The sequence below is a fragment of the Xenopus laevis genome, chromosome 8L (genome assembly GCF_017654675.1).
Source record: "Xenopus laevis strain J_2021 chromosome 8L, Xenopus_laevis_v10.1, whole genome shotgun sequence".
Taxonomy (NCBI): Eukaryota; Metazoa; Chordata; class Amphibia; order Anura; family Pipidae; genus Xenopus; species Xenopus laevis.
The window spans coordinates 64,378,066-64,439,013 of record NC_054385.1 but is presented as its reverse complement, the minus strand read 5'-3'; the positions used below and the strand labels follow the sequence as shown (position 1 = coordinate 64,439,013).

Below are 60,948 nucleotides of genomic sequence, written 5' to 3'. Positions count from 1 at the left end.
GGAAAGTAGCCAGTTGAGGCACTTTTGTATTGTTTTATAAAGGAACACCAAAAGATAGCAAATATTTACCAATGTCTTCCTAAATGTTTTATTTTTGTGGGGAGAAGTTTTACCAACAAAGTTTTGCCATCTTTGTCATCATTATTATTTAGTCAGTGACAGTAAGTTGTACAACCTAACATAATAAAACTGAGGAAATGAAACAGTAGTATAATGAAATGAAACAGTAGTATTAGAGGGCCCTGCTCTGAACTGCTTATAGTGGAAGGAATAGTGTGCTGGGGCAAATACTCATGGTAGCAAATGTATAATGATCCCAATCTGTGACTACAGAAAAGCTCCCTGAAGTACTGCAAGGCAGAAAGTCGCAGTAACATTATGCAAGTCCCTTGCCTCTCCTTAGTAACAAGTGACTCGGGCATTGCCTTGAGAAGCCTATTGGTGTCAGTGCTGTGTGTGTGCAGTATAGGAGCCAGCTATAGCTAGGTTCTCGTGTACCACAGCCACACTGTTTAGCTGGTGAGTGAGAAATATCTACTATATAGGCATTTTTCACAGGACCCTATGATGTACAACATACCAGTGCCTGTATTGTGTGTGCTACTGACCCTGGGACTGTGTCTCTGCTCCTCCCCCCCAGGTATTGTATGTGCATTTATACTGGACTCTAGGTGACTAGTCAGAATATATATTGGGATATCCAACTAGTACAGTTACCAGGCCAGCATACATTGATTTGTGAATGCATCAGTGCTAAACATTTTAACGGAAATAAACTTGTAAAATCCTGTAATTCTATTCTTCACAAGAAATGTTTTCATTTTAAATTGAGTTTCAGAAGTAGTGTAGTGCTGTTTATAGCTATAATATGAGCTATAATATGAGGCAGCCATCAGGGGGGACAGGGGTGAGAGTTGTAGGGGGCCCAGAGGGTAAGGGGGGCCCAGCCACGCCACACTTATTTGATAATCCGGCCCCCCATCTTTGTGAGAGCTGCTGACTTCTGGAAGGCATGGGTGTTTAAGGGGCCCTGGCCACCAATTTTCTTATAATGTGGGGGGGGGGGGGGCTGGCCACCAATTTTTTTTCTCATGTGGGGTCCTAGCCATCAATATTTTTTAATGGGGGGGCCCTGTCCACAAATGTTTTTTTATGGGGGGCCCTGACCACCAATATATTTTTATTAACATGTTGGAACCCTAGCCACCAATATTTTTCTTCTTTTTTAACTGTGTGCAGGGGGGAGGACCTGTGGGTTGGGAAGGGCGGACCTGTGGGTTGGGATGGGTGGGCCTGTAGGTGGGGCTTGCGGTGGGCACAGCCCAGGAAATTTTGTCATATGGGGCCCTGCGATTTCTGATGACGGTCCTGATGAGCTGACCGAACATAATTGCCATTCTTTATATGGTTACACACATGTGAAACATGTGAGTAGCCAATTTTGTGGTAACTAAACAATACAGTATTGCACTATTATATACCCATACCCCTGTAACATCGTGTGGGAAAATAACATAAGGACAGAGTGAAAATTGACAGAATCTGTTGATTCGACTTGAAACGCTGAAAGCAAAATTTGGTTTCATGAGGCAGCATGATTGTGTAACAACTTGCGTGAGAGATATTATTTTTCTGTATGCCTCGCACCTATTCTTTTGCGGTGAATCGAAATTATTTTTACCTTTTTATACATCGAAATTGGGATTCTGTTCTCCTAAATATCTTACTTTATACATCGAAATTGGGATTCTGTTCTCCTAAATATCTTACTATATTATTAGATTATATAATTTTACTCTATTGAATCCTTATGTGCTTCGTCCCTAGATACTGTTTATTGGCTAATTTACACAGAGGTGTCGCACTGCGAGTTTTGTATGGACAGCGATAACATAACCATATGTTCTCTCCCTTTAAAGTAAGGGAATATGATTGGAGGACAGATAAATCATAACCTGTGAACCTGTGTTACTTTATAGTTATCTCATGAATAACACACGCTTCAATGCGGCCCCTCAGCACTGACCGACTGTCTGTTCTCTCCCCGCAGAGGATTACGTGTATCAGTACAAGGCTCAGTGTTACTTCAGGAATGGCACCGACAATGTCAGGCTTCTGTGGCGCCACTATTATAACCTGGAGGAAACCGATTACTTTGACAGTGATGTGGGTTTGTTTATTGCTAAAACCGAGCTGGGGAAACCGAGTGCGGATTATTGGAACAGCCAGAAGGAGACCCTAGAGCAGAAACGGGCTGTGGTGGATACAGTCTGCAGATACAACTATCCGTTCGATAAACCCTTCACTATAGACAGGAAATGTGAGTATCCAGCACCTGCAAGTCTTACTTCTACTTCTAATTTTAGTTGTCTGACAAAAATCACTAAATAAAATAAAAAGTATCCCAAATAAACCATCTATGTTGGCGAGAATCAGTTGGGGTTAGATTACAAATCTAGAATTCTTCACGTGGTACCTATATATCTTAACCCATAATTGTTGCATCCATATGTTAATTAAATCTCAGTTCTTTCACTACACATGTACAACTTATTTGATCTACTTTTAGCAATCACTGAGCATCCTGTTTGTTTACAGTTTTATTTACTTCAGTTTTGTCTTGTTCCTTATAATGTTACCAATAATGTGTCTACTATTTCTGGTCATTAAACTACTATATGATAACTGTTAAAATCACATGCATGTAGAGTAGTACTCAGGGGCGATCCTGGTCATTTTCCCGCCTGAGGCGACCTTCCTTTTGCTGCTCAATCCCCTCCTCACGGCACTCACCTCTTCAGCAACGGAGGGGGTCAGAAGCAGTCCATGGTGCGCTCGAGGGGTCGGTCCACGTCGCTAGTGCAGAGCGTGCAATTGCGATCTCTGCACTAGAAGAGCCGAATTTCCAGGTTGAAAATCATAAATTCGGCTCTTAGTTACCAGGAGCATTTCTGCCGCCCCTGGCAACCAGGGGGGCGCTGCCACCTGAGGCGAGTGTCTCAACTCACCTCATTGGTGGAGCGCCCCTGGTAGTTCTGCAAAACTCAGTAAAACATTTGAAAAGAAAAATGCTCCATTGTACAGTAACCGGTACAGCAGAACATATAGAAACCTTTTTAGTGTATTTCCGGGCCAGATCTGCCAAAGTACACTTTGGTTTTGCTACACTTGCAGGGTTTTAACTTTTCTATGATCCAGTATTTTATTGAGATACTGACATTAAAATACAGCTTTCTGCAATATAACATTTTCTCTTGAAATATGTAAACTAGTCTGCAAAAGGACTCCCTCAAGGTGTTGTTCAGGAACTCCTCTGGTAGGGTTGCAGCCTGTTCAGTATTTCAAAGGCCTAGTCAAGCCCAGGGTTGAAATTACACATTTACAGGAAGTGTCGTTTCCAGTAATTTTAAAAGTTGCAGTATAACAGCATCTGAAGCTCTTACTTAAATAAATGTAAATGCTAGCATATCTCAACATATTCTTAAATACAAACGAGTTTTACTAGCAGTCAGGAGAAACACATTGTTAATTTTTGCTTTTTAAGAAGGTAATTGTTAAAAACATATGCAGATTGTATACTTTATAATGTCTACTGATATTACAGAAATAGCTTGAATGGCTTTTAAGCTTCTGAATATATTTATTAAACTGCGTCTTATAAGGAAATACACCTCTTTATAGAATCAGTATAATGCTTGTATGTAAGATCCATAGGTCATTAAAGTATTATTATGGTGCAGCTGAGGTATGGTGTATCCTTGGATTTTATTTTTCAGTTAGTGAAGTACCTGCACTCCACCTTGGAGTCTGTTTTTAACACTTATTTTGCATCATTCCTCTAAGTTTTAAATCTTGTGTTGCCTAGAAGTGTCAGGCAGTGATGTTCTAAGACAAAATTGTAATTGGTCTACAATTTTTAATTTTTTTGTGTTATTTTGAATTATCCAGAATTTTGTAGAGCAGCTCTCTAGTTTGGAATTTAAGCAGCTATCTGGTTGCTAAGGTCCAAGTTAGTCTAGCAAACAGAAAGTTGGTTGAATAAGAGACTCAAATGTGAATAGCGGAGTCTGAGAAGAAATTTAAGTAACAATAACTGTAGCCTCAGAAAGCAATCATTTTCTGGCAGGGTGGGATCCTCAACCCAATTTGAAAGCTGGAGAGAGGAAGGCAAATAATGAAAAAAAAACTATTTAAAATGTTTTGACTAATTGAAAAGTTGAAAATTTATAACTTAAGTTTAACTTAATTTAAGTTTTCTTAAAGGTAAACTTCAACTGTAACTGAAACTGTTACAATATATACATTAGTTGTTGACATTTCTGTAATGCTGCTGAGAAATGTATTAATTTATGTTGCAAATTGCAACAGTTTAGAGCAGTATATCCCAACCAGTGTCTCATGAGCAACATGTTGCTCACCAACTGCTTGGATGTTGCTCCCAGTGACTTCAAAGCAGCTGCTTCTCTTTGAATTCCTGGCTTGGAGACACATTTTAGTTGCATCAAAACCAGGTTGACTGCCAAACAGAGTCTCCCTTAGGCTGTCATTCTACACAGGGCTACCAAATGGCCAATCACAGCCCTTATTTGGCACCACAGGAATAATTTTCATGAATGTGTTGCTCCCCAACTCAGTTTACATTTGAATGTGGCTTACAGGTAAAAAAAACATTGCTAACCTTAGATGCAGGACCAGTGATAGCCCACTGTATATATGCTGCACCACTATCTTTTTCTTCCCAGTTGTGTCTTTGAGTGTCCTGGACATAGCGCCTGGGTGCAGTAAAAATAAATCAGACATTTGAATCTAGTGCTTATTAAGTTTCCAGGACACTGAAGGCACCACTGTGAAGAAAAATAAGATGATGTTGTGGCACTTTTAGGCATATAACCAGAGCCATGTTAATCCATGGGCAAAAGGGGACAATGAGACCTTTCATTTTCTATAGCTTTTCAGTGAAGCATCTCATAGAACTGGCAGACCACTTATTTTTAAATCATTCAATCAATTATAATTTATAATAATAATTATTTATGCCCTCTCAGCAACAAGCCAAGATGGCTTTCATGTTGGCCAGTGATATGATGATTACAGAAGCGACCAACCTTTACAACCGTGAGACTTCAGCCAAGAAAATTCATAGTTTACTTTACATTTTGCCTCCCTATGTACCACATACTTTGGAAAATCTATACATATTGGGCATAAAACTGTTCGGTTGACCCCTGGCATTCATGTTTAGGGTGTTTTATATTTGAATGTAAGAAATTATGTTCGATAAATGCAGCAAATTGCAATATTTTTGGCAATTTTCAGAAACTTCAGAATATAGTTACCCAGTTTGGATTTTGGAGAATGTCTACATACTCTTGTGGGCTTGTAAAACACATAAAATGTGTGTGGCTTGTTTATTCTGCAGCGGCCAGTGTTAATGAAAATTCCTATGCATAAGTTTAATTTTAAGGCCTCTACATGCCATATACTGTACTTGGGTAAACCAATGTACAGTACATCGGGCACTAAAACTACACAGTAGACCCCTGGCTTTCATATTTAAGTTATCTAATAGTTTGGTAGCTTGGGGTAGAAAGACATATTTAGCCATTTTAGATCATCAGCGTTTGCATCTGGTTTTCTGAGCTCTGCTGTCAGGCAATGTTCCCTCTAAGGTCTGCTCTCACAAAAGAAATGTGTCTGAAAACAAAATTTGAACCAAATTTCTGACCTGACCCGTTTTTAAAAACTGCACACAAGTTTAAAATGTGTGCACAAAACAGTTTTGCACACATAGCCGAGAAGGTATAAGAGTTAACATTGCTGTCAGGGGGTCTTTTTTGTAATATAATAAAAATACACTCATTGCTTTGTTTGTAGAAGCTGAATTTCAACAAAATTCCGATTCGCTATTTTCATTTTAGGGTTCTAAAATGCATATTGGACATTAAATTGTTCAGAAGAGAAGTGTATGTTTCTGAGTATAACAAAAATGTGCAAGGGGAATGCTTAAATCACAATATGATTTTCATAAATGTTATATACTTTGCAATTTGGCGTTTTGGAGTAGAATGACATCTAAGCTAATGCATGTATTTTGCAAAACAGGGTTTTTTAGTTACAAAATTATGATCATAAAATTGATATACTGTACATACCACATCAAGGTAAACCCCGTATTGTGGTCCTAGCTATTTACCTCTGGTCAAGATTTTTCTGAGTTGGCACCTCCCTGCATAACTGCATGTCTTGGGGTCAGTGTCTCCAGGCCATCCAGACCAAGGCATCGGCTTGAGTCTTGATCCTCCCCCATGCCAGTAGCATTTTAGAAAGAGTTTTGCCGCTTAAAGGAGAATTCAACCCAAACCTTAAAAACCCCCTACCCCCCAACCCTACCTAGACCCCCTCCCTTCCCCCCCAGCCTACCTGGTACCCGGGGCAAATGCCCCTAACTTTTTACTTACCCCTCGGTGCAGATTCTGTCCGCGGGAGTTCATGGCAGCCATCTTCTTTTCTTCTGTAAACTTCAGAAGCAGATTTGAGTTTCGGCACATGCGCAGTTGGTCACAAACAACTGCTCATGCGCCGAAAGTCTGCCGTGAACTCCCGAGGACAGAGTCAGCACCAAGGGGTAAGTAAAACGTTAGGGGCATTTGCACCGGGTACCAGGTAGGCTGGGGGGGAGGGGGTCTTTGTGGGAATGGGGGGTAGGAGATTTTCAAGGTTTGGGTTGAATTCTCCTTTAAGGCTGTAAAAGAGAGTGATTGCCCAGACCAGCACCAAAGTACTGATCTAACTGGGCTTGATCCTCTCCTATGCCACAGAATTTATAAGGGAGCAGTTGCCCTGATCTAAGCAATGGTTTTATAGGCTTGTTCTTCCTCCCCCACCTTTTTAAAGGCAAAAGACCACCATTAAAGTGACAGGTGTGGGGGTGATAAAACCACATGGATGTCTTACTGCAGAAGAGCTCTAGGCACTCTGCTGAAGTATACTAAAAAAACAGGCAGTTGTGGAAGCACTCCAAGGCCAAATAAAAATACAATGGAAATGCAGCTGATATGGCCAGGATAGTTACAAACATACAAAAAAGAAAAAAAATGGTCAACACACATTCCCTGGTTGCGTAAAATAAAGTCCAGAGACGCTGCCGTTCACTCCCTTTGCCGGTTTTAAAAATCTGTTCTCCTTCAGATAAGTCACAATGTAGTCTTTCGGTTATAGGAAAAAAACCAGTGCTATAAGCTCAGGGATAGACAAAAGGGTAATATTTAGGGGCCCATTTACTTAGCTCGAGTGAAGGAATAGAGGAAAAAAACTTCGAATTTCGAATGTTTTTTTTGGCTGCTTCGACCATCGAATGGGCTACTTCGACCTTCGACTTTGATTCGAACGATTCGAATTAAAAATCGTTCGACTATTCGACCATTCGATAGTCTCTTTAAGAAAAAATTTTGACCCCCTAGTTCGACACCTAAAAGCTACCGAAGTCAATGTTAGCCTATGGGGAAGTTCCCCATAGGCTTTGGTAGCTTTTTTCTGTCGAAGAAAAATCGTTCGATCGATGGATTAAAATCGTTCGATCGAACGATTTTTTGTTCGATCGTTCAATCGAACTATTTGCGGTAAATCCTTCGACTTCAATATTCGAAGTCAAAGGATTTAACTTCGATGGTCGAATATGGAGGGTTAATTAACCCTCCATATTCGACCCTATGTAAATCTGCCCCTTAGTGTAGTATTTATAGTAAGAGTTACACCTCTTTGTGTGATTGTTAGGGGATGTGTTCTATTCCTTTCACCACAGGGTTTAGTTGCCCTTTACCTATTTGTGCTTTTTAGAGATATACGTGATCACCTCCTATGTGCAGGTAATGGATACTCACAAGCGTTTAAATGCATCACTAGCATAAAGGTACAGTTGCTCCTCAAATGTAAGGCATCACTTGATTTCTAAAAAAGGATGTGCTATATCGTGTAAAAACTTCTTAAGTAAATACTTAAATAAAATACAAATTGCACTCACATATGTGTGCTTAAAATAAACATATATAGTCAGTCCGTCTGTGGGTTTCCCAAATCCGCTCTGCCCAATGGATGTTAATTGGCTGGCGTTGTATGGCACGCGATGTTGGGCTCACCCAGATGACGTCACAACCAGCTTTTCGTCTATGCGACTTCCTACAATGGTGACCATGGTAACGCGTGCTTACCACTTCCTACTTCTAGGTCACACGCGTCCCCATGACATCCCTCTTGTATACTTTACACAATTTACAAAATATATATATATATATATATAACTAAGCTTTTCTACTGCTTTTTTAAAACACATCCTGTAATTTCTTTCTGATATAAAACAAACTGAAATGTTGTGAATCTTACAGACTATTCCCAACCATATGAAACTTCTCATATTTCTCTACACATTAGAGTTGATACTGAGCTATAAAGGAATAGAAATGAGCTATATCATTAATTTGTATGTACTTTTTCTCTCTGGGGGGGGGGGTTTAACATGAATATTTTATCTTTAAGCAGTGTTATATCTCCAAACCAGTGTCAATAAAGGGTTAGCTTTACAAAATGCTCTTAGATTTATACCTACATTAAGACCTTTAGGTGTAGATGTGTCTAACAAATGTATCCACTTGCTTTCGCATTGTAGGGTTTTTTTCACTAGATTTCCCCCTCTCCATTTGTTTTTTACTTTTTCTATACCCCAATATATTAGACCTGTGGGATTAATTTTATGATATTCTTTAAAATGTTTAGAAACACTATGATTTTCCTTTCCTTTTTTGATATTGTTTACGTGCTCCCGGATACGTTCTCTTAGGGGCACATTTACTAAGTTCGAGTGAAGGATTAGAATAAAAAAAAAAACTTCGAATTTCAACGTTTTTTTTTGCTACTTCGACCATCGAAGTGGCTACTTCGACCTTCGACTGTGACTTTGAATCGAATGATTCGAAATAAAAATCGTTCGACCATTCGACCATTCGATAGTCGAAGTACAGTCTCTTTAATAAAAACTTCGACCCTCTACTTCTCCACCTAAAATATACCGAGGTGCAATGTTAGCCTATGGGGAAGGTCCCCATCGGCTTTCCTAGGTTTTTTTGATCGAAGGAAAATCGTTTGATCGATGGATTAAAATACTTTGAATCGTTCGATTTGAAGGATTTAATAGTTCGATCGAACGATTATTCCTTCGATCGTTCGATCGAACGAATAGCTGTAAATCCTTCAACTTCGATATTCGAAGTCGAAGGATTTAACTTCGATAGTCGAATACCGAGGGTTAATTAAAGTAAATCAAAGTAAATTCGAGGTTCAAATCATTTTGATTAAGGGAGTTGGTAAACTCTATTAATGTTTCCTCAGAACCTTTCCAAATTATAATAATACCGTCTATATAGCGGCGCCATAGGAACAGGATCACACCCTGCCCCATTAGGGGGGTAATATGGTGCTCTTCCCAATACCCCAGATGTAAATTAGCATAGCTGGGCGTGAACCTTGTTTCCATGGCTGTCCCACAAGTTTGAAGATAATATTTATCCTGGAACCAAAAGAAATTGTGTCCTAATATAAATTCAATTCCCTTAAGGATAAATTCTAGTATTGATTTTTCTCCTTGTAAAAAGTGTGCTGTAACTTTCATACCTTGGCTATGTCTTATAGACTAATATAAAGATTTAACATCCAATGTTGCCAATATCATTTCTGGCTCCCATGGAAAATGTTGTAGAGTTTGAATAACTTCAGTCGAATCTCTCAGATAGGCTGGAAGGGAGGTTACATATTTTTGTAACATCCTATCTATATATTGGGATAAATTGCTGGTGGGGGACCCTATCCCCGATATAATCGGTCTTCCAGGGGGGATTTGTAAGATTTTTATGGACTTTAGGAAGACAGAAAAAAAAATTTATGATCTTTTTCAGCTTATCACCCTTAAAAAAGGAAAAGACGCCAGCGTTTTTTGGGACTTAGAAAATTTTTTTACTTTTTTTGAAGCAAGCCCTATCTACTCTATTGCACTTCGCCTGGTCTCAGGTGGCGAAGGCAATTCTGGCGCAAGAGGTAACGTTCAGTAAAATGCTCAAGTTAGTGAATTAGCGTAGTTGCGTCCCATTCCCCATAGCGCAACTTCACCTGGTGTAAGGGTGCAAAGTAGTGCTAGAGTAGGTCCACTTTGCTAGCGAATTTACACCAGCACCCGCTAGTAAATTGGCAAAGTAACGAAATGACATCACGCTGACGAATTTGCGCTAGCGTAAGCCGATTCGCGCTTTAGTGAATTTGCCCCTATATCTTTTATGCAAAAAGTGGAATTACACAAATATTCCAATGTATTTTGAAAGTTTGTGTATCGTTTTTCTAGGTAAACTAAAGGTCCCCCAGGAAGTGGCACAAAAGTGCAGTCCTGGTTTCAATTATTTTTCATTTACTTTCACCAATCCCTCATCTGTACCAGAATAAGGGTTAGATTCAATTCAGTGAGAAAAAGGTTTAATACGAGAAAACTCATGGATGAGATTCAATTTGAAAGATAAGTAAGAGGAGAATCTCCCATTGCTTATCTATTCCTTTTTGAACTACTTTTGCTATATCAAGAGGCAGATAGGTAGATTTATTAAGATTCAAATTTTTTAATACTAGTTTTTTTTAAAAAAAATACTCAATCATTTGGAAATTTCAGATAGGATGATGTCAGTTATCCAGACATTGACTGGAGTAATGGGGTTGCCAAGTCAGAAAAGGCTAGCAGGGTTGTAAATATTCTTAATGACAACTTTTTGATTCAAGTAGTTCCATTGGTAACGGAGGAAAAAATGTAAACTTACCTTTAAAGAAGGATCAGCCCTACAAGCTCTTAAAAACAACAACATCATAGTTATTAGGAAGGCCAACAAAGGAGGGGCCATAGTGGTAATAAGTAAACAGAGATACTTGATGGAAGCCCAGAGACAATTGGACATTCCTGGCAGCTATTCTATTTCAAGGCAAGATTCTTACAACAAGCTAATATGGCTGCTGCTATTCTAGACAAACAGAGAGAGAGCTTGTAGAGCTGTTTACTCAGGTATAGTAAAGCATTCTGCAGAATAAATATAGTGTTATAGCTTGCACTATTGTTGCTAATATATTGGAAATAAACGGCCTCTGTAGCTTTCCTTCTTCTTTAAATGTAAGTGTACTGTGCCCAATGATTCAGGGCACTGGGGGAAATACAGCATTCCTCTGTAATAATAGACACGGAAGTGCTTGGTGCAGAACAGGAAGGCAGCTGTGAGTGCAAGGAAAGCATTTTTATGAAAGTACCTTTATTGAATAGGGTTTCATGTGCATCTGACGGAAAATCTGTGGGAAAATGAGTGTGAACACAACTACACATGCTGTCATAAATAAGCTCTTATATCTTTTTCAGAAGTTCAATTAGTGGTTGTCCTGAATGAAACGATATGTAATTTTTCTAGGTGAACTTAAATCTCCATCCTAGAAAATGCCTCAAAACTAACACAAAATATTAACAAAATTGTTTGGTAGTAAGTGATCGGTAAAAATATATTGGAACAATTTTAGCACACTCTGTCATACTGTGGTTGAAGGTTGGTGACAGATTTGCATCTGGTAAGTTTTATTTGGTTTCATTATACATGGCATTATATTTTAACACACATCTACTCTTTTGGTATGATCTGTCCAAAGGACATAGTTCAAGGAATTTTGTTTTTTATTCAGATGCAATTTTGTTGCCATCTCAACAAAATATGGGGCCTAAGGGGAATGAAAAATTTTGGGCCTTTAAAAATGCACCACACGATGAGTCACTCAAAAATGAATTTGGCCCCACCTTGTGCAATTATATCCAAATATATTTACTGTCTTTCTTTAAAATTGTATTTAGTTTGAACATGTTATCATGAAGACAATGAAGGTGCCCATTTGGGGCTTTAGCATAAAGGACATCACAAGCTTGATCACTCATCCAAGGCCATTTGTTATGCCTTTCGTGTAAGGGTCATTCATTTATTTTCTGCTTCCACCGTGATTTAATACATCATCATATGTTTTATACATTAAATCCGAGCTGACTATAAAGTATTAATCATAAACGGTTTCCATTGAAGTTACTCTTCACTCTCTTCCTCTCAGCATCTGTTTTACTTAATTATGTTTTCATGCAGAAGTTGGAAATCTGATCTGAAATCCAGTAAGGACTAATACAGCATGTAGGGGGTCCTTTTGCCCAGCAAATGTATTAGAGCTTACTCTTTTAAAATCACCAGAAATACTCACTCTATACATGCAAGATTTGTGCCAAAGTCAGTCACCTTTGCTACATTTTGTTTGTGCTGATACACCTGCCAGAAAAGTTAGCACCCTAAAAGATGGATTTAGCAATCCATTAAAGTGGACCTGTCACCCAGACATAAAAAAAAACCTGTATAATAAAAATCCTTTTCAAATTAAACATGAACTCGAATTTCTTTTTTTATTAAAGCATTCATAGCCGTTGTAAGCTCATTTAAACATCTCAGCTGTCAATCAAATATTGTCTGCCCCTCCTCTATGCCCCACATTCCCCCATTCTCTTCACCGTTTAATTGTGTAACCAGTGCATGGGGATGGACATCAGGTCCCCCATTCTGGTGCACAAACAAGATTCTGAGATGATGCAAGGCTTGTCTTATTAACAGTGTCCACAACATGTCTCCTGCCTGCTTTCTATAATTATGAGTTCCCACACTGGAGGAAACAAGATTGAAATAATTTACATAGTGTAATTTCATTTTGCTTGACTAATGTGATAAAATAGGATTATGAATAATCTCCTTTAAAATCTGACACCCAACTCTTTCAAGAAGACAGAATGAAGAGAAACAAATGCTGAGAGAGGGATAGTGAAGATAAAGTTAATTATTTCAGAAAGGGACAACATTTTAAATTGATTATATTATATTTATTTTTCTTTCAGTATGATCATTTTTGTGATAGTTCACATTTAAGTATATACATATTTGCATTTTAATTTTATTTCCCAGCTCAACCCAATGTGAAGATTGTAAACACAAAGACATTGGATTTGGAACATGAAAACCTGATAACCTGCTTTGTGGGTGGGTTTTTTCCTCCTTTGATAAAGGTGACTTGGCTGAAGAATGGGATTGAAGAAGGAGAGCAGGTCACATCCTCAGAGTTACTACAGAATGGAGACTGGACATTTGAAATCCATGTGATGTTGGAGACAACCATTAAACATGGTGACACTTTCACCTGCCGGGTGGAGCACAGCAGCCTTCAACAACCTGTATATTTAAACTGGGGTATGTTATATATTAAATACATTGTCACGACCAGCACCCAATACCAGAACAAGTGCCAAGCACCCTGGTCTCGGCTCGGCTTCACCAGTAGTGTGACCACCATTGGGCTTCAGGAGGAGCCCTCAGCTTACTTGGGTGCCACCTGGACTTAACGAGGGGTACAAGGCGAGATGTTCTGGCTGGCAAAGGGGCACGGCTGTTAGCAAAGTCTTTTGGGCCGAAGGTCACGGTACAAAAGGATTAGGCAGATGGATGGTCAGACAGGCTGGGTCGAGGGAGGCGGATATCAAAATCGTCAGGCAGGCAAGGGTCAAACCGGGTTGTCAATCAAGGGGTTAAGCAGGAAGAGTTGTCGTAGGAAGGCAAGGGTCAGGATACAGAATGCAGAGTAGTCAAGAACAGGCTGGGTCAAACACCGGTAATCAAACAGACAGGATACAGATCAGATGCACAAGGCTCAGGAAACCACTAGAAAACAAGTTCTATCATGGCATGGGCCTTTTATAGGGGAAAGCATTCGCTCCAAAATGTGCACATCTGCGCCAAAATGCGCTGGCGCAAACACGCCAGCGTGTTTGTGCCTATAAACACAACAGGAAGGCAATATGGTGCAGGAAGAGGACCACACGGCGGGCGTCCCCGCCGCCCCACTAGACCACCAGGGCAGGTAGGTTTTATTACATTACCCCCCCTCTAGGGGGGGCCACTGGACCCCCAGGCTTCTCAGGAAATTTGTTATGGAATTTCTTTCTGAGTTGATCAGCCTTGATGTCATCGACTGAGACCCAGGAGTTCTCCTCTGGGCCATAGCCCATCCACTTAATAAGATACTGGAGCTTACCCCGTACCAAACGAGAGTCGAGGAACTCCTGGATCTCAAATTCAGGCTGACCTTCGACTAACACTGGGGGAGGAACAGGAATATGACGGACTTGAGTGGCTGGTTTTAGGAGAGAAACGTGAAAAGAATTAGATATTTTAAACTCTGCAGGTAATTGGAGACGAACAGAAGAAGAATTGATTATTTCAGTTATTGGGTATGGACCAATGAACCTGGGCCCAGTTTGAGAGAGGGAACCTTCAACTTAATATTTTTGGTAGATAGCCAAACAGAATCTCCCACTTTGTATTGAGGAGCCTCTCTACGAGATCTATCTGCAGCTTTCTTTTGAGCAGAGGAAGCTGCAGAAAGAGAATGATGAACTTGAGAGCAAACCTTAGAAAAATGATTGACAGAGGAATTAGCAGAGGGTACAGAGGAATCTAAACCAGAAAAAGAAAATGCTTTTGGATGTAGCCCATTTACAATAAAGAAAGGAGACTCCCCAGAGGAGTAGTGAGTGGTGTTATTGTAGTCAAACTCTGCCCAGGACAACAATTCATCCCAAGAGGACTGGTTATCAGACACATAACACCTGAGATATTGCTCAAGGGATTGATTCACTCTTTCAGTTTGTCCGTTGGTTTGGGGATGGTAAGCAGTTGAGAAGGATAAATCAATCCCAACTAAAGAGCAGAAAGCTCTCCAAAACTTCGAGACAAACTGAACTCCTCTGTCAGGAAATCCATGTAACCTGAAAATATGAGAGATAAACAGATCAGCCAAGATTTTGGCAGAAGGGAGGTGTGGAAGGGGAACAAAATGGCTCATTTTACTAAATCTATCCACCGCCACCCAAATTACAGTTTTACCCTGAGAGGAAGGCAAATCTACAATGAAAACCATAGAAAGATGGGACTAAGGCCTCTCAGGGATTGGTAACAGATTTAACAGACCATGTGACAATTGATGAGAGGATTTAGACCTTTGACATATTGGACAGGAATTGACGAAAACTGTAGCATCCTGTTTAAAAGAAGTCAATAAAAAAAATTTTTTATCCAGGTTCTGTAGTTCACCCCCCTCTGCCGGTTAGGAAATCCGTTCTCCTTCGGATATATAGTAGGAATAAAAGGTAGATAAACCAGCGCTAAAAGCTCGGGGAAAGAAGAAAAGAATATATAGTGTAGTATTTCTTTGTTAGGTATATAGCACCCCTGTGGCTATTAAAACCATGTGACAATTGACGAGAGGATTTAGACCTTTGACATATTGGACAGGAATTGACGAAAACTGTAGCATCCTGTTTAAAAGAAGGCCACCATACATGTCGGGATAACAAGGAAATAGTTTTGGCAATGCCAGGATGCCCAGCCATTTTGGAGTTATGAACCTCTTCCAGAACTTGTTCCCTCAGCTCCTCAGGCACAAACATTCTCCCAGAAGGAGTGTCTGCAGGAGCAGAAGATTGGACAGGGGACAACAAGTTGGAAAGATCAGAATCCAATGCGGCTACAATCAACTCCCTAGGAATGATGGGGATGCACTCACTAGAGTCAAAGGAGGTAGATTCAAAACTCCTAGAGAGTGCATCAGCTTTGGTGTTTTTAGATCCAGGCCTGTATGTTAAGGAAAAGTTAAACCTGGTGAAGAACAATGCTCATCTAGCTTGCCTAGGATTTAGCCGTGTGGCCCGATTCTATGTAAAGCAGGTTTTTATGGTCTGTATACACTGTTACCATATGTTTAGCACCTTCAAGTAGATGCCGACATTCCTCAAAGGCCCACTTGATAGCCAACAATATCCTGTTCCCAATATCATAGTTTGCCTCTGCAAGTGAAAACTTCCTTGAGAAAAAAGCACAGGGATGTAATTTGTTGGTGATCGGGTGCCTTTGGGAAAGGACTGCCCCAGCACCTACTTCAGAGGCATCTACCTCCACAATAAACGGTAAGGCAGTATCTGGATGCTGCAGAATAGGGGCAGAACTGAACTCCTTTTTGAGGCGTTGGAAAGCTTGAACTGCTTCTGGGGGCCAAATACTAGGGTCAGCACCCTTTTTGGTCAAGTTGGTGATTGGGGCAACTACCAGGGAAAAATTCTTGATGAATTGGCGGTAATAATTTGCAAAAACGAGGAATCTTTGGGTTGCTCGTAAAGAAAGGGGTTGGGTCCACCCAATGACTGCTCTCACCTTCCCTGGATCCATCTCAAGACCCCTGTTAGAAATGTTAAATCCCAAAAATTGAACAGAGGTAACCTCAAAAGTACACCTCAAGTTTTGCATACAGATTATTTTCTCTAAATCTACGTAAAACCTCACAAACATGATTCCTGTGTTCAACCAGATTAGAAGAGAAAATAAGAATGTCATCAAGATAGACCACTACGAATATCCCCAGCAGGTCCCGAAAGATGTCATTGACAAATTCCTGGAACACTGCAGGGGCGTTACAAAGACCGAAAGGCATTACCAAATACTCGTAGTGGCCATCCCTGGTGTTGAACGCTGTTTTCCACTCATCCCCTTCCCTGATATGAATGAGGTTATAAGTCCCCCTAAGATCTAGCTTAGTATAAATCTTAGCGTTCCTGATCTGATCGAACAACTCTGAGATCAAGGGGAGGGGATAGCGGTTTTTAATGGTGATCTTGTTGAGACCCCTATAGTCTATAGAGGGACGAAGACCACCATCTTTTTTCCCCACAAAAAAGAACCCAGCCCCTGCAGGGGAACAGGAAGGCCGAATGAAGCCTCTTTCCAGGTTTTCCCGAATATATTCTTTCATTGCCTGGGCTTCTGGCAATGAAAGATGGTATGTCCTCTCACAAGGGGGCGTAGACCCTGGGATCAAGTCGATTGGGCAATCATATGGCTGGTGTGGGGGTAAGGTCTCTGCAGCCTTTTTAGAGAAAACATCCTCAAACTCAGCATAAGCTGCAGGTAACCCCTCTAGAGAAGTAGTAGCTACTACTTGAGGAATACAGACCCCACCACACTTTGACCCCCATTGGACTACCTTTTTCGAAACCCAATCACTCAGAGGGTTATGCCTCTGGAGCCAAGGTAACCCCAAGATGAGAGAAGAAGTAGCACCCTCAATGAGGTATAGTGCAATCTCCTCACTGTGCAAATTATTTACAGACATAGAAAGTAAAACAGTTTTCTTAGACACTATACCTGACCCTAAGGGTCTTTTATACACTGCCCCAATTTTCAGGGGGGAACTTAGAGGAACCAATAGAATGTTGTGTTTGGCTGCAAATGCAGCGTCCAAAAAGTTCCCCTCGGCCCCTGAATCCACAAAAGCAGACACCTTGACAGAGCCCGTAGGCCAGGTTAGTTTGACCGGAATCTCCCTGTAGGAGATAGTTCTGCTCCCTCTCATGGTCCTCCAAGCGCTGTAGCATGGTGGTAAGAATTGCTTCGGTGGTAATTGGAGGAGCTGAAGCAGAAGGAGCAGCAGCATCATTGTGACTTTCGTCCTCCATGGGCCCGTGATAATGTCACGACCGGCACCAATACCAGAACAAGTGCCAAGCACCCTGGTCTCGGCTTCACCAGTAGTGTTACCACCGTTGGGCTTCGGGAGGAGCCTCAGCTTACTTGGGTGCCACCTGGACTTAACGAGGGGTACAAGGCGAGATGTTCTGGCCGGCAAAGGGGCACGGCTGTTAGCAAAGTCTTTTGGGCCGAATGTCACGGTACAAAAGGATTAGGCAGAAGGATGGTCAGACAGGCTGGGTCGAGGCAGGCGGATATCAGGATCGTCAGGCAGGCAAGGGTCAAACCGGGTTGTCAATCAAGGGGTTAAGCAGGAAGAGTTGTGGTAGGCAGGCAAGGGTTAGGATACAGAATGCAGAGTAGTCAAGAACAGGCAGGGTCAAACACGGGTAATCAAACAGACAGGATACAGATCAGATGCACAAGGCTCAGGAAACCACTAGAAAACAGGTTCTATCACGGGCATCTGTCTGCAGTCAGAATGGGCCTTTTATAAGGGAAAGCATCCGCTCCAAAAACGTGCACATTTGCGCCAAATCGCGCTGGCGCCTTTAAACAACCCCTAAGGAAGGCAAGATGGTGCAAGAAGAGGACCATGCGGCGGGCATCCCCGCCTCCCCACTAGACCACCAGGGCAGGTAACTTTTATTACATACATATGCAAAACAGAGTAAATTTTAAACACCATTTGTATTTGTATCATATTTATGTTGTCTTGATCATCAGTAAAAGCTTTATGCTGCACTCGCTCTCCTCCCCTTACCAACATCTTTAATGAAAAATATGAAATCATCTTCTTCCAGGCCCACTTGCACACAAGCAACACCCTTTTACTGTAAGTAAGCCCTTCTGCATTGTTAACTTGAACTACAGAACAAGGAGGCAGCATACTTTTTCTTGTTTTGCAATAATGGGACATAAACATGAAGGGGTTCTGCATCTTTAATATCCTCTAGATTAAAAGCCCAAGAAAGTATCTGATTTCCTAATAGTGGAATTATGGTTGAGAACTCCTATCCAGAAATCCATTATCCAGATGCTCAGAAATATGGGAAGGCTGACTAATATGTGAGCATGATGTTTTAGTTGATTTAGAATTTACATGGTATGGGGAACATTTCTTTCAGTATCATGAAGATGAACAACCCCTTTAATAAGCAGTTTTTACAACTTCCATAGATGATAGATGAACTCGATACCTTTTATGATGATGAGGAAAGAATTCTGCTGAGCGGAGCAGAAAAACACAATTCCAGAACTACTAAAATGTCTGCCATACATAGACAACTTTGATGGTGTAATTGACTCTACCAGCCTGCCTGAAAAATTTCCCCTGCATATTAATGTAAAAAATCGGAACAGATAGCCTCTCAGAAGTTATGTATTGCTGCACATTCTCATTCCCATGTGTTGCATGATAACCTTATGTAATTCAAATTGTGCTGAAAAGGATTCTAAATGTGATCTCAAACTTGATACTAGAATCAATTAACCAATTCACAGTAAACTATCACTCAATCAATCTATCCATCCATATATCTATTTATCTATCTATCTCTTGCAATTATACATGTGAATCCACACATGATACTAAAATTAGTGCAATTGATTCTTAAATGATGTCACTCAATCATGGAGTAGTTAGGAGAAGTTAAAACATAGCTTTTACCAATTTCATTATAAAGAAGTGAAAATGTGAAATAAATCCAAAAGGATTAAAAATAAATATAACACATTGAACATGGATCTGAAAAAGCACGCTTGTATTTAGGACTACATAATTAAGTGCACAGGGAGGGGGGATGCCTCTCATCATCTCTAGGGGAATTTACAGTATCTTTCCAAAATTTGTGACACAGAAGCCACTGAACTGACATGTATTGCTATCACCTGTGTAATCTCTGACACTCAGTACAAAATTACTTTCAAAAATTTTTGATTTAAAGAGGTTTTTGGCATGCCAATACACAAGAGTAATACCCTTTCTCTGAATCTAGGAGAATAGCTAGTCCAAATTTATGACACAAGAGCCATCTGACACATGTATTGCTATGCCCTGTTTCATACAATACACTCAGAGTTACAATATATCAATAAATTTGTGGTATAAGAATCGGTCCATGCAATTAATCACTATAATAATGAAAATAGCTGTGTTTGCAATGTGCTTGGTGCCTGCATTTTGCCAACGGATTTTGCAAAAGGCATCAGCGTGACCATATCTTGTGACATTCATGCATGTTTATGAGTCTGCCTCCTAACTTCATATTCACAGTCGTACTTAAAAGAGAGGCAGAACGTGTCATTGGCTGGGACTCTGAAAACTACTTTATCATGCTTGTGCAAATGTTTAATGCAGGGTAATGTAATATTTTAGTAAACATGATACTTAAGATCAACATCGGTTGAACCAGTAACCGATTGAATCATCTAATCGCTCTCAAAATTGCCAAATATATTAAACATGTATATTAATCATAAAACACTTATGTAGTGAAGCAAATAGAGAAGAAAAATAATAATACAATATGAATTGTGTGGATTGGGCTCTTACAGACATGTACTGTGATATATCCCACTTTTCATATGTCCCCTCTCATATTAGATTCCTAACCATATATATATATATATATATATATATATATATATATATATATATATATATATATATAATCACAGAAATGACTTACTAAGGCTCATTTATGTCCGCAGATGCATTTAAAAAAGTGAGCTTTTCCTTGCAGTATGTTGCATGAGACACCCTTTCATTAAAGGTACATCCAAATGTGCTCTTAGCACTTCTGTATATATTCGCACTCGGCTCCGCTTAGTCCTCTCTGCCTCCTGTCCCAAATCATCGCTTCACCTATTGACACAGGGCACTGAGGAGATGGAGGTAGCTCAGGGTTTCCTAAGCTTAATGCATTAGTAGACGCACAGCAGTTGTGCCCAAAGAATCACCATGCTAAACACAGGAACGGACAGAAGTGAACTCCAGATATGACCCCAGACAGACTGTGAAAATATTTACACAACTGCATTGATTTGCAACAAAGTGCATGTGCAGTTGCTTCCATCTTGACAAATCAGACTCAATTGCATCAAGCACAGTGCAACTGTGTCAGATGCAACACCTGCTTGTGGCCGCATTCATTCTTGCATTCTGGGAATAAACACTGCCCTCGAAATTGCACTTTGGTCAGTGCATCTGTGGTTGTAAATGATCCCTATACTGACATGACTGTTTCACAACAAAAGAGTCCCATTTTAAGAGTCCATTTGACCTGTGTACATCATAACAGATACAAGAATAGGTGGATATGTTGTTTATCCAAGCAACACAAGATTTATGTGCCCTATTAATTGAGGGCTTAGCCTTTCTCTTCTCTCCCTTCTGTTTTGCTTTCGTTCTCGCCTGCTCTCCTTTTAGACTTTTCACCTTTCTCCAACTTTTAAAATATTGATTCTATTTTTCCCCTCCCCTTCTGTGCTTTGCTCTTCTCATTTTTTCACTGTGTATTTTCACATATTCTTTCTTCTTCTCTCCTGAAGCCTTTCTGCTTTCTAAATCTAATTGGATGGCCTCCCATTTGCTAACCCTTGCTCTGCTCCCATTGTATTGTTCTCTCACACCCTCTCGTCTTCTATTTTAAACCCAATGCCTTCTACAGTATCCAACTGCATCACTCTAATCAACCCCATACATGCCATCAGCCAAGCATGCCTTGACCTGTAGAAAATAGAAAACCTTTCACAGCCGCTACTTTAGTATGTGCCCCACATAAAATCGCTGCTTTAAAGTATTAAAGTGTTAACTGCTGTAAAACCGGTACCTTTTTTTTATTTTTCAGCTTATTTTTTTATAAACTATAGTAGTGTTAATAAAGCAAATGCATAACTTTTACCAATGCAGGGCAACAATACATTATATTTTAATTACTTTAAAGTGCTTTTATTTTTTTAGTGTTACTGTTCCTTCAAGAAGCTCTGGGAGGAGGGTCACCAATTCTGCATACTGTTTTGAATTGATACGTTAGTTGATAAATTTCTTATCTTTGGCACTGCTAAGCAGTTCCCTTAAAGGCAGCTGTTATAATTGATACAATACATCCCGCGGATGCTGCTGAGAAATGTATCAACTAATGTTGTAAATTGTAACAGTTCAGAATCTACATCAGGATTGCTGAGCTGCCAGACTGAAACACCAGAGACAGGAACATTAACCTTCGATTTTGGAAAAAAATAATAATAAGTGTTTGGAAGGTGAACAACCACTTTAACTTGTCCTACCTTACTCCATGATTGGGTCATATAAGAAACAATTCCACTAAATTAGACGTCACATGTGGATTCACGTGTATAATTATAAGAGATTTAGTGATAATTTACTGTGAATGTGTTACACTGATGGCATTATCATGTGTGAGCTCACTTCTATAATCCTTTTTGCTCCAATTTTTGCAATTCTTTATTTTTTGGGTGCAGTGACTGGCTCACTGGGATACCAGGAAAACTCCCGGTGGGCCCAGGTGTCAGTGGGCCCTCTTGCTTCTAACCATTTAGCCTATTTCATAGTCATTCCCTATTTCTTTATGGGAAAAAAATGCTTAATAATGAAAAAATATATTACGTAGATATAAAAAACTAGGAGAATAAAAAGATTGAGTGAGGAGGGGAGAAATAAAAGTTTTGAAAGAGGGCCCACATTCTAAGGTTTTCTGGTGGACCCAGTCTGACACTGTTTGGGTGTTACCACATTCACTCCTTTGTACAAAAGTTCTCTTTTGTGGTTAGACAGTTCTGGAAATAATAGATCTATTTCTATATATGCTCCCCTCCACAATGCATTGCCACAAAACCTCCCTCCCTGCAGCTGTAAATGTGTGGATCAAACAGTGTAGGTGGTTGGGTGCCAGGGGGATGCAGGTCTTTACATTTAGATTTCTATTGTATGTTTGTTATATACAGAATACTATAGTTCACAGAATTCATCTGCTACATGTTACAATTTGATTTACTAGTGCAAACATGGTGCAGTCAGAAGTTCCATTTCAAAAATGCTGCAAAAGATAAGAGGGGTTAGGGAAGTCAGCACTTCAGACAGACATATTGCAAGTGATTTTAAATCATGTTGAGTGGCAACATTATATGAACTGGACAGGAACACTAAGGGTCTGATAACCTCTGCAGAGCAGATTGAAGCAGAGTATGAAACAGTCCAGTTTGTAAAGGAACAGTAACACCAAAAAATTTAAATGTTTTAAAGTAATGGAAACATCATACTGTTTTTGAAATTGAAAAATAGCTTTACAGCACAGATTAAAAGAACTGTAACACTAAAAAATTTGTATTAAAAAATCTATTCTACCCTAGACTAATAATAGATCGACTCTGCATAAAGTTTAGTATTATCAATGCTTTATTAAAAAAAATACTGTGAGAAAACACTGCTTCCTGTCTACTGAAAAAAGGCGATCGGGTGACTCACTCTGCAGGATCTGCGCTCCACATCTCCTCCTAACCCGATTTCTGCCAAAACCGGAAGTTAAGTGATACAGCTGTATGGAGTATTTTTCATTATGCATCACACTGATTCATTTCTGTATGTGCTGTGAGCAGTAAGGGTAGCAGGCTGATAAGTTATACATTTTAGGACTACAGATTTCCCCATAAAGTCAGCGCAGCTCTTCATTGCTCACAGCATTTACAGACATAAATTACACAGAAGTAATGTTGCCCACAAGCTCCCACTCCCAGTACCTAAATTAAGCGAAGACAGATATACACAAGGTGGTCTTATCTCTTAACTTCCTGTTTTGGCAGAAGTTGGGTTAGGAGGAGATGTGGTGCGCAGATCCTGCAGAGTGAGTCAACCTATCACCTTTTTCAGTAGACAGGAAGCAGTGTTTTTTCACAGTATTTTTTTAATAAAGCATTGATAATACTATTATTAGTGCAGGGTAGAACGGATTGACCAAAAAATTCATATAGACAAATACAAGAGGTCCTCTGCACTCAACCCATTATCAATGATACTACATTGTGCAGAACTATAAGTTCCATGCAGGATGCTGCCACTTTGCAGAGTGATTTGTCTAAGTTGGAAAACTGGGCAGCAAACTGGAAAATGAGGTTCAATGTTGATAAATGCAAGGTTATGCACGTTGGCAAAAATAATATAAATGCAAGTTATACACTAAATGGCAGTGTGTTGGGAGTTTCCTTAAATGAGAAGGATCTAGGGGTCTTTGTAGATAACAAGTTGTCTAATTCTGGGCAGTGTCATTCTGTGGCTACTAAAGCAAATAAAGTTCTGTCTTGCATAAAAAAGGGCATGAACTCAAGGGATGAAAACATAATTATGCCTCTTTATAGGTCCCTGGTAAGGCCTCATCTGGAGTATGCAGTTCAGTTTTGGACTCCAGTCCTTAAGAGGGATATAAATGAGCTGGAGGGAGTGCAGAGACGTGCAACTAAATTGGTTAGAGGGACGGAAGACTTAAATTATGAGGGTAGACTGTCAAGGTTGGGGTTGTTTTCTCTGGAAAAAAGGCTCTTGCGAGGGGACATGATTACACTTTACAAGTACATTAGAGGATATTATAGACAAATAGCAGGGGACCTTTTTACCCATAAAGTGGATCACCGTACCAGAGGCCACCCCTTTAGACTAGAAGAAAAGAACTTTCATTTGAAGCAACGTAGGGGGTTCTTCACAGTCAGGACAGTGAGGTTGTGGAATGCACTGCCGGGTGATGTTGTGATGGCTGATTCAGTTAATGCCTTTAAGAATGGCTTGGATGATTTTTTGGACAGACATAATATCAAAGGCTATTGTGATACTAAGCTCTATAGTTAGTATAGGTATGGGTATATAGAATTTAATTAAAAGTAGGGAGGGGAATGTGTATGGATGCTGGGTTTTCATTTGGAGGGGTTGAACTTGATGGACTTTGTCTTTTTTCAACCCAATTTAACTATGTAACTATGTAATATATTTAAGACAAGAGACATTTTGTGCATACAGCAACTAAAAAATGCCTTAACCTTTAAACAAAACAGGGATTGTTTGTCCATATATTGCGATATATTTAAGCTGGCCAACTACATCAAAGTCATCCCATATCTGACCAGTCCTACGCTCAATTTTCATCTGATTCATTAAAAATTCTATTGCTTCATTATACATTTTACAAAGGGACTAAGCTTTACCTGCAACTTACTTGCTGCTCTCAAAGTAAAACTTCCAAACTTGGCTGCCCTTTTAATAGCCAACAGTGGGATCACCTGACTATAGCTGGGAAGGGTGGGAGTTACAATATTTGTAACTGTAAATGTAATTAAATCAATGTTTATACCTTTCTGTTTTTTGCATCTGACTCTTAAAATAATGTGAGTCAGGTCTCCCGTTTTTGCAGCTTTAATCAGCAATATTCATCCAAATATAATTTGCAAATTAAATAATTGCATTAAAATATTTCAGAAAATATAAAAAAAAGAATTTATAGCAGAACTTTTTTCCTAAAGATGTATTTCCAGTATATGTAAACAATTAGGGCTATTAACATTAAGCAACTATCCAAGTGGAATAAGATACAGTATAGCAGTAGCAGGCCCTGAAAATCATTATTTAATACAGGGCTAGAACTATGGGTAGGCAACAGAAACAGCTGTCCAGGGCTCACAAGGGTGGGAGGTACAACCAGGAAGAATATCAGTGAGCTAGCAACCAGCTCGAAGAGACTTGCAACAGTGTGTTTTTTTTCCAGTATTAATTATTTTAACAATTACTTCTAAAAATGAAAATTTCTTACAAAAGGATAAATGTTTCCTCACAGAGCCAGATGTATCTGAATCTGCTCGCAATAAGATGTTGACTGGTATTATTGGGTTTGTGCTTGGATCCATCTTCATCATAGTTGGCTTCGTAGTCTACCTCCGGAGTAAGAAGAGTAAGTATTTCTAGTACAAGTTAACATAACTAGCTATAGTAACATGATGGGTAAATTATAATCGTGTCTACATTTGTGTGTGAAAGTTTGTGACCCCTTTAAAATTTTCTATATTTTTATGTGAATGTGACCAGGGCTTGATTTACAGTACATAAAGAGCACCCCTAGGCCTTCTGCTGCTTGTCGCAGCCCCCTCTCCTTCGTTCTTTCCATTATTGGATCGCGAGCACTGGGGATTGGCGTGCGTGAAATTTTAAAAACTATCATATCAACTGTGCGTCCCCAGTGCTTTGACGCCCCTAAAATCCTGCCTCCCTAGGCCTGGGCCTTTGTCCCTAAAAGTAAGAAAAACTTGTTAAACAATTGAAATAAAAAGTATTATATTTGGTCATTTATTTATTTAAAAATATTGTTTCTCCTACTCAATGTAAATGAAGGTGCTGCAGTGGGACATGGATTTTTACTATTGAGTGCTGCTCTTATAGCTACCAGGGAGCTGTTATCTGGTTGCATTCCCATTGTTTTGTTGATGGGTTGCTGGGGGGAGGGTGATATCACTCCAACTTGCGTGACTGAAGTTTATAAGAGCACAAGTCACATGACTGGGGGCACCTGGGAAACAATATGTCTAGCCCATGCCAGAATTCAAAATTAAATATAAAAATATCAGTTTGCTCTTTTGAAATATGGATTTCAGTGCAGAAGTCTGCTGAAGCAGCACTGTTAACTAATGAGTTTTGAAAAACACATGTTTTCCCATGACAGTGTCCATTTAATACAATTGAAATGTTGTGGAAAGACCTAAAGCGAGTGGTTCATGTGAGGAAACCCACCGAAATCCAAGAGCTGAAGCTGTTCTGTATGGAGGAATGGACTAAAATCAATGTCGATGTGCAAGACTGATCAACAGTTATCACAAACATTTAGTTGCAGTTCTTGCTGCACAAGGGGGTGTGAGATTAACTTACTTTTGTCACATGCAGATATGTTATTGGATATTTTTTTTCTATAAATACATGACCAAATATAATAATTTTTGTTTGATTTGTTTGAAAATAAGGTTATGTTTTAGGTCACATTCGTGCACCGATTATCTTATAAAAGATATTTTGCACGATAATATTGGTGCATGTATGGCCCCCTTAAGCAGCAGGTCTGGGGTGGTGGGGCCCACCAGGTTTTCTCCCAGTGCCCCGCTGGCTACCTACACATGCTTTTTAGTTTATTTTTCATATTTGGTGAGTTTAGTGTACATCTGAGTCAGCATTAGGGTTGCCACATGGCTGGTATAAAATATTATGGTTATGTCAATGTTATTAATAGGGGAAAAAGATAAAAATGTAGAAAGGCTGTTAAATTTTTCTAGAAGACAAAATGGGGGACATTAAAAAGTCACACTATATCTAATTGTCCTTTGTGTAGGTTGTAGTGTGATTACACTGTCAAATATTGTGTTAGTCTTCCACACCCTGGTAAAATTGTAACAGTCAGTGCCTGTGAGCCATCATTTCCAATACCTTGGGGCTGCCAGGCATTAGATTTGTGGTGTGGTGGTCTTCAGAGACAGGACGGAAGACTTATGAGATGGTTTTTTTTGTGTGTTCATGTATGGGGATGTGTTTTATTTTGTGGGTGTGTCTTTATGTTGAATGTGTTTGATTGAGGAAAAGGAGAATATGTACTCTGCAATATAAGACAACATAATTTTCTTAACAATAAGAATAAGCTTCTGCTATGTAGAAGTGTATTTTCTGTAGCTATTTTATTTGTATATATGTAACTTTCCATATGTAATTATATTCACAGCTATGACTCACTTTTCAGCTGTACAGAATGAAAGTAAGTAATGCTTTATTTACTTTTTATTTATTTGAGATTTTGTTTTCAAATGACATTCACAGGTTATATTTAAAGAACAACAAAATAATAACAAAGATCCCAGGGATATTTTATATTTAAAATCGCAACTACATTGGCAATACATCTTCTAGGCAAAAGGAACCCCCCCCCTAGAAGATGTATTAGATCTAACTGTTGATTAATATCTGACACCCAACTCCTGCATGAAGAGAGAATGAAAAGATACAGATGCTGAGAGGGGAATTGTGAAGATAAACTTGATTACTTCAGAAACAGTACAGAGTTTCTAATTGATATATATATATATATATATATATATATATATATATATATATATATATATATATATATATATTATATTCAGAAAACTTCTTATTTCAGTATGATGAAGTTTATATTTAATTTTCATTTTCACCATTGTTCCCCTTTAATTTAATTATAGTTGATCTTGAGGTTGGAACTGTTAAGTACTGTTTTTGTTGATGACAAAAAAAAACTGTGTATGTTCTATGCAGGATGTTACCACCAAATTAACTATGTAACTAAATTTATTACAAATACAAATAAAATAAGTGTTTCAGCACAGATAAAATAAACCTCAGTCATCCAGGATAACATTTAGTCCTCAGATAGTAACATCGGATGCAGTGCTCTTTTGGTAGCCTAAATTTGTTACTTGACCACAATGCCCAGATTATAATTATGGAGATATATTGTGGCTAATTTAAACCTCAAAGAGACCAAACATTGTATACAAGAACAAAGGACATACATGTAAGCCCAGTTGGATTAGTTAGTGTTTCTTTGGTGGGTTTGCTGCACACGAAACTAAACAGATTTCTAGTAGTGTTAATACACTATTTAACTCTCTGCAGTCTATCCTTCATCGTGTTTTCTATCGAAGTACAAATTATATGTTCTAAGTAGTGATGTGCGGGTCAGGTTTTTCCCGACCCGCACCCTAACTTGCCCTCCCTCCACCCACACCCGCCCGAGCCCGACTTCGGGCTTCCGTTTATAGACCCAAGCTGACCTGCCCCGCCGATGATGTCACAATAAAGCCGGAAGCCGGCAGTGCAAGGTGGCAAAAGAGGGCTGCGAGCGCGGGTATTGTGCCAGCCCGCACATAACTAGTTCTGGGTCTTAATTTAATCAGTAACCTTCTGTGTTATAAATAATCAAATAGTTTAACAACATTTAAGTAGATCATATGCACTGCATAGATTTTAGGCTTCTGCTTACTTCCTCATAGAATTTTATTTATGTGGCAAGACAAAGGCTGTCAGAAGCATTTTCCCCCTCTGTTACCTTCTTCCAAGTAACATGATTTACATCCCATCCAAAGCTTTATCAACATTTTTCTGCATACTTGACCTCTCCCTCTCATCCACTTCTTTCTGACTGTGACCCACCATCTCTTACCTCATTTGCTGGACTAGAACTGAAAACATTCTGTCTGCTGATTGGTTCATTTGTCAGGCACTCACCTCCTGCCCATCCCCCTACCATGCTGCTGGTTGCCAACTCAAGGATCCAACAGTTCTCTACACTTCTCACTCTCTCACACTCAGCATTCCTCTCATAAAACCTCCAGGACCCCAGTCATGTGCGAATGCACTGGCAGAGTGTTGTTAGCTGTTCAGTGGGCCTACTCTCCTGATTCCCCACCAGGCCAAGCTTAGTTGTTAGCTGAACATTGCCCAACTATTTACACATGAAAAATAAAAGCTATTTCTTACCTCCTTACAAGCAACCATTCCTATAGGGGTATACATTGAACTGATGATCACCTAATACAATGTAAGAGACCATTTTGTGGTGTTTATACAAATGGCCTGTAGATGTCACTGTGAAATATGCTGTGTATACATGGTACTTTCTATACATTTTAAAGGATTAGAGTTCTTTACTGTTGAAGTGTAATGGCTGCATGAACCTGCTAATAAAGCACTGTTATACTCTACTCATCCTAGGCTACCAAAACACAACAAATTGGCGAGGAGATGTCTCTTCTACCTCTGCAGCAGCCTGCAACTTTTATCCCAAACCCTAGTGAGCCTACAATAACTTTTACTGCTTGGATCCGTATGTTTGAAAATTATATTATTGCTGCTGACCAAGGGGAGATTTCTGCTGCTAGAAAGCGTGATTTACTTATTCACTGCCTGGGAGCAGAGGGACAGCATATATTCTATACATTACCATTACCTGATGAAACTTGTGAAACTGCACTTACTGCTACAAAGAACTTTTTTGTGCCAAGAGTAAATGTGGTTGCTGAAAGATATAAATTCCGCCAACATGGACAAAGAAATGGCGATTCCACAGAACAGTTTGTAGCAGCTTTGAGAGAGCTGGTTGTTACATGTGAGTTTGGTAACCTAACAGATGAAATGCTAAGAGACCAAATAGTGGGGAAAAACTAATTCACCTCGCATTAGAGAGAGAGACTGCTCCTAGAGCAAGATTTAACCCTTGCAAAGGCTATTACAGTTGCTAGCCAAATTGAAACAACAGTGGCAGAGGCTAAAACTCTCAGTCAGGGAACTGCTGGGAATATACAGATTGTGAATTCAACACTGTGGCCTACAGGCAAAATACAGTGCTAAGGAAAGGGATTCACTGCAAAACCGTGCAGCAAATTCAAATAAAAATATACTGCTCTCTCTGTGGTTCAACAACACACTGCAAATTATGCTACATGTCCTGCAAAAGCTGTACAGTGCCGCAAATGCAAAAAAGTAGGACTGCTAAAGATGTTCATGAAGTCACTACTACAAATGTTACAGTATTAAGTGTGGATAAAGCTGGTACATTTATTCCAGACAAGTTTATATGCACTGCCAAAACTGCTTCTGCTGACAAGGGACACTCCATTAACCTGATGCTTGATACAGGTTCAGCTGTTTCTATACTACCAAAGGATATTTTCTTGAAATACTTTGCAAAAGATCCGCTTGTTGCACCTGCCCTGAAACTGGTCAGTTACTTAAAGGATTCAATCCCTGTGCTTGGTTGGTTGACAGTAACTGTACAATTTGAAATACTGCAAAATGTGACTTTTACATTGTGAATAAGGGTACTGCTATACTTGGAAGGGATCTCTTTGCTGCATTAAACCTACAATTAGTCTCATTACTACAGCATCAGTGCCTGCCACACAGCCAATGTCTAAAATTTCTCCACAAAGCAACATTTCACTGGTTTGTGCAAAGAACTTTGTACACAAAGTTAAGTTGAGACCAGATGTAAAACCAGTACGCCAGAAATTGGTTCTGGTGTATAAGGGAGACTTACAGCCTGACGCGTTTCGTCTTGCGACTTCCTCAAAGGCTTCACCTTCACCTGAGGAAGTCACAAGACGAAACGCGTCAGGCTGTGACGTCACCCGTGTGCGCCTAAGGACTACATGTTGTGGAAAAATGCCTGTGAATAAACAGACTGCATTGCAAATTGTCCGGACTTTGACACCACGGGGACTTTGTTTTAAAACGCCAATACATTATGAAAATGTGAGTGCAATTCTTTTATATATTTTATTATTAAAATATACACCACCACTTCAGCCAGTACCATTTTCAGGAATATTATGCATAGGAAATCTTCAGTGTATTACCACAAGCAAATGGAAAAATCAAGCGATTCAACAGAAGTCTGAAGAAGCACTGCAGACAGAAAATCTTACTGGGAAATCTTGGAAAATATTTACAATGGAGTTCCTACATAACTACAGCTGCCATGCAGCAACCCAATCAGCTGAATTATTATATGGCAGACAGATGCCCACTAAGTTACATGTTGCAGACATCAAACTTCCACAAAATACTGTGCCTACAAAATCTACTGCTGACATTGTCAAACGTCACCAAGCCAAATGCAAGGACTTATACTGACAGAAAACCTTGTGTGGGAGAAGTGCATTTTCAGCATGGATCTTTAGTCAGAATTAAGAAACCAGGACTACTGAAACAAGGACAATCTAAATTGGCTACACCACTTGAGGTGAGACGCCAGTGAGGACCATACACATATGAACTGTCTGATGGACGCATATGGAATGCAAGTCGTTTTGCTCCTGTTAGATATGACTTTGGAAAAGCTCCATTTGATGAAGGACATTTTCCTACTCCTGATGCCAACTGCAATAGGCCTGAAGAAAGTGAACCTGTAAGGCATACTGAGAGAATCAGAAAACTACCTGCATGTACCAAGGACTATGTGTTGTGAATAATGTATAATATTGCTTTAAGATGCATTGTTGTTGTTTATTACATTTGTCCAAATGCTTTCCTACTATAGGGGGAATATGTGGTGTTAAAAACCATACAATTTACAATAAATTACCATACATGATTAAAGGATATATAGTATACACAAATTCTGAACACCTTAAGCAAACCAAGTCACATCAACTGTAAAATTCATACCTAATGGCAAACGTGTCTGTAAGTAAAAAATCCAATAAACCTCCCATCTACGTTAAAGGGTTAATTCACCCCCCCTTTGGACAATACTGGTCCAGTTAGAAAATATTAAATTTTACCATTATTCTTTATTACCTCTTCTAAAAGCTCTCTTACAACTGATGTCAGACTAACATCCCTATAGATTTCAGGCTGAGAATGAGATTCCTTTTTGAATAATGGCACCACTATTTGGCTGAGACAGGAGGAGGGAGTATTATATCAAGGACACTTCCATAGCCAGTCTGATACCATACAATAGCAAAGGCTAATCCAAATTCCTTCAGCTTGGTTTCAGATTTGTAAAAACCAAGGCTGAGGTATCAGGCATCAACATAGGTACATAGTTAAGTTGGGTTTAAAAAAGATAAAAATCCATCAAGCTCAACCACTCCAAATGAAAGCCAGTGTACATACCTACACATACCCACTGAAACTATATATACCAATATCTATATTAACTGTAGATTTTAGTATCACTATAGCTTGGGATATTATGCTTGTCCAAGAAATCATCCAAGCCCTTCTTAAAAGTATTAACTGAATCAGCCATCACAACATCACCCGGCAGTGCATTCCACAACCTCACTGTCCTCACTGTAAAGAACCACCTACACTGCTTCAAATGAAAGTTCTTTAGTTCTCTAGTCTAAAGGAATGGTCTCTGGTCCAATAATCCATTTTATGGAAAAATAGATCTCCTGCTATCGGTCTATAATGCCGTCTAATGTACCTATAAAGAGTGATCATGTCGTCTTGCAAGCATCTTTTCTCCAGAGAAAGCAACAAGAATTTTAAATCTTCCATCCCCGTAACCAGTTTAGTTTCATGTCTCTGTACTCTCTTCAGCTCATTTATATTCTTTTTAAGGACTGGAGCCCAAAACTGCCAAAGAGACAAAATCATGTTTTCATCTCTTGAGTTAATGCTATTGTTTATGGAAGACAGAACTTTATTTGCTTTAGTAGCCACAGAATGACACTGCCTGGAATTGCTAACTACAAAAAACCCTAGATCCTTCTCATTTAAGGAAACTCCCAACACACTGCCATTTAGTGTATAACTTGCATTTATATTATTTTTGCCAAAGTGCATAACCTTTGCATTTATCAACATTGAATCTCATTTTCCAGTTTGCTGCCCAGTTTTCCAATTTAGACAAATCACTCTGCAAAGTGGCAGCATCCTGCATGGAACCTATAGTTCTGCACAATTTAGTATCATCTGCAAAAATAGAAACAGTACTTTCAATGCCCACCAACAGGTCATTAATAAACAAGTTAAAAAACAAAGGACCTAGTACAGAGCCCTGCGGTACTCCACTAACAACACTGGTCCAATTAGAAAATGTTCCATTTACCACCTCTTTGTAGTCTCTTTTAGCCAGTTCTCAAACTAATTACAAATACTGTGTTCTAGGCCAACATTTATTAACCTGCTTTGGTGCTATTCTCATGTCTACAATGTCTATAGTTGGAAATTATAGCAGCTACATTCTTTATCTTGAGTTTCCTATATTCATCTTAAACCTGCTCACTGTATGCTCTGCTATGTAACAGGTTTAGTTCATGTTGGCATATAAAATAACTTTTTTTAAAAAAAAAAACACGTTTGTACCCTCCCACAAGCTGCTTGGCCTGATATACAAATTATGTAATAATGAATAAGCAGTCATAATTATCATAATCAAGATTTATTTATAGATCCAGCTAATTAAGTCTCGCATTACATTAATATTATAACAAACAAGGAGCTTACAATCAGTTACATATAAGGTTTTTGGAATTGGTGATAATTCTTTATGTGGTATGTTTGCCTTTATTATTGAGTATTAAGTAGGCTTCTTAAACAAATGGGCATTTAGGGATTTATGTGGAGGGAAGGGGAGAGATCTAATAGGCTGTGGGAAGGAATTCCAGTAACATACAGAAGCTAAAAAGAAGTCTTGCAGCAAGGAATGGGATGAGATGAAATGAGAGGCCAGCAGCAGTAGAGAGTATGAAGAAGTACATTCTGAGACCAAATGTGGGTGGGTTTCCATGTTAAGGTCCTTGACTGGTAACAGTCTGAATTTAATTTGAGAGGAAATTGTAACCAGTGATTTGCAAACAGGAGCATCCGCAATGGAATAGAGAGAGATATAAATTATCCCAGAGCATATTGTAGGATTAATGCAGCATTTATTCATGTGTAATACCCTCAAATTACATAGCGTGATAAACAGATTTGCATTTATTTATAAGGCTGTATAAAAAGTGTCATTATTAAACAATTGGCCTGAACTGAAAGTGCTTTTTGTCATATTGTCTGTCTGAATGAAAGATGTGAAATAATCATGAGCTTTCTTCTAAAAGGGGGAAATGTCAGTATACCCCTCAATGTGCTGGGAAACAAAAGTGTGTTTGATGATACTGTTATTAATTGTTTTCTAGAGATTTAAGATGTCCTTTACATTTGCCAGAAAATACTGACTATTTCTAACTATGCCCACACTCACTTAGAATGTTGGATTGGACAACTTAACATAAATGCCTCCATGATTTCCACTCCTACACATGTTTAAGATATTTATGCTATAGTATCACATATATACAGTATAACAACACCACATATCCTTACTAACCAGTGAGGGTAAAAGGTATATATAGAGCCTATATACTACATTCTTTGCCTGGTCCTAGTTGGCCAGTAGTGTGAGCTTAGTTCTAAGTGTTGCAAATAATACAATTACATAGTGAGTAATGTAATAAATGACCTTAAATACGCTACTTGTCTAGTAACTCATAGTAGCCAATTAGCAGGGGGAATTAACTGAGCTGTTTGATAATCACTGGTTGCTATGGGTTACTAGATGTGGGCAAAGTAAGATTTTTTATTGCATTGCCATGAATTTCCCATTATTTGAGCTGCACTTCATGAGATTCAAAGATGCATATACATTGTTTCCCTTGTAGGCTGTATGTCAGATATTTCCATACCTATCAATCTCCAAAAACCTTTGCTCATATATTTGTAAATAACAATTTAGGTTGCTGGCCCATTAATTAGTAATTCTAGTTAAATTTGTATTAACCTAAATAAGGTCAGATATGCTTTACCAGTGTATTTTAGTTGTTTAATTATTATATTTAATTACATATTTATTTATCTTTTCCAGATCTAATGTAATGATATCAGAAGAAGACATTATTAACAACAGGAGTGGGACTGATATAATCAAGGAATTATGTTCTGCTTTGGGGAATCTGCTAAAACCCAAATCACTACCCTGTGATTTTTACAAATCATGCTGTAATTTCTTCATAACATGTATATGAGCCATCTTCAGTTTATAAAACCACATGTAGGAAATGAAAATATTAAGGACATGGGGTGTAATCTGCAACACATTTTTTTTTTTAGCTGGAGGAGTAATGCCCAGTTGTGGGTATTTAGCCTGTCATTTAGTTTAAAGGAATCTGCCTGTAACTAGTAGGTACAACATTTTTGTGTGAAATCCAGCTGTCTCTACATGCTTACATTGAACTGTATGACAGACCAAATGGCCATGATCAGGTATTTCACTGCCATCTGTAAAGACTCAGAAGTACAGATTATTTCTTTGTGCCATAGGCCAAATTACTTTCTCTTATTGGATTACCTATATGTCTTGTTTACTTTTCTGATAGTAGATCAAACTGAAATATGTCATATTATTGTGTGTATATGGTTGTTTTTTATATAGCATGATTATGTGGTTCTAATATTACTTTTTAATTCTAGATTAAATTTAGTATTTCATAAAACTTAATTTGCTCTGAGAACATTCTTTTTCTCTCTCTCATGTTTTGCTTTTACCCCTCTACTAAATGTTCTTGGGTTCATTTACCATCCCCTGATGTCTTTTTACTTCCCCACCTTTCACCAATATCATTGTGTAGTCCTATCTATTATGTTTATGTTATTTTCAGATTCTTCCTCATTTATCCCATTCTCTTTTGTCATATTCACTCTGTTCTGAACACTTTGTATTCAAATTATAACAATGATAATAAAGTTATAAAACTATGCTACACTCCATGGGTATCACTCTCCTGCATGATATTTCCTCTTCTACTTGTATACACACCACTATGCAGTTTCATTTAGATATTTACACTATTGAATTTGCAAGCTCTTATAAGCCAGAGAGATATGTAGCAGAGTAATCATGGACAAGTACTCATGAACTCACGACTGCTTGTTGCATAGTCAGAAAGACACATTTGTGAAATTCAAAAAGGGGGTTAAAAAAAACACACATGCATGAAATTCAAACTTTTGCCCAAATATTTCCTATGCTATGTATATAAGAAGGTAAAAGAACCATATCTTAAAGGGAAAGTAAAGTCTAAATAGAATAAGGCTAGAAATGCTGTATTTTGTATACTAAACATAAACATGAAGTTACTGCACCACAAGCCTAATCAAAGAAATGATTTATGCTTTCAAAGTTGGCCACATGGGGTCACCATCTTGTAACTTTTGTTAACCATCTTTGCAAGACCAAGACTACACACATGCTCAGTGTGGTCTGGGCTGCTTTGGATCCTCATAAATTATCAAAACAGGGAAACAAACAAAGCTGCTTGAGTTCTGCATGGCTGGGAAGTAAGGGCGGTGCTGTTCATAAGTATGATTGTTTCCCTGCTCAGCAGTTAGGGACTGTCTGACAATTCCTATCCACAGCAGTAAATTAGGGAGAATTTCACTACATACAGTCAAGTTTCTTATAAAAACGGTACACATTTTTTAATTAAAGTATATTGGAGATAGGTTTCTTTTTCATTAAAGAAAGTAAAAATGGGATTTAATTTTTTCCTTTACATGCCCTTTAAGGGTAGCAATGAAGGAATTACTGATTACTAGCTTTCCATCCCTGTGAAGGGCATTGGCATTCTAGGGACCTGACAGGAAAGTCAGGGAAAAGGAGAAAGTGGCAAGAGAAGAGGCATAAAGAAGACTAATCAAATAGTTGGAGGCAAATACAAATAAGGAGCAAAAGGCTAGGGTTTGGTCAGAAAGAAAATGGAAAGAAACCAGAAAAGGAAGTGAATGGCGAGCAGAGGAAGTTAGAGAAAGAACAAGGAAGAAAGAAAAAGCATAAAAAAGGAAATAAAACTGTCAGAAGATGCGAGAGAAGGTTAGAAAGGTACAGAGTGGATAAAAGAATATATAAGGAGAAGGAGAAAAGAAGGAGAGAAATATAAGGCAATTACAAGATTGGGAATTGTAAAAACAGTGGCGTAACTATAGAGGAAGCAGACTCACCCGGACCACAAGGTCAGCTTCCTCTATAGCCACTATTCTCAGCTAAAATTTGTATGTCCACTGCTTGACAGTACTGTCTCTTTAAAAAAAACTTCGACTTCAAACGATTTACACAGGTAAACATTATGTGTTTGCTTCAGAAAGACTACTATAGTTAATATAAATAAGCCGCTATATAGCCATGATTCTCTGCATGAGAGACAGATTGCTGAAACAGAGATAGTGAAGACCAAGTAGATTATATCAGAAACAATATAGATTTTTAATTGATCATATTTAGAAAGTTTCTTAATTTCGCGAGATGATGTTTGTATTAAATTATTACATTTTCACAATAGTTCCACTTTTAGGAAACCATTGAGGTGACTTTAACAGTAAAAGATTACAGGGATTATTTTTAAAAGAGGGGCCCTACGGATACAGGCCTACTGTAGAGGAACAAAGACAGAAATCTTTAAGAAGTACTCAGACTTATTTACTAAAATTGGGCAAATATGTACCTGGGCAATACCCAGTGCCGGACCAGACCGGCAATACCCATATAAACTGATCAGTGCTTTGATATGTTTAACAACAACATACTGTATGTTTAGCTGCAGAAAGCTGAGAGCAAAAATTTGATTGGTTACCAGGGATGACTGCACCAGGTCTAATCTGCTGCTGTTAGTATATAAACCCAGGCATCATTGAGTCTGTATTAGCAGCAACAGGGGTATATAATGTATATTGTAACAAAATGCACGTCATCCTTACTTGGCAATTTCAATAACTACAGCATATCCTGGAATAATACATATCAGAAGGCTTCTTTTTCTCATGCATGGCTGAACAGGGGAGATTCCGCAACAACAGAAACAGCACACTGCGTGTCATAGAAAAGAATACCTTTGCCAAGAGATGCTTATATATATATATATATATATATATATATATATATATATATATATATATATTCTGTACAGTTCAGCAACACCTTTTTATGGCAATGTGTCTTCTATACCCAGACAGAACTGTGCAAATTCGTTTTGTTTTCTTTGCAATCATTAGAATGATTAAAAACAACAACAATGTGCAAAGCATTCCCAGAGGATGCTTTGGGGTAAATTTACTAACATGCGAAAATTCGCCAGCGACGGCTTTGCAGCCATCGTAACACTTTGCCAGGCGTAAATTTGCTAGGACAACACACATTTACTAAAATGCGAAGTTACGTCCAGGCTGCCGAACGCTGCCGAATTTTAGCTAGCGTTATTTCGGCAATCAAAGCAAAGATGCGCTAGCGTTCAATTCTGCCTAGCACAACTTTGTTAGAGGTCTTAGCTGAGGCTAATTTGCATACGGCTGGAAATGTAAAGTTGAATGGACGTATATGATGCAGCAAATAGATTACATTACACAATTCAAGGGAACCTTAATAAAGAAAATAGAGTTGGTATAATGCCGTTGACATGAGCCCACTGTATAGTTTATGTTCCATATGTTAGAAAATGTATTGGGGAACCCGGGTACCCAAAAAAAATTTTTTGCACTTTTGCAGGCTATCACTCTGAAAAAAGTAAAAGACAGCAGCGTTTTTTGGGACTTAGAAACTTTTTCAACTAAAAATTTGATGTAGTAACAGAAGATTGAGGAAGAGCTATGTACTCCAATGCACTTTGCCTGGTCTGAGCTGGCGAAGGAAAGTCTGGCGAAAGAGGTAACGTTCATTAAAATCTGCATTTTTGTGAATTTGTGGAGTAACGTCCATTTGTCGGAGTGAAAAGAGTGCGAATCACCGCTAGCGTCTCTCTCCTTCGCTAGTGAAGTGACGCCTGCGCCCGTTAGTAAATCAGCGAAGTGCCTGAAAGCGGTAACCCTGGCGAATTGTTGTCAGCGTTAGTCACTTCGCCCTTTAGTAAATCTGCCCCTTTGTCATAACTATACAAACTGCTTCACGTGAAAACGCTCACAGTAGCAGGGTTATAGCAATTGCTATATCACTGAATGCAGCAAACACACTATACCTCTTATGGTGTTAGCTGCTGGGAATCATGTTAATATACTGTTTCAGTTCAAGTTTGTATTTAGTGCCATTCCACATTTACAGCAGCAAATCTCACTGTCTGTCATAAGGAAGACAATCACTGCTAAGAGGCACTCAGTCATACATGCATTCTCTGTAGATCAGCAACACATTTTTTTTTATGACAGCATTTCTCTGCTGCAGGAAGAAGCCATGCAGCTCCTAAACAGGCTGTCTTTAGCGTAAGTCACATGGCTGGAGAAGTTGATTGCCAATCTGCATTAAAAGGTAAACTGTAGGAGACGCGATCTAAAAGCACTACCCATGCCACTGTCCTCATACACAGACATTTGTTGAAAAAAAATGTACAAAATTGCATCATGGATCATATGAGAAACCATTTTTATATAGAATACTCCCTCTAATGGTAAATTAACATTTTTGGGTTCACATCCCCTGTGTGAGGACCATCTTGATTCTTGTCCCAATATAAAATGAGTAGGCAGTTGATTATCAATCCACCCCTTAAAGGAGAACTAAACCCTAAAAATGAATATGGCTAGAAATTACATATTTTATATACTGAACTTATTGCACCAGCCTAAAATTTCAGCTTGTCAATAGCAGCAATGATCCAGGACTTCAAACTTGTCACAGGGGGTCACCATCTTGGAAAGTGTCTGATACATGCTCAGTGAGCTTTGAGCAGCTGTTGAGAAGCTAAACGTAGGGGTTGTCACAAATTATCCAGCAGAAAAAGGTTGGTCTGTCATACCGATGCTGCAGGGCTGATTATTAAATTCTGATGCTAGTTGCACTGGTTTCTCTGCTGCCATATTCTATGTGTGTTATATATTGTGTCGGTCCCTAAGTGAGTGACAACAGCACAGAGCATGTGCAGTGAATCAGCAGAAAATAAGATGGGGAGCTTCTGGGGCATCTTTGGAGACACAGATCTTTACTGCTAAAGGACTGTGGTTGCCTTGCGCTGGTACAGAAGCCCAAAACATAATGTACAACATCTCTAGCCTACACTTCAGTTAAGATTTAGTTCTCCTTTAAGGTTCAGATTCATGCCCTCATTACACAGTAGTAACATTTTTCAGAGAAGTTGCTTACACCAAAGGCATGAGTGTCTGTAATCTATCTTTTTAACAGGCATTAGGGCTCATTTTGGAAGCCAGTGGCTGCAAGCACTAAAGGACATAGAACACAGCCCTTAGTGCTCATATACAGTGCACTTGCGCCCAGGGGGTGTGCTGCTCTGTGCACAGTGTGCCAGATACAAACTCTGGTGCTCTGTGCAAAGAACAACCCCAGCTCTGTCCTTAAAGCCTGTAGCCTTAGAACAGACAGTAAGAACAGGGCCCTATGCACTGAGGTTCACAAATGAGTCCTAGAATCAAAGTACTTTTTGCTTTGTCTCTATGGTAGCCTTCACACTAAGGGGTTAATATGATTAACCTTATATTTATATAGCAACTCCCTCCCTCAACTTTTTTATTAGTTTCGATGCTATTAGGACAGGCTTTTTCCCCCCAAATTTTTCATTTTATGTCTCACCTGGACACATTGGTCCAGATTCAATTCATTGAGATTTATCAAGTGAAAACTCATGGATTAGATTCAATTTGAGGAGAAAAAAACTTTCACCAAATTCAGTTGCCGTTTTAGAGAGCTGCAAGCAGATAAAGATCATGGAAAAAGATTCCAACATGTCCTGGCACCACGGTTCCAAATACTTCTTCTTCCGAGCTCTACACACCCACTTTTACTCCTACTGAGGAGCCTATGCAGACAGGAAGGGCTCATCTCTCTGAACAAGTGAAACTGCAGAGGAGTTCTGCTGGAATGTGTCTATATTGTTAGGACATGGCTCATTTTGCCAACAACTTGCCCCAGAAGCAGGGAAACACCCATGTCTAGGTAAGATTGGGGAGTCTTATCTGGGTGGTGTCGTATCTTCTCCCGCAAGAATTATCACAGATTCTTACCCCCTGTGCAGTTTCAGCTTGCATCCAGACCTGTTGACACTCAAGCTTTCTAGCGACAGGGAACTTCATGGACTCTGCCTTCACCAAGCACATTGGGATTCCCCTAATTCCTATGGCTACCCCCTTACGGGTGTTCACAATTGGCGATAGACCCCTGACGTCCGAAATCATCTCCAAATCTATGGGAGAAATACCTCTCCTTGTTTGGGCTCTGCATAAAGAGAAACAATCATTTCTTATCATTAATTGTCCTTCTGCTCCAGTGGTCCAGTTTCATATTCTTTTTATCCTCCATGCCCTACCCTCTGTTTATAAAGATTTTTCAGATGTCTTCTGCAAAAAATCTGCAGGGGCTCTTCTTCCTTATCATCCCAACAATTGCCCCATCAATTTTCTTCCATGCTCCCCAGAGGCCGAACTTATCCTCTGTCTCCTTCTGAGACCCAGGACATGAAAAAGGCCTTACAAGACAACCTTCATAGTGGGTTCATACTGCCCTCAACCTCTCCTGCTGAGGCTGGATCCTTCTTTGTAGAGAAAAAGGATGGTGGTCTTTGTCCCTGTATCTATTATAAAGGTCTCAATAAGATAACCAGTAAGATCCGCTATGCCCAACCCCTCATCTCTGAATTGTTTGATCAATTAAAAGGGACCAAGGTCGTCTCTAAAGTAGATCTCCATGGGGCCTACAACTTGATCCACATTTGTGAGGGGGATGAATGGAAGACAGCCTTTAACACCAGAGATGGCCATTAAGAATACCTGGTATTGCTCCTCCGGTTCTTCAATGCCCCTGCTAATGAAATCTTCAGAGATCTTCTGGCACAGTCAGCGGTGGCCTGTCTAGATAATATTGTTGTTTTTTCCAGAGATTTTATCAGCCATAGATCGCAGCTGTGACTAATACTCTCTTGACTGAGAAAAAAAACTCTCTTTACCAAACTGGAAAAATCCATCTTTGCCATTCCCAAGATTCCTTTCATTGGCTATATTTCATCTCCAGAAGGGCTTGAAATGGACTCTGCCAAGGTCTCTGCAATCCAGGACTGGTCTCTTCCTAACAGCACCAAGGCCATACAGAGATTTATTGGCTTTGCCATCTATTATAGGCAATTTATCAAGGGGTTCTCTTTCTGTATTGTGCCTTTCCTGGCTCTTATCCATAAAGGTGGAAGCTCTGGAAGTCTTTAAATCCTTGAAGGACTCTTTTGCTTATGCTCTAGTCCTAAGACATCCTGACCCTTTTCAACCCTTCTACATTGATGTTGATGCATATAAATACAGCATGGAACCAATTTTTGAAACCTGAATCCAACCCAGACCTGCGACCCGCAACCCACACCCAGACACACAACCCACATTTTTACCCGATTGGACCTGCTTAATGACCCGACCCATAAGTGCCTCTTCTGAAACCCAATCTGCAACCCACTGACCATCAAGAAAGAGGAAGCTCTGTCATTGTAAACCGGAAGTGATGTCATAAGAAGTTGGTGTAGTAAGGAAAAAAATGGTAGTGGGAGTCACTCTGTCTCAACAACAAGTATCTGAATGGACGGTACATCCACGTGCCTATTTTTCTAAGAAATTTTCCTCAGCTAAGCAAAAAGCACGGCATCTCAAGTTAGCCTTAGAGAGGCTTAGAAGCATTACTATGCTTACGAACCATAAAGATCTAGAGAATATCCAGGCTCTCGGTTTGATTTCATCATAACATATCGAGCCCGTCTCACTCCAGTTTTCCTTGGCTTATCATACCCAGTTGATTGGAACTGTTGAATGGGCAAATCAAGCTCTCAAACTATTTCTAAGATGTCACGTGCAAAGTTTTTGTATCCACTAAGAATATCCATCTCAAGATCCCTTCTTCCAAGTTTGGCCCTAAATGTATTGGTCCTTCGCCTGTTCTGGGGATCATTAACACAGTAGCTATCCGACTCCAACTTCCTCCTGAAATGCACATCCCTAATATATTTCATGTATCCCTGCAATCTCTTTGGACAATCCCCTCCTACTTGTCATTGTGGATGGCCAGCAAGACTATGAAGTGGGTGTTCTGAAATTCAACTAATCAATTAATTTCTGGATTGTAATTTACTTGCTTGACTCTGACCTTGCTGATTGCCGCCTGCCCTGATCTTGTCAGCCTGAATACGACTAAGAACTTGCCTTAACCCTTTGGATACTGCGTATATAGAATATCAACTGGGGGTAGATACAGCACTGATGCACTAGTATAAGTGAAAATCACCACAGCTATCAGTGGAAGCCTCAATGAAATCATCATCTAGAGCAGGAGTCTACAACCTTATTACCTGTGAGCCACACTTTGATTTGGCTTTGATTGGTTATTTGATAGCCTACATGAGACTATACTTGGCAGTAGTTTTTATCAAATTTTCTCCATGCCAGGAATTCAAAAATAAGCACCCGTTTTGAGGCCACTGAGAACAACATCCTAGGGGTTGGTGAGCAACATGTTATTTACTTGGGTAACATGCTGCTAACGAGCCACTGGTTGGGGATCACTGATCTAGAGCTATGGCTCTATCAGTAGCAACACTGGCAGCATTATGGTTCTTTCAAGAAAAAGACACCCTCAGCCACACATGACTCTTGTGTGTGGCTACAAGGGGTTACACTCAGTCACCTTATACACAAGTTAGACTAACATCAGACACCTCCAAATCTACCAACACCCAGAAAATGAATTTGCTGCCACCATCTATCATTAACAGGCGATAGAAATCTAATGTGACTATTCCCCTGCCCTCTATAACAGGTCATAACTCCTACAGTAGTTAGTCAGGGTTAGATCCGACTAGTTCAACAAGCACTCCAGTAGTCAAAGGGTTAATTTACATTCACCCACACTCTCCTGCTAGCCGTATAAGTTATTTAGCATGTAAATATGTAACTGTCCCTTTCCACACATACCAAGGTTTAATACACTTAGGCACAAGCACTTAGGCACAAAGCTTTTTCTCTGATAGTCATAAGCGAGTGTGGGAGCTGCTTAGTAAGTGTTGCATGTGACTAAGTGTTGCATGTGAATTAAGTGTTAAGCAGCGTTAAAAACCTTAAGGCATTGGTGTTTGCTGTGCATGGTGGGAGTGCTGGGTGCAAAAAGGGAGCAAGTGCAAAATACTGACTGCTGTGTGTTTTGTGAGTTATCTGACTGAGACAAACATCTTTTTTTTTTCTCTTTTTGGGGTGAACTGGTAGATACATTTAGTACATTTATTTTCTTTTCATGTTAAATCCTGAAATTGTTTCTAAAGGGAACTTTTGTTTTTAAATTTAAAAAAAAAAGTTAAGGGGTTGTTTTACTACTGGTAGCAAACAGCATTTTTTTCCTCTTTCCCTCTGTCTGCTAATTAAGGGGGAGAATTTAATCAGGTAAATTCTGATCAGGCTCTGTGTTCTGTGCTTTGAAAGCTTTTTTCTGAGAGTCATAAGGGAGTGTTGCATGTGAATTAAGTGTTAAGCAGCATTAAAAACCTTAAGGTGTTTAAAACCAAAAAGGCGTTTGTGAGGAATTGTATTTGGGAGACTGTAAGTACCCAGTGTAAATATGAGTGGGTTTGCTGGTATTATTCAGTGTGTGTCTTGTCACATGTATGTGGTGTTGGAGCAGCAGTTCCATGCAGTATTTACATGTGAGAGATGTCGGTGGATTTTCATCTTGGAATCTAAACTGCATACTCTAAGGCAGTGATCCCCAACCAGTAGCTCGTGAGCAACATGTTGCTCTCCAACCCCTTGGATGTTGCTCCCGGTGGCCTCAAAGCAGGAGTTTATTTTTTTATTTCCAGGCTTGGAGGCAAGTTTTGGTTGTATAAAAACCAGGTGTACTGCCAAACAGAGCCTCAATATAGGGTGATAATCCACATAGGGGCTGAAAAATGGCCAATCACAGCACTTATATGGCACCCCAAGAACATTTTTCTCGCTTGTGTTGCTCCCCAACTCCTTTTACTTCTGAATGTTGCTCACGGGTTCAAAAGGTTGGGGATCCCTGCTCTAAGGGGTGAACTTGCAGCACTGAGAGCAGCGGCAAACGAGGGGGAGGAAAGGAGGCTCACAGAGTGACCACTGGCAGGGGCTAATGGAGTGGGGGGAGGAGAAGTGGCAGTGGAGGCTAATGAGGGAGGAAGGTTTGTGACAGTCAGGAGGGGAAGTAGGGGACAGAAGGGTAGGGGGGCTCTGAATTGGGTCCACTTTTATTTAACTTGTTCATTAATGACTTAGGGGAGGGTGTTGTAAGTAATGTATCAGTGTTTGCAGATGACACAAAACTATCCAGCCCAATTAATTCCATCCAGGATGTGGCATCCTTGCAACAGGATCTTGACAAACTGGCAATCTGGGCAGCTAAGTGGTAAATGAGATTCAATGTTGATAAATGTAAAGTCATGCACCTGGGATGTAAAAATATCCAAGCCACTTATACCCTTAATGGGACTGCACTAGGCAAATCCATTATGGAAAAGGACCTTGGAGTCCTTGTAGATGATAAACTTGGCTGTAGCAAGCAATGCCAGTCAGCAGCATCAAGGGCAAATCAGGTCTTGAGCTGTATTAAAAGGGGCATAGAGTCAAGGGAGGAAGGGGTCATTCTTCCACTGTATAGAGCACTTGTAAGGCCCCATCTAGAATATTGAAAATCTTAGCTATGAGGAAAGACTGGCCAAATTGGGGATGTTCACACTGGAGAAGAGGCGCTTAAGAGGAGATATGATAACTATGTATAAATATATAAGGGGATCGTATAGTAATCTCTCTAATGCTTTATTTACCAGTAGGTCTTTCCAGCAGACACAAGGTCACCCATTCCGATTAGAAGAAACGAGGTTTCCGCCTAAATATTCGGAAAGGGTTTTTTTACAGTGAGAGCTGTGAAGATGTGGAATTCTCTCCCTGAATCAGTTGTACAGGCTGATACATTAGATAGCTTTAAGAAGGGTTTGGATGGCTTTTTAGCAAGTGAGGGAATACAGGGTTATGGAAGATAGCTCATAGTCCAAGTTGATCCAGTGACTAGTCTGATTGCCATTTTGGAGTCAGGAAGGAATTTTTTCCCCCTCTGAGGCAAATTGAAGAGGCTTCAGATGGGTTTTTTTTTTTGCCTTCCTCTGGATCAACTAGCAGTTAGGCAGATTTAAAAAAAAAAACAAAAAAAAAACTAAAAGGTTGAACTTGATGGACGTGTGTCTTTTTTCAACCTTACTTACTATGTTACTATGTTACTATATGGGTAACATATAGTAACATATATAGTATATAGGTAAAATAAGAGGGAATAAAACACTGAGAAACCCTGAACATGCCACACTAGAATGTCTTTGTGTCCTCCTGAAGAGTTGGAAACCTGGACACATACTCCCACAATGGTGAGTCCTCAAGTATGAGCTGCCATGGTTACATCTCCCCACCTTTTTATAGCCTACTGGGACACCCCCCTCACCCTCATTACCTTATGCATGAGGTAGGAGTGCCCAGGAGTAATGACCCCCTTTAGGTGGTTGTGGGTTTTAGGCCAGTTTTCTGCAATATAATATTGGGACGAGCCAGTACCCAATTGTATAATGAAAATAAGGGCATGGGTTGACAGATAAGTGGGTGATCAGCGTAATACCAAACATGAGACGTGCCTCATGTTCCAATCCCCCAGGAACCATCCTTACTAACTGATGGGTATAGGCTGGCCCTGTTTGGTATCATGTAACATCCTCATAACCAATATGTGAATCCTATGACAGAGGAGATATGGACCATTTCCTATAATCCATTTATTTTCTAATAACTTCCCCCCTGCAGCTGACAGATACTTACTTTTAATCCACTGATCAAAAGAACTGATTTGCCCAGCACAGATGGATAATACCTTTGTATAGCCCCCTGTGGAAATGTCAAGGGTCTCTTTGTAGGCCCAAAGCCAAATGTCTCCAGTGTTAACCCTTTACAATGCCAGAGCAATACTACTCTGGCATGACAGGTTTAAAGACTGGAGTACAGATAAAGCCTCTAAGATGAATCTATGTAATCTGCCTTCTGATGGACCAATGTTATTTGAAACAAAACTAGAAGAAATCATAAAAAAGGTTAAAAGTGCATTCCAACAAAAGACATTGAATCAGGCCCAGAAAGGTCTTATTTTTGAGACAAGTTCTTCTCCAGAGATCAGATACAGCACAAAAACACAAGGCAGACCAACAGATCCAGTCAGTGCAAAGGTGGGAGTGTTTTTTTCTTTAAGCCATAAAGCGGAAGAGGAGGAGGATCAGAACAATCAAGAAAATCCTTTTGAATCATTGAGAGCTCAGTCTTCAATATAGCTAGAACATTAGAAAATGTTGAGGGGGTCTGGCCAAAATGTTACAAACCTTAACCAGTGGGTATTACCTGGAATTCAGGAGGACTCCAAAGTACAATCATTTAGTTTTCTCAGAAATTCTGAAAATGAGAAGAGATATGCGGTAAGTAGGGATGTAGCGAACCTCCACAAAAAAGTTCGCGAACCCGTTCGCGAACTTTCGCCGGATTCGCGAACATTCGCGAACTTTCGCGAACCCCATAGACTTCAATGGGAAGGCGAATTTTAAAACCTAGAAAAGCCATTTTTGGCCAGAAAACTGATTTTAAAGTTGTTTAAAGGGTGCCCGACCTGGACAGTGGCATGCCAGAGGGGGATCAAGGGCAAAAATGTATTTGAAAAATACGTTGTTGACACAGCGTTGCGTTTTGTGCTGTAAAGGGCAGAAATCACACTACATTTCTAAACTTATGTAACAAACTGCTTTAAAACGTCCGGGGTCTACATGCCAATCAAGTCTTGTGAAGATTACAGCCTGTTCACACGCAAAGACAAAACGCTGCGCTTACTGCAACGCAAAAAACGCAAAGAGCTTTAATGATACCGTCAAGTGAGCAAATAATAGTTTTTACTAGTTGCTTGTCACCTCCAGGATGTTCGTCCTGTCGGTGGCAATATTTCTGTAGTGGTGTGTTTAGCAGTCACCGTGCTTGTGCGCACGTGCACGGTCAGGCAGAGGTAATTCAATGTACAGTGAAGTGAACCAAAAAACACTGATTTTGCAGTGTGGGCCCAGTTTTGGTCTACTTTATTGATCACCTGCGGTGACCATAAAATATGCGATTTCGCCGCTGTTGCAGAACCCTGAAAAATTAGGCATGTGTACATTCCTGAAAAATTATGTTTTTTTTGTCGCAGCCACTGATGCACAGAGGCCATAAAAAATATGGCATATAAATGCTGAAAATATTTTTTTTTTGGTCGCAGCCACTGAAGCACAGAGGCCAGAAAAAATATGGCATATAAATGCTAAAAATATTTATTTTTTTTGGTCGCAGCCACTGAAGCACAGAGGCCAGAAAAACTCAGGATTTACCTTTCCAAAAAGTTTGGCTTAAAATTAAACCAGTAGGGTTTGCACCCTAGTTTGTAACGGTGGCGGAGGGAGGAGGACGCTAAAGGACAGCTGTGTGTGGAGTCATGCGGCGTGCAGAGAAGGACAGCTGCATGGGGAGTCAGAACAAGTCTTCCGGCGTGCAGTAACCCTCCGAGATCCATGCCTCATTCATTTTAATAAAGGTCAGGTAATCCACACTTTTGTGACCTAGGCGAGTTCTCTTCTCAGTTACAATCCCTCCTGCTGCACTGAAGGTCCTTTCTGAGAGGACACTTGAGGCGGGGCAAGACAAGAGGTTCATGGCAAATTGTGACAGCTCTGGCCACAGATCAAGCCTGCGCACCCAGTAGTCCAGGGGTTCATCGCTCCTCAGAGTGTCGATATCTGCAGTTAATGCCAAGTAGTCCGCTACCTGCCGGTCGAGGCGTTCTCTGAGGGTGGATCCAGAAGGGTTCTGGCGCTGCCTTAGACTGAAAAAAATTTGCATGTCTGAAGTTACAGAGTGGCCAAAGTGCATTGTCCTTGCAGGTGCGCTCGTGGCAGGATTACTGGCACCTCTGCCCCTGGAATGTTGAGTTCCTAAAGTGACATCACCCTTAAAAGCATTGTACAACATGTTTTGCAGGCTGGTTTGGAAATGCAGCATCCTTTCGGACTTGTGGTACGTTGGTAACATTTCTGCCACTTTATGCTTGTACCGAGGGTCTAGTAGCGTTGCGACCCAGAACAGGTCCTTCTCCTTAAGCCTCTTGATATGGGGGTCCTTCAACAGGCATGACAGCATGAAATACCCCATTCTCACAAGGTTGGATGCAGACGTATCCATCTCCCCTTCCTCGTTATCAAGGACTACATCATCCACGGTCTCCTCCCCCCAGCCACGTACAAGACCAGGGGTCCCCAAAAGGTGACCACAAGCCCCCTGGGAAGCCTGCTCCTGTTGGTCCTCCTCCTCCACAAAGCCACATTCCTCCTCTGACTCCACTTCTGACACCTCTCCCTGCGTTGCAGCAGGTGCCTGGGCTCGTTCTGGTGATTCCGACCAGAAATCGTGCGCTTCCTGCTCCTCGTCACGCTGGTCTACAGCCTCATCTGTCACTCGTCGCACGGCACGCTCCAGGAAGAAAGCAAAGGGTATTAGGTCGCTGATGGTGCCTTCGGTGCGACTAACCATGTTTGTGACCTTGTCGAAAGGGCGCATGAGCTTGCAGGCATCGCGCATAAGCACCCAGTAACGGGGGAAAAAAATCCCCAGCTCTGCAGATCCAGTCCTACCACCCAGTTCAAACAGGTATTCATTGACGGCTCTTTGTTGTTGCAGCAGACGTTCAAACATCAGGAGCGTTGAATTCCAGCGAGTCTGGCTGTCGCAAATTAAACGCCTGACTGGCAAGTTGTACCGCCGCTGAATGTCAGCAAGGCGTGCCATGGCTGTGTAGGAACGTCTGAAATGGCCAGACACCTTCCTGGACTGCCTGAGAATGTCCTGCAATCCTGGGTACTTCGAGACAAACCGTTGGACTATTAAATTCAGAACATGTGCCATGCAGGGCACATGTATTAAATTGCCCAGTCTCAGTGCTGCCAACAGATTGCTTCCGTTGTCACACATCACTTTTCCGATCTTCAGTTGGTGTGGGGTCAGCCACCGATCGGCCTGTGAGTGCAGAGATGACAGGAGGGTAGATCCGGTATGGTTTTTGCTTTCCAGGCACGTCATCCCCAAGACAGCATGACAACGGCGTACCTGGCACGTCGAATAGCCTATGGGGTGCACAGGTGTGGAGGAAGACACAGCAGCAGAGGAGGAAGAAGCCGAGGAAGAAGACGAGGTAGAGAGCGAAGGAGGAGTAGAGGTGGTGGCAGGCCCGCATGCAATCCGTGGCGGTGACACCAACTCGACTGTTGTTGTTGAGCCACGCATTCCCTGCTTCCCAGTCATAACCAGGTTCACCCAGTGGGCAGTGTAGGTGACATACCTGCCCTGACCATGCTTGGAGGACCATGTGTCAGTAGTCATATGGACCTTTGCCCCAACACTAAGTGACAGAGCTGCGGTGACTTGGCTCTGCACATGCTGGTACAGGTGTGGTATTCCCTTCTTGGAAAAAAAATTGCGGCTGGGTACCTTCCACTGCGGTGTCCCAATTGCTACAAATTTGCGGAAGGCCTCAGAGTCCACCAGCTGGTATGGTAAAAGCTGGCGGGCAAAGAGTGCAGACAAGCCAGCTGTCAGACGCCGGGCAAGGGGGTGACTCTGAGACATTGGCTTCTTACTCTCAAACATGGCCCTCACAGAAACTTGGCTGGGGGCAGATGACCGGGAACTGGTGGTCAAGGTGGAAGGCAGAGTGGAGGGTGGTTGAGACGGGTCAAGGACAGCAGAGGTAGAGCAGTAAGATGCTGGACCAGAAGGAGGGTGGCTTTGAGTTTGTCTGCTGCCTTTGAGCTGTTGCTCCCATAGTGCTTTGTGTTTGGCGTTCATGAGCCTTCGCATAGCGGTTGTACCTAGGTGGGTGTTGGGCTTCCCAAGACTCAGTTTCTGACTGCACTCATTGCAAATTACAGCGCTTTTGTCAGAAGCACACACATAAAAAAAATGCCACACTGCTGAGCTTTTTGATGCTGGCATTCTGGCGGTAACAGTAGAAGTTGGCGGGTGCGTTGGCTCGCTGACCACAGGTGCCGATACATGTTGTTGCCCTACTGTTCCCTGCGAGCTGTCCCTGCTTCTTCTAAGTCTTATTCTCCTCCTGCCTCTCTGACTCTCCATCTCTCCATCTGAACTATCCTCCTCTTGCTCTCTTCTTCTGGGCACCCACAAAATATCAATCTCCTCATCATCATTCTCCTCAGATGCATCAATTTCTTCTAACAGCTCACAGAAGGCAGCAGCAGCGGGGACCTCCTCATCACTCATTATGTCCATCTCTGTTGTGTTCTCTGCCAGAATTAAATCTGGTGTAACGTCCTCATCTCCTTCATCTTCTTCTGCCAATAATGGTTGCGCATCACTCAGTTCAAAAAACTCATGTGTAAATAACTCCTCTGACTCCAGTGAAGAAGGGGCGCCGGTGGTGGAGGAAGTGGCACGTGGAGTGCCCATAGCAGAGGAGGATGAGGATGTTGTGGCAAAGTTAGAAACGGTAGAGGATGGGGTGTGCTGTGTAAGCCAGTCAACTACCTCTTCAGCATTTTGGGAGTTCAGGGTAAGTGCCTTCGGAAAACTGGGCGATTTCCTAGGGCCACAGGATATCATAGCAGCACGGCCCCTAGTGCCTCTGCGTGGCGGCCTGCCTTTGCCTCACATTTTTTTTATTTTTACAAAACAACAACAACAACTCGGGTGATGTTTCTGGACACGGAATTCTTATTGTTATTTAAACAGAATGTGAAAAAGCTCACACAGCTAGGTGGCACTTGGTTGAAGACACTGGGCAACAAGGCCTGCAAGGGCAACGTATACAGTAGTGGATACTGAATATATTATTGCCGGTGGAAAAAAAGGTGATTTTATTGCAATGCAATGTCACTACTATGTGTAACGTGTTTGGTGCACTACTATGAACAACACCAAACAGCACTGAACACGTTAAAGAACAGTAAGATAAATAAAAAAATATATATATTTATATAACAAAAACAAAATTAACTCTGGTTGGTGCTGGTGGTGAACTACTAGGAGCAGCACACCAGTCCCCAACACAGCTAGACTAATAGCACTGGGCTCTATAAATTACAGTATCAAAGTAAAAAAACACAAATAAAAAAAATGATGTGAATGTGTGGTTGGTGCTGGTGCACTACTATGACCAGCACAGCTGTCTCCAACACACACAGACGGAGCTGCAGTACACAATGAAAAGAAGTAGCAATAATCCGAAAATAAAAGCAGTCCTTATAAGGACTATTGGGTTACAGCAGGATGAGATGAGATCAGCAGGACAGCTGCCCACAGCAGCTACATACAGAGCAGTATAAAGTAGATCACTAGCCAGCAAAGCTACCTAAACTGTCCCTCAAATCCCTGCACAGCTCTCTCCCTACACAAATATAGATCAGTATAAAGTAGATTACTAGCCAGCAAAGCTACTTAAACTGTCCCTCAAATCACTACAAATCGCTCTCCCTATGCTAGCTCTTCAAGCACACACAGGCAGAATGAAAAAAGGCTGCAGGGCTTCAGTTTATATATGGAAGGGAGTGGTCCAGGGGGGGGGTTGGTCCAGGAGGGAGAGCTCCCTGATTGGCTGCCATGTATCTGCTGGTCTGGGAGAGCTTAAAATTAAGCGCCAGCTAAGGCGAACCCAAATTGGCGAACATCGAGCAACGGTCGCGAACTTTCGCCGGGCCCGAACACGCGATGTTCGCGCGAATTAGTTCGCGGGCGAACAGTTCGCCGCATCTCTAGCGGTAAGTTCCATTCAACAACTTCTAATAGATGAAGCAATAATACAAGTTGGAATTCATTTGTCAATGATCTTGCTCAGGAAGAAAATGGGAGACTACAGCTTGGCACTAGATCTAAGACTGATAAATTCATATATAAGAAAGATTCAAGATAGAATCAATCCAAGTATTACAATTGTTAACCCGGAAGATTAGATGTTGTCTTCTCATTTGAAGGACACTTACCTACACATAACAATAACACCAAAATGCACCAAGTGGGAAAAAGTTTATACTACCGGTTCATTTGCCTTGTTTGGTCTGGCAACATTTCCTTGAGTCTTTACAAAAATCCCTCAAGCATCAAGTGCAGGTCATCTTAATTTATCATTACTTGGATAAAATACTACTAAATGTTAAGACTTCAGATGTTCTGTCACAAAAATGACTTTGTAATTCTTTTTCTTAGAAAACATAGGTAGAAACTGACCTTCATGAAGAGTTCAGAAGAGCTTTCTCCCTCTGAAGACTCATCCCACAAAACAATGGAGAAAAAACAAAGAAGTATATAAGACACAAAGATCTTGCCAGAGAGATAATAAGTGTGATGAGACTCGATAATTTGATAATACTTAACATAATATGTTAAAATGGGTCAGTTATCATGTAAGACTGTTACAACATCTCCATACAGCAGAGGAGAACGTCAGTTCAAACTTGGGAACAAGAAATGATCATTCCACATAAGGTGAAGAAGGAGATGATGTGGTTGTTGTATCTAACGAATGGAAAATCTCTAAACTAAACAGTGTTTAATTTTGACACCAGTCCCTGGGTAGAGAGAAAATTGGCAGCAGTGATGTATATAGAAAAAAACAAGTGTTAACTCATAGTTTACAGAAGTTCTGATAAGGGAATGACACCCCATTATTAATTTGGCTGAACAATATCTGCAGGACTTGTCAGCTCTCCGTGTCCATTGAAAAATACAATCCGTTAGAAAACTTGTTTAATCATCACAAATGGGAGTTAAACCAGGATGTGTTTGTCCAAATAGCCTAAAACTGGGGATATCCAGAAAGAAATCTAATGACAATTTGGGGGATTTAGAAACTGAGTAGGTTTTACTTAACGTTTTCCTGCCAGAGAGCAGAAGCAGTGGGTACTCTGAGGTAGGGTCTTCTGCATGTGCTTTCCCCATTCAAAAGGTCCTGGAAAAAAATCAGACTAGAGAAAGACAATGGTATTGCACTAATTCTGAATTGGCCAAGAAGGGTTTCGTATCCGCACTTTAAGTTCATATCAGACAAACCATTAACTCTGCTGAACAGATCTGACTGCTGTTTTTGGGGCCAGTCAATTATCCTTGTCCACAATCATTGAAGGTTGAAAGGAACAGGCTGTTTTGGGTGGTGTACTTCATTTCAGACCTCCAATAAAAATATCAGCAATGTGGGTTCTACCCTTAGGGCTGGACCAACTAACTGCAAAACTATTCAAATCATTTGAAGCAATTTCAGAAACATTGCTTACACTAAATACCTTGTTACAAAAGCTCTTTTGTCAAAACAACTGTACACAAAGCCACAGGCAGGCAAACTACTGTTAATAAAGATACAGATATACTGTAGGATCTATTATTCTAAATGCTTGGCATCTGGGGTTTACAGATAAGGGTTCTTTTTGTAATTTTGCTCACCATATTGTCAGTCTGCTAAATATTATTTAAACAGTAAATGAACCCAACAGGGCTGTTTTGTCATCAATATGGATTTATACAGCTTAGTTACCATCAAGTACAAGGTACTGGTTTAATTTTACAGAGAAAAAGGAAATTATGTTTAAAAATGAAAACCATTTGCTTAAATTGAAGTTTATGGGAGATGCCTTCATTAATGCATAGCTTTCTGGTAAAAAAAAAAAAAGAGAGAGATCTTATACCTGTACCACAATTTCTGCCGAAAGTGGTTAATGAATACAATTTAAATAGTAAAATTATTTTTCTGAACCAAGATCAAATTAGGAAATAGTAACCTATTAGTAACCATATATTTGATAGTTTTTGAAAGAACAGAAGGGTCATGGGCAAAATTTGGTTGTTAAGTGTAGGCACATTTTAGTAGACAATTTTTATTTCTTTTGTAAACCTTGTTCTTTCGAATATATATGAATGAATGTCTCATAGTACTTGGAAGAACTGCACTGATATCTTGTTCATGCTTTGTCTTTCTATATCCTACCTAGCAACACTTAACATATTTTCTAGAAAATCACCTATTGGCTGTTAAGCCTTCAGTCATAGTCTTACTTTTAAAATATGTTCTTTATATCTATATTTAGAGGTAGCTGATGCTGACACCGCCAGTAACTTTACACCTAATATGCACCATTTATTTCTAACTCAAACTTAAAGGGGAACTATAGTGAAAATGATAATTTAATATAAGCTTCATCATACTGAAATAAGAAGTTTTCTAAATATAATCAATTAAAAATTCTGTACCGTTTCTGAAATAATCAAGTTTTAATCAAGTTCACTATCCCTCTCTCATCTGTTTCTCTTCATTTTGTCTTCATGCAGGAGTTGGGTGTCAGATATTCATTGCAAGTTAGATCCACTCAATCTTATAGGGGGACTTCCTTTTGCCTAGATTATGTATTAGAGCTCACTCTATTAAAATCACCAGACTTCATGTCTCTCTACATGCAGGATTTGTGCCTACGGCAGTTCATTTGTTAGATTTTGTTTGTAATGGAATCAGTTGAATGAGCTTATTTTATTTAATACACAGGTCAGCATATTTCAGAAACTGTTGCTAGACTTTGTGAATTATTGTCTCCCCCGCCTGCAACACAGTAGAACAGCACATACCTTCAAATTATACTAGCTGTTCCTGTGTCTTACTTAGTAACACATTATTTGGATGATAGAAATATTTCCATTGGCTGTAAGGTCACGAATTATTATCTTGGCTGGGAATACTGTCTCAATGCCTCAGTTTGCTGACACACTGCCAGGGACTTTCCTAATATAAAGAACCCAGTTCCCTTTCAGAGCAAACCTCAGTGTTGTTGATCTGTTCTAGTTTTACTTCTCCATGCAGATATGGAAAAGAAAGTCACATCTCTGCAAATTACAGAGCAAAAAATGTTTTTCTACTGTCTTTTTTATTATGCAATATCCTCCTTTATTCATATAACACTGACATTATGCAGTTGATTAAATATTATTCCATAGGTTTATATGGTGTAGTACAGGTATGGGATCCGTTATCCAGAAACCAGTTATCGAGAATGCTCTGAACTACGGAAAGGCCGTCTCCCATAGGGGCAACTTCACTAAGATTCGTAGTTGCGCCAGACGCAACTTCGCCGCACTTCGCCGCACTTCGCCACACTTCGCCAGGCGTAGTTTCGCCAGCGCTCCGCAAATTCACTAAAATCCGAAGTTGCGCACAGGGGTAGCATAAGGTTGCGAAGTTGCGCTAGCATTGATTCTCTAAGCGAAGCGAAGTTACGCTAGCAATGGTTAATTTGCATACGGCGCCAAATTCTAATTTCAGTGGAGGAATACGTAGAATCACTACAAATGCCTGGGAAACCTTCAAAACATCAATTAAATTTTTTTTTTGCCCTACACATGTGCCCATTGTATAGTTAAGTTGCCATGAGTTAGGAAATGTAGGGGGGAAGGAGGGGAGCCCCAAAAAAAATTTCGATCTTTTTCAGCCTATCAGCCATAATATAGAAAAAACGCCAGCGTTTTTTGGGACTTAGAAAAAATTTGAACTTTTTTTGAAGCAATCCCTATCTACTCTATTGCGCTTCGCCTGGTCTGAGGTGGCGAAGGAAGTCTAGCGTAACAGGTAGTGTTCAGTACACTACGCGCGTTAGTGAATTTGCGTAGTTACATCCGTAGCGAAAATTCGCCTGGCCTAAGGTTGCAAAGTAACACTAGCGAATTTACGCCAGAGTTCGTTAGTGAATTTGCGAAGTAACGAAAATGCCCAACGCTAGCGAATTGACGCTAGCATTCGGCGCTTCGGCGCTTAGTGAATTTGCCCCATAGACTCCATTATAGAAAAACAATTCAAATTTTTTTAAATGATTTTCTTTATCTCTGTAATAATAAAACAGTACCTTGTACTTGATCCAAACAGATATAATTAGGTCTTGTTGGAATCAAAACCAGCTTATTTGGTTTATTTATGTTTACATGATTTTTTTTAACAGAGTTAAGGTATGAAGATTCAAATTACGGAAAGATCAGTTATCCAGAAAACTCCAGGTCCCGAGCATTCTGGATAAGTGATGGGCGAATTTATTCGCCAGGCGCGAATTCGCTGCGAATTTGCGCGATTCGCGGCAGGCGAATAAATTCGCAAAACGTCCGTGCCGTTTCGCCAATTTTTCGCCATTTCGCGAATTTCCTGCGATATTTGCGAATTTTTCGGCGAAGCGAAACGGCGCAAATTCGCCCATCACTATTCTGGATAACAGGTCCCATACCTTTACTTTTGCATAAATCTTTGCATCAGTCCCTGCAGTAGTGGATACTGTATTACAATCTAATTTCTCTACTACAGTCACACATACTATTATTAATTTTGCCAGCAGCCAGTTAATCTACAAAAGAATATTACTTTATATTCACCCTGGTTCATGTATGCACCTACCAAGGTAATTAAAAAACAAGGGTAAATTGCAGGCACCACAGATTATGATTTCAGCCAAGGGGGGAGGGGGGCTGGGCATGTGTTTCACCATTATGCTAAACCCCCAGGTGCTTATTTTGTGAGATAATGAAAGAGGTTGCCACCTTTCTCTCTGCAAAAAGATGAGCAACAGCGATGGTGAACACAAGCTATACCACTGTCCATTTTTTTTGTTGGGCTTCACATTATTGCTTGTTTGGTAGGAACAGGTAGGATGCACTAGTGTTTTATTTGGTTCTTTTACTCAGGAAGCCCTCTGTTGCCTTATAGCCAATGACAACATGTACATATAGTCATCATGAGCAGACCCAAGAACAGTGATCCCCAACCAGTAGCTCGTGAGTAACATGTTGCTCTCCAACCCCTTGAATGTTGCTCTCAGTGTCCTCAAAGCAGGTGCTTATTTTTGAATTCCAGGCTTGAAAGCAAGTTTTAATTGCATAAAAACTAAGTATAGTGCCAAGTAGATCCTTCTACCAAATAACCAATTACAGCCCTTATTTGTCATCCCAAGGGATTTTTTCAAGCTTGTGTTGCTCCCCAACTCTTTTTACATTTGAATGTGGCTCACGGGTAAAAAAAGGTTGGGGACCCCTGCCCAAGAACTTAACCCATCTAACAGCCCAGCTCATTCATTAGTAAGAAGATCATGGATTATTTGAGTGTGTGGCATGCTCTACCGCAGTGTGAAAAAAATCCAACGGCACACAGGATTAATGCAACCAAGACTGCCTTGCATGTTTAATGTGGAGTGCAACGTTTTGGGTCACGCCCCTTTGTCAAGCATACGGAACAAGTGTACAGTGATATAGAAATTCATATATCTCTATATTATTTTGTGTAAGTATCTATGGTCAAATTACCACTCACCAAGGTGATAACAAAATATCTTTATTGTGTGGAATAATTACAAATTATATGCAAAATACAAATAGCCAGTCAATCTTACCTAAAACAAATAATCTGTATGCATAAGTAAATATATAAAGTTTAAGTGTATATGAGGTGCATGAGATTCATCTAAATGTGTGTGTGTCCATCTCTCAGGGAGAGAGATCCTTCTGTCCCTCCAGGGAAGAAGAAAGCAAGAGAGTGAACAACCTTGTGTTCCAGAGTATATGCCTCCTTCATGGCCTATACACCCACCCCCAAGTATCTATATATGGCAAGAGCATATGCTCCAAAGCCCAGTTCTTCCCAAATTACAAGTATGTGTGAGTGAGTAAGACAGGTGTACATACATTATACTGTGGTCAGTATTACTTTTAAACTTTGTCAGCTAATTTCTACAAAAACAAAATGAGGAATCCCGGTAGGTGAATTCCTATGCCTACGATGTAATTGCTCTGATTTAATAATCTTTCAATCAAGATCATCTGAACTTACAATAGATTGCTCCAAAGGGGTTACTCATGGACTGTGATTCACAGGGCATATTCAAGAGCCATTAAGACTCCTACAGAAAATTTATTAGTAGGATCTAAACATGCAACAAGGAGTGAGGAGCAGCCCATCTGTTTTATTGGTACCTATTGCAATCAGTGGCAAGAAATTAACCATGTGCTGAACAAACATTGGCACATTTTACAGACAAATCCAAGCAGTGTTAAATTCTCATCCATCAATTTGCTGTAGGAGAGCACCTAACCTAAAGGACAGATTAGTAATAAGTCGTTTCACTAAACAATTAAATAAATCAATACAATTGGGTACTTTTCTATGTGGGAATTGCAAAGCATGCAGATATATGCATAATCAACGTATTGTGATTGATAGATTTGGCACTCTATAACACATATAGATTTAATTGTATTACAGAAGGCATAATTTATATGTTCATCTGTCCCTGCAATAAGTTTTATATTGGCAAAACGTGTCATCCCTTTAAGAAATGTGTTCTGGAACAGTATCGATAATGCTATAGATCTGATCAAAGACTATAAAATATACCTCCTCTTTGGACACCATAATAAATCTAGCAAAGAAGGCTGTGGGTCTTTTGAAGATATCTTTGGGTATCAGAGGACGGGACCTTGAAACAGCCCTCTTAACTAAGGAAAGCAAATGGGTTTTTTTTATGAACGCTCCAAATTGACTCAATGGAAAGCATTGTAATAAATGTGTTCATTTAAAAAGATGGTTAAAAAATTCAAAATCTATGAGATTGTAATTTCATTTATATACACGGAGATATGCTTTAATTCATAGAGTTTAATCCATACATTTTTGTAATCTGTTACTTTAAATAAGGTTTTCCAACTATGGTATTAATATCTTTCTGTTTTGTAGCTTACTAGTAATATATTTAGCTACAAATTTAACAGAAATCAGTGCTATTACATCAGGATGATAGATGTCATATGTTCTGTTACATAGTACGACTTTTATTTCTGTAACAAAGTATCATGTCAATTGAGGAATACATGCTTTCTAATATTGTAATACTTATGAGAATAATCACTGTGCATATAACCCTCTTTTGCCACTTTTGGATTGTCACTATGTGGGCAAATAGCCCTTCCTGTTATGACATTCCTTTGTAATAAAATTACCTGCACGGCGGGGTCGGCCGCCGCTCCACCGGTGGGGACGCCTGCCGCGTGTCTCCTAGGCGCCATCTTGTAACCATGCGTTGACCGCATCTTGTAACCATTCATTGTAGACCCCCGCTACCTCTGTCAGTGGATCCGTTAGTCCGCAATGATCCGTTGTATTTTCGGAGGAGGAAGGCGCCATATTGTTCCTCCATCTTGGACGATGACGTAAGTCCAGCTACAGAAATCTCGCACATGCGCATTTTGAAGATAACGCGCATCGTTCTTGTGCTAGCATAGAGAGAAGCGTGCACGCGCTATTAGGAACTGGCTGCGCACCCAACCCAAAGGAATACTTCATAAAAGTAAATCACTGTGATCTTCGAATCTTCTATTCTTATGCGATCTGTTTTCGGATAAAAACTTGATATTTACACAAGAGGACCAGTTCTAGTAACTGTATATATTTTTAAGTTTATTAAGACATATTTATTGTGCATCATCATTGAAAACCCTAATACCTGCTCAATATAAATTATTAGTCACACAATACACCTCAAAATATGAATGGTTGCCATTGATTATGTACCTCTAAGAAATTTAATTTTATATTTTATTGTTAGAGAAGGCAAGTTAGCCATTGTGGGCATAATAATTTTG

The 60,948-nt window shown here is 40.0% G+C and overlaps 1 protein-coding gene across 3 annotated transcripts; it reads left to right on the top strand.

Annotated features, from left to right (window-relative positions):
- The first annotated feature begins 483 nt into the window (after nucleotides 1–483).
- eladab-a (MHC class II beta-chain) lies at nucleotides 484–35,979 on the top strand. 3 transcript variants are annotated; one of them, XM_041572853.1, is made up of 6 exons: nucleotides 484–640; nucleotides 2,051–2,320; nucleotides 13,050–13,331; nucleotides 25,496–25,609; nucleotides 27,416–27,448; nucleotides 29,443–29,611. In XM_041572853.1, exons 1-6 carry the CDS (start codon nucleotides 565–567, stop codon nucleotides 29,520–29,522), a joined length of 855 nt encoding a protein of 284 aa, XP_041428787.1. In that variant the 5' UTR covers nucleotides 484–564; the 3' UTR covers nucleotides 29,523–29,611. The 3 variants fall into 3 exon arrangements, with proteins under 3 accessions (XP_041428787.1, XP_018085619.1, XP_041428788.1); XM_018230130.2 differs by lacking the exon at nucleotides 29,443–29,611 and adding an exon at nucleotides 35,090–35,979 and having other exon boundaries at nucleotides 486–640; XM_041572854.1 differs by lacking the exons at nucleotides 27,416–27,448; nucleotides 29,443–29,611 and adding an exon at nucleotides 35,090–35,979 and having other exon boundaries at nucleotides 486–640.
- Nucleotides 35,980–60,948: the final 24,969 nt, after the last annotated feature.

Bases quoted from the DNA above. Each gene is read 5' to 3' on its own strand.
- eladab-a (XM_041572853.1), top strand. From the start codon at position 565: ATGATGTACAACATACCAGTGCCTGTATTGTGTGTGCTACTGACCCTG. The intron at 13,332-25,495 runs GTATGTTATATA...GTTTCCTCACAG, and splicing joins ACCTGTATATTTAAACTGGG to AGCCAGATGTATCTGAATCT. The intron at 27,449-29,442 runs GTAAGTAATGCT...TACTCATCCTAG, and splicing joins TTCAGCTGTACAGAATGAAA to GCTACCAAAACACAACAAAT.